The sequence below is a fragment of the Muntiacus reevesi genome, chromosome 18 (genome assembly GCF_963930625.1).
Source record: "Muntiacus reevesi chromosome 18, mMunRee1.1, whole genome shotgun sequence".
Lineage (NCBI taxonomy): Eukaryota > Metazoa > Chordata > Mammalia > Artiodactyla > Cervidae > Muntiacus > Muntiacus reevesi.
The window spans coordinates 25,455,055-25,507,539 of record NC_089266.1 but is presented as its reverse complement, the minus strand read 5'-3'; the positions used below and the strand labels follow the sequence as shown (position 1 = coordinate 25,507,539).

Sequence of the window (52,485 nt, the reverse complement as noted above, 5' to 3'; positions counted from 1 at the left end):
GGGATAGTTATGTCTACTGTATAGGATATAATAACTGTGACTAAGAGTTAAATAATATAATGTGGGCAAATTACTTAGCCTATAGGAAGCTCCCAGTAAGTAGAAGTGGTATTCTTCTATGACTTTTGGCCAGGGCACAAGGCCTGTAGCATCCTGAGTATATTGCTTTCTTCCTTGACCCTTGTTGTTAGTGTCTCCTTAGATGGCACAAGCTTCATGGGCATTCTGAGGAATGCAGACTCACCACTGATTCAGAGATCCCAGGATTTCTAACCTATTTGGGGAAGAAATTAAAATTTGGTATACATAGCCAAAACTGTCAGGGTTGAGATCTAGACCCTGGCTTGACATTCTGGGCAAACACCAGTAGATCAAAGAATTGGATGGAGCTTCTGGGTGGGACTTCCAGGGAAGGTACCAACTTGTGTGATACTATCAGACTGTCATGGAAGAAGCAAAACAAAGCAGAATACACACTACTTTGTAGATTACCAGGCCTTTGCCTAAGTTGAATGGAAGCAGGAGTTACAGAGGCCACTGGTGGAATGTACTGGAACATTCCAGGCCCTTCTGCTACACAACACCACCGCTTGAGCTTACAGCCATCAGGGTCTTCCAGGAAGAATTGGGTACAAGGACCTTCCCCTCCACCATGCACAGCAAGAAATCATCTGCTCTGAAAGAAGCATTATTCTAAGTGCTACCAAGTTACTGAGTGTGGGGAGTGTAAGTACAGCCTTTTGGGACTTTTTCACTAGATAGAGAGACCTGGCTGCTAAGGCCATTTTATTGAGTGAGGAACATCTTGTGGAAAAGATCTGCTGTGTATAGGATACCCACAGGAAAAGCCAGGAACAGGCACCTAATCAATCAGGGCTGAAGAGTTGGATGAGATATAACCTCATTTTTCAGTAAGAAACAGATTTACAATGAAGCTAATGAAACTCAAGAGTCAGAGCCCCTCACTTGCACAGAACCCTTCCAAGTCCTTATCCCTAATTCTATAATTATTTTACTATTTAACTTGCAGAAACCTCAAGTGGTATAAGCCTTAGACATCACAGAACCTGAAGACTTCCCTGCTTTTAGTCTGCAGGACTTTTAGTCTCAACCTTCAGGAGTGATCATAAACAGTTGGAAAAACAAATACTTAAATAATCAACTTTGCCACAACATTGCCAGATGCAGTGGCATGCCCTAGTAACTGACAAGAAATAACAGAGCAAATGTGTTCCTTTGCTTGGAACTGGGGAGAAAGGGGATTTCCTTGGTGGTTCAGTGGATAAGAATCCGCTTGCCAGTGTAAGGGATATGGGTTCGATCCCTGGTCAAGGAAGATTCCACATGCCTCGGGGCAACTAAGCCCATGTGCCACAACTACTGAGCCTGGGCTCTAGGGCCCTCTAGCCACAACTACCAAGCCCACATGTCACTACTACTGAAGCTTGAGAAACCTGTATACAGGTCAAGAAGCAACAGTTAGAACTGGACATGGAACAACAGACTGGTCCCAAATAGGGAAAGGAGTACGTCAAGGCTGTACATTGTCACCCTGCTTATTTAACTTATATGCAGAGTACATCATGAGAAATGCTGGGCTGGAGGAAGCACAAGCTGGAAGCAAGATTGCCGGGAGAAATATCAATAACCTCAGATATGTAGATGATACCACCCTTATGGCAGAAAGTGAAGAAGAACTAAAGAGCCTCTTGATGAAGGTGAAAGAGGAGAGTGAAAAAGTTGGCTTAAAGCTCAACATTCAGAAAACTAAGATCATGGCATTTGGTCCCATCACTTCATGGCAAATAGATGGGGAAACAGTGGAAACAGTGGCTGACTTTATTTTTCTGGGCTCCAAAATCACTGCAGATGGTGATTGTAGCCATGAAATTAAAAGATGCTTACTCCTTGGAAGGAAAGTTATGACCAACCTAGACAGCATATTAAAAAGCAGAGACATTACTTTGCCAACAAAGGTCTGTCTGGTCAAGGCTATGGTTTTTCCAGTAGTCATGTATGGATGTGAGAGTTGGACTATAAAGAAAGCTGAGCACCGAAGAATTGATGCTTTTGAACCGTGGTGTTGGAGAAGACTCTGAGAGTCCCTTGGATGGCAAGGAGATCCAACCAGTCCATCCTGAAGGAGATTAGTCCTGGGTGTTCACCGGAAGGACTGATGCTGAAGCTGAAACTCCAATACTTTGGCCACTTGATGCGGAGAGTTGACTCAATTGGAAAAGACCCTGATGCTGGGAGGGACTGGGGGCAGGAGGAGAAGGGGACGACAGAGGATGAGATGGTTGGATGGCATCACTGACACAATGGACATGGGTTTGGGTGGACTCCGGGAGTTGGTGATGGGACAGGGAGGCCTGGAGTGCTGCGGTTCATGGGGTCGCAGAGTCAGACACGACTGAGCTACTGAACTGAACTAAACTGAACTGAGCTGAAGCCTGCAGGCCTACAGCCTATGCTGCATAATGAAAAGCCACCACAGTGAGATGCATGCTCCACAATGAAAAGGAGCCCCAGCTCGTCGCTACCGAGAGCAACTAAAGCTTGTTCGAAGCAACAAAGATCCAGCACAACCAAAAGTAAATAAGTTAATTAATTTTAAAAAATAATTGGCAAGAAATGACAAACATATAAAATGACAGAAGAGGAATTCTGAAGCCATTCATAAGCTAGTACAAAATAATGGGCCAAACACCTAAGTCCTGGAGGCATCATTACTATCTCACAGGATAAGCTGAGGAATGCTTGCAGGAAGTGAGGTCTGATTGGAAGTTGAAGTTGATGATGAAGATGGTGGACAGGGAAGCTTGGTGTGCCACAGTCCATGAGGTCGCAAAGAGTCGGACACGACTGAGTGACTGAACTGAACTGAGGGGGAATGTCATCTCCAAAGCACAAAAGATAAAACTGTGGACACATCTGTGGTGATATTTTGCAGTTATCTATTACAAAAGCCCTTTAGATAATATTTGTGACTCTGAAAATAATTTCTGAGCCTATGTCCTAGATCTGAAGGAAATCAAACTACAGACCAACTTTCACATCACTTGTCTCTTCTGTTACATTTATAGTATCTTTGAATTGGATTTTATGGTACTTGATTCTTCATTTGGTGTATCGTGTGAGGGTAAGGGAGAGGATTAGATGTGAAATTAGATGAAGAATGTTTAGAGTATTGTAGCTTATTTGCCCAGGGGTCATTGTATTTTTGAGGCTGACCTGGATAAGGTAAATGGGAACAATGGTGGGGAAGAGAGAAGTCTAAAGTGGTGGGAAATGAATAGGCCTTTTGGTTTATACACAGTCTTCTAGGGATATATGCAATCAGCATTTCCTTTCCAGAGACTGATCTCTAAGGGACCTGGGAGAGTCCCAGGTTGGGGATGCAAACTGTTCCCACCAAGGTGCTGCTCTAGAAAGAAGATGGTCCCTCAAGGTACCCATAATCACATGACACTGCAGAACTAAAGTTTATTTTAATTTGCTTTTTGTGAAGCAATATCTGCATGCTGGTCATAGTGCTAGGTGTAGTCATTAGACTGAGGACCAAGACATGCCTGTTCTCCTCAAGAAACTTACATATTTTAGTGAGGAGGACAATTATGAAGAATGCTAACCTGGGTATTTCATAAGTCAAAGAACCAAATCTTTTGTCTCTCACAGTGACCTTTTATGGATATCATAGGGGTAGGTATATCTTTTTCATGAAATGTTCCCTTGAAAGATTAGCAGGGTCTGACACACATCAGAGATCTTTCATCCATAAACATATCTAAATCCTCCTTTAAAAGCAGCTTGATTGAGCTGCATAAATTATATACCATAAAATTCACTTATTATACATGTATAATTCTATGATTTTTTAAAAGTTTATAGAGTTGTGCAACCATCAGCATATTCCAGTTTTAGATCATTTCCATCACCCTAAAAAGTTCCACTGTGCCTGTTTGCAGATAATCCCTGCTTCCACTCTCAGCTGGAGGCAACCTCTGATCTGCTTTCTCTATAAAATTTGCCTTTTCTAGATAGTTCACATAAATGGAATCATATAATATGTGGTCTTTTGTATCTGGCTCCTTTTACTTAGCATATTGTTTTTAAGATCCATTCACATTGTAGCATATATCAGTAGTTTATTCCCTTTTATTGCCAAATAGTATTCTCTGTAAATTCTTTTGGAAGTTATTTATGTTTTGAGGCAACACTGACCAGGATGCAGGAGCCCTGGTCTTCTGTCCTGCCTCTTATTTGCCAACTGACCTCTACCAAGTCCTTCCCTTGTCTTGACACCCACTTCTTCATTTGTAAAATGAAGGAACTAGACTGATCATACACAGTGTCTAATGGCTCTTTGTATTTTTCATGGAGTGCCACTAGGTCCTGTATACCAAAATTTTGATGTCTCTGATCCCACATTTACCCTATACCTATGCGTCAGGAAGATCCCCCGGAGAAGGGAATGGCTACCCAATCCAGTATTCTTTGCCTGGAGAATTCCATGGACAGAGGACCCTGGACTGTCCATGGGGGTCACAAAGAGTTGGACAAGACTGAGCGACTAACACTTTGACTTTTTTTTTTTTAAACATCTAAGAAATCCTTTATTGTTAAGGATGAGGAAACTTCAGTTTTAAAAGGCTGCAGTTTAGCAAGAAAAGTTGATTCCCACTGAGAGGAAAAGAAGAGTTAAGGAGTGAACTTCACCCAGTCTGAGAGATGGAGAATGAACAATTGAGATAACTAAGCAGAAGACAGAAAGTGGTGGGCTGCAGCAAGGGACAAAGTGTGTCAGACAGAGTACCGAAGGTCAAAATCCAGGCCACGGTTATCTTGGGAGTAATAGGGCAGGGATACAGGGAAAGGGAGGCCCCCAGAGTGGGAGAGATGTTGAGGGCTAGCCCCCCTCCCTACTCTGTTCCCATAACCTCATTCATTCCCTCAACACTCCTTCTCAATCCCTCTAAGGCTGCTCTGCTCCTTTAGCTCTGACCCCATTTCCTCAGGATCTCGTTCCCTGAGGAACCAGGCCTGGCATTTCAGACAGAGGCTGAGGGAAGGAGGTAGGTCAGAAAAAGACACTGTGTGTCTGCGTCATTTTATTTTTTGCCTTTATTATTTTGGAACGCAGGGGCCAAAGACGTAAGTACTTAAACATTTACCAGGAAGTTCAGAGATAGTCCCAGGTACCAAGGAATATCAAGATTTCTCTAATCTCTGCTGAAAAATTGCTCCTGAGTATCAGATTCTGGAGAATAAAAATAATGATTGGAATTTCCATTCTTGTTGGTTATTGTGGCATAAATTTAGAGTGAAGGATCAAGGTGCCCCAGAAGTAGGGCCAGACAGCACCTTCAGAACTGGAAAGCTTCCCTTGACCATGACAACCCTAGCCTTCTCTTAATTCAGTAGCCAGTGGAGCCTAGAGATCCTCTGATCTTCTAGAAATCTCCAAAGCCTTTCATCCTTGGTAGCCCTTCAGACAGCTGCAGTTTTTAAGACCCCAGGCCTTATAGGGACTGCTTGGGGAAGGGCTATACCTCTGACCCCACACTTGTAGGAAAAATAATTCAAGTCCTCATTTATTTGTGACAGCTGTGGACATCCCAAGAGCAGGCTAGGATCAAGGGGCTGAGCATTTGCTGTTGGAACCTTCTGAGGCAAATAATTCTCCCATAGATGAAAAACAACTTCTTGATATACTTGGTGTATGTAATTCTCTTTTGATGTTTTTGAGTGCTTGTCTCCAACCACCCTGAAAGCAGCACCCAGAACATGTCTCAATCAGAACAGCCTCTAGACCACTTCTGCTTGCAGGCTTCACGGCCTGCTGGGTTATGAACTCCAGAATAGGAAGTATGTCTCTGAATATTATTGTCATTCCATAGTGCCTAGCTCTGTGTCTGGCACATAGTGGTCATTTCAATAAATTTGTGACAAGCAAATTAATTGGTGACAATCATGTTGATAAAGATGACAGAGGGACAATGACAAAGGTTTTCTTGAAGCTAGAAGATGCTTTTAAGGCAATACATCTCCCCTTAGCAGCATGCAGTCTCCCCAAACCCTGGCTGCTGCTTCTTTTAAAAAACTTTTTTTTTTTTTTAAATTTGGCTATGTCGGGTCTTAGTTGCGGCATGCAGTTTCTTTAGTTGTGGCGTATGGGATTGAGTTCCTTGACTAGGGATTGAACCCAGGCCCGCTGCATTGGGAGCATGGAGTCTTAGCCACTGGACCACCAGGGAAGTTCTAAGCCCTGGCTTCTTTAATTAGAGGAAACAGACAGAAGTTGATCTTCAGATGTGGCCTTTATCCTCCCATCATGCCCATGCCAGGAGAAGCAACCAGTGATAGAGAAGGGAATGAGAGACAGCTGCTTGGGCATGATACCTGGGGTAAGGAGAAGACAGGGATCTCCTCTGCATGCTTGCCTTTGCACTCCTCCAGCTGGGCCATCTTAGTGTCTTTAGCCAGCTTATCAAGAAGGAACATGACTCTCTGGATTCAGAAGATCCAGTCCTTCAGCTGTGCCACCTCCACCAACTCTTCTTCCACTGTCTAGGCCCTCTTCTTTGTACTTTGGTGTAAAAATGAAATTTAAACTCCATATCCTTGAGACTACCCTCTTCTCTCCAAGGGAAGAATGCCACTGCCCAATAATATGCCATTTTCTCTTTAGAACGACTTTATAAGGTTGATAAAGCAGAGTTGATTCTGGCACAGAGAAAGGAAGTCATTTGTCCAAAGTATTTCAAGATTCCTCACTCCGGGCTTTTACCTGTAATACATACCATATGGCCCAACCAGTAAAAATCACACATCATCTTCTAAGACTGCCTGAGAATTTACATGTTGTGTCCTAAAATGGACAAAGTTTTCAGGTAAGAATAGATTTTAAGAGACCAACTGGCCCACACTTTGGGTATCAGGCAAGTCAACTGTCTAGAAGTTGAGTGTGTATTGAGAAAATACTTGAATCTGAAGTCAAAAGACCTAGGACATTCGTCCCGGGTCTGCCATTAACTAAGTGGACAATCTTGGGCAAGTCATCTAAGCCTCTGGGACTTAGCCTTCTGTAAAATAGCAACAATAATATTTTCATTTTCTACCTATTGTATATATAATAGTCTACCTATTACACACTTGTGAAAATTAAATGAGATGGTGCATGTGAAAGCTATGAAGTACGAGACAAGTGTTAATTTTAACATCTCAGCCAAACTGTGTCTTTGGAGACTCTTTATGTAAAATGTAAATAGTAATCCTTCTTTGTTTATAAGAAAGTTTTATAATGACAGAGACTAGGAGTTCATCTCTGGAGGCAGGCTGCCTGCATAACCTTGGGCAGTAAGCAATCTTGCTTCTTTCTGAAGCCTCCATGAAGAGGAGATAATACCCATCTCATAGGTATGCTCATGAGAATTAAATGAGGCAATGTATGCATGGTGCTTAAGATATGCCTGTCATGGAGAAACAAACTCAGTGAATGTTAGCTGCTACTATTACTGATTTTATTAATGAAGTGTGCCACAATGAGGCAGTGTGGTCCATTAAGATCTGATAGAGATCTGAGTCAAGAATCAAAAAGATGCACCTTTTTGGACCTGTTTCTCTACCTGCACCATAATAAAAATCCATGCTTTCCTTTTTCCAGATTTTCATGGGGATTAAAAAAAAATATCAAGACTTTGAACTAACTGGAATGTTATAAATTGTAAGGTTTTTTTTTAAATTGAGTTATTTATTAAGACTAAATTTTTATCAGGTCATCAATTTTTGTTCATTCCTATCTGCCTTTGGTAAAGTTGTCCACTTCATAGAAAAGGAGTACAACATCTCCCTGTCAGTAAAAAAGATTTCAAATATCATCTTAAAGTACATTTTACAAATCTGCAAGAATATACTCTTTGCAAAGAAAAATTTTCTTTAGGGTGTTCCATATCCTCAATTTGTTTTCTGTACATATGCTGATTTTAATATTCATCCAACTCTTGAATTTCCACTTTGGGTATTATCTGCTTTCAATATTTAATCCCCAAAATGACATCTCATTGCCTTGCAGCATGCTTCCAGATTACCTCCTTTTTTCTGATTATTAATAGTTAGTATTGCTTCAGGGAATACTTTCATTTTAACATTAAACTGGGAAAAAACAGAAATAGAAAGATAAATCTGTAGCAAGATCAAAATTAGATATCATGGCTAAATATAAATCTGGAGGGAATTATCTAATTATTTTTAGGATGGTCCCTTATCACAGACAATCTAGGATTGATTGCCTTTCACTTTTTCCACATAAGAGAACAAAATGGTTAATGAATACCAAGAGTAATAATTTTTTCTTTTGAAGAGAATAATTTTAACCAGTAACTTAAATGCTTTTTCCCTCAAACGTCTCATGTATATATTATAGCATGTGATTTTCACAACAGCATGCATTCTCTTTGTGGCCCATTCAGGTTCATTTTGACTTGTAGGTCAGAGAGCATTAAGCTGGGAAGACCAGGATTTGGTTATGGAGTCACTGTGTAGATTTGCTCAACTTTCTCAGTTACTTTGTTCCTTCCACTCTGCTGAACAGACTTGGAATGGACAACTCTGCTCCTTTTCAGTCTCGGTTTAATTTACAAGCTAGCAGCTGCGTTTTTAGGTTGGACCAACACCAAGTAAGGACTTAGATATGTGAAGAAAGACAAATGCGCTGCCACATGAGGCACAATAGCTATTAAGTTCACGGATATAATGCAAATCGCATGCAAATATTATGCAAACTTTTCATTAATTTGTAGAAACTTAACTTTGGAGCTTGTAAGCAACATTGAGATCCTATGAGGATTTAAAACTAATGCTTTTAGGTTAAACCAAAAGTAATGCTTTTTGGAAGTTATTGCTTTCTTCATACTTACCGGGACTCAAAATTGCTGAAAGTTTGACACTCCTCCCAGCTACCCATAATGATTTCACTACTGCTTTATTCCATCTTACACCCGGCCTCGGCCCCCGCCCCGCCCCCACTTTGCCTGACGTCACGTGACATCGTATTTGCATACTACCTGGGACTGGGTGTGACGCTCCCCTTTTCTGCATCTTGTCATTGGCGGTACCGGAGAACCAGCCCCCTTCCGGGCGGGCCAATCAGCGAACTCTCGGACGTGGGGCAGCAGGCGGTGGTGGGATGAAGGTGGGGTCTTGGGGTTGGATCGCTAGGCATATTAACCAATCATCCTCTGGTACGGAAAGATCAAGCCACGGATTGGTTGGGAGGAGGAGTCTGGGGATCCGTAGGCCAATGAGGACTCTGGGCTGAAGGGCCGGTCTCCGCCCCGTAGGGCAGATAAGCAGCTGCAGCGGGGGTTGGGGGGCTGTGTGGGCTCGCTGTGGGTCCGAGGCAGGCAGGCAGTCCGGCGGGCGGGCGATGGCGGGGGCCGCAGCGGGCGGCAGAGGCGGAGGTGCCTGGGGGCCGGGTCGCGGAGGGGCCGGGGGGCTTCGGCGGGGCTGCTCTCCTCCAGTCCCTGCCGGCTCCCCCCGGGCTGGTCTGCAGCCGCTCAGGGCCACCGTCCCCTTCCAGCTGCAGCAGCCGCACCAGCGCCGGGACGGGGGTGGCCGCGCAGGTGAGCCGGGCCTGGAGTGCGTGCCGCTGAAGGAGCCGTTGAGGGGGAGGGCTCGCGTGACGGGGGGAGGGGTAGGGAGAAAAGTGTAAGGGGGAAGTGGAATAGGGGCGAAGGAAGAGAAAAGGGGTCGCGCAGAGTCTGCGAGGACGGAAGGAGCGAGAGCGAGGAGCGGTGAACGCGGAGTGCACCGCCGGGGCATAGTGCAGGGGAGTCAGGCCGAGAGGTGAGGGGAAGGTCCTGGCAGATGGAGGCTGGCTTTGGGGGCGTAACCGAAATGTGGGCAGAGATGTGGTGTGGGGGTGAATGGAAGATGCACGGGTGGCAGCGAGGTGTGAGGCGCGTGATGGGGGCGCCCTATGCAGGGATTGCACTGGAGCGGGGAGCCGGTGGGCGTTGGATGTCTACACGCTGAGGGGGAGGGGCATGGAGGAGAGCCCCGTGGAGCCATGTGTTAGTTCTCCAACTTGAGTTTGGCCCCAGCATCCCGTTCTGCAGCTCTGGAGTTCCTTTTCCCACCACTTCTTGTGCGCTTCGCTTTATGGCACCTCCTGGAGCTAGTTTCTTCTAAGTCGTTGGAATAAGTTTAACGGCTTCTACCACCATACAAACGCTCCGCTCCTACTCCCCACATTCCTGTTGGTATAGCCCAAAAGTTGTATGTTTCCAGATCACAGACCTGCTTAATATGGTTGTCTCATTTCAACCATCGCGCGCGCGCGCGCGCGCGTGTGTGTGTGTAGGTGTAGGATCTGGGTAGTTCGCCCCCTGCCTTTCCGTTCTCCCCCAACCAGTGCTGTTTTGTCCTGAGCTTGTCGGTCAACGTGGCAGTGGGGTGAGGGCTACAGTCAAGTACAGTGTAGCAAATACTCCCACTTTCTCAACAGCACCAAAAAGGTGTCTCAAGAGCAGCTAACGTGGTGGATGTGGTTGGCAAAGAGCAAGCTTAACCTTGCTTTCACACTCAAAGTTGTAATGGATCCCTTGCAAATGCTGGCAGTTAGGAATGGGAGAAGGAACCTACTTTGTATGAGGAGGTTGGCAATAAGTTGAAAGTGAGGCTTACATTTGATTCACAGCAGATGTGAAAAGATCACTGCACACTTCCAAAGCCTCAGGGTCTACCAAATGTACAAGTCATAGTCCCTGCCATCTGATGGTTAATGGCATTCTCTTAACCAGAGTTTCTCAGGCTTTTTGTGATTACTAAGCTTAGTTCCAGCCCTTCCTGAAAGTGTAGTTGCTACGGTGCCTTCCTAGGTAGGAATGGGATTAAGAGGATCTCTGAAGTAGAAAGTCTTCGTCCGTCTGGACTTCATTGTAAATGTTAGCATTGTGTCTTGGAACACAGAAACTTGGTCAAATCTGGTAGCAAGATGGTAACCAACTAGTAAAAGTATGCCTAGAATCTGACGATGTAGAGCAAGGCAATGGCCAGACAAACTCAGGCCTATCGTGAACGGCTCTAAAGCAAACCACAAGAGTACAAACCTGTTGGTTTTGTTTGTGCCTCCTTAGAGTCAGGGAAGTTAGTAGAACAGCAAGCACCAGAACCTAGTCATTTTTAGTGGACATCAGCAGAAAGCCTGCCTGTGTACTAGTTGGAAATCTATTAGCAGTCATATTTTAAGAGCAGTTAAGTTGTATAGAATTAATATTAAAAGGACAAACACAGGTGGATACTGTGGAAAGAAGAGTGTAGCTTTGGATGACAGTTCTTTACGTGGCCAATTCCTTTTTTAGGGCCAGGTACCCTAAGATACTGGTAAAAAACATAGGAGGCTAGAGCTCTGCATGATTTGTTGGATGATTTAAGACAGATTGAGTGATTTCTTGCTTATAGATTGGGCTGAAGGATTGTTTCTTCTCCATCTATTAGTATCCCAGAGGCACTAATAACACACTTACCTGGTCTGTAGTGGGATTATTTGTAGGTTTGCAGTGAAGCAGGAGAGAAGCAAGACAGGAGGAAAGAGCAGCCTGAGCCTGTGGACTTATTTGTGACCAAACATTAAAGGAATGTCCCTGGCCTTTGGTTTGGGAGTGCATCAGGTCTTCTGCATGTTAACTTTTACCTTTATGTGTGTTCAGATTTTTTCCATTCCTCGGCCTTGAGAAGTAGCAGAAGTGGTTTCCTCTGGGCCCGAAGGGTGTATGTGATAAAAGGAAATGCTTTGTGGTCATAAACCCTTAAGAGAATGGCTTTGGGTGCCAGAGTTACCTGGGTATCCAGGTTCTATTTTTTACTAGCTGTGTGGCCTAGAAGAAGTTAAGTAACTTCGGTGCCTTAATCTCCTCATCTGTAGAGTATGAATAATAATATCTACATCATAAGAATCAAATGAGTCAATAGCTGTAAAGTGCTTAGAACAGTGCCTGGCAAGTAGAAGGTACTCTGCAGTGTTTGCTGCTGCTTATATTGTTGTTATTTTCTCCACCCAGCCAAGGTGAGAGCCTGTTGGCCAGCACACATTGCCTTTTCAGGCTTCAAAGAGCAAACTCATATTGGTCTGAAACCAGTACTGCAGCTTTCAGAATTTCAGGGCCTCCCCTTGCATTTTTATTCACTCATCTTTTAAAATGGGGTTTCTAAACAGGGCTCTGAAACCCAACTGTTTAAAAAAAACGTGAGCTGGAACTGAGTCTCAGAAACAATTGTGTCGTCACTGTTTCTGTTTCCCATCTCAAAGTGATGTAGTGCTCAGGGCTGTGCGGTTATCTCTCCACCACACACCCTGTTGTGTTCTTGACAAGATATATTAGATGTTGTTGTTTATTTTATTTATTTATTTTTGGCTGTGCTGGATCTTCAGTCCTGTGTGTGCTTTTCTGTAGTTGCAGCAAATGGCTCTTCTCTAGTTGTAGTATTACTTCTCTTGTTGCAGGAGTATGGGCTCTAGGGTGTGCAGGCTTCAGTGGTCTCGGGTCGTGGCCTCAGAGGTTGCAGCTCCCGGGCTCTAGAGCACAGGCTCAGTAGTTGCAATGCACCGGTTTAGTTGCTCCGATGGCATATGGGATCTTCCCAGATCAGGGATCCAACCCTGATAGGAGGATCTCCTGATAAGAGGATTCTTTACCACTGAGCCACTGGGGCAGTCCTAGATGTTATTTTTTAAAAAGGAGGGGTTAAAGATTTACCTTCTGTGGCCATTCTTCCTTAAGGGATAGATCTTCATAAAGTGAGGAAGCCTGGGCTTTTATGAGCCTGGGCGAGGGGTGTGGAAGGCAGAAGAGTGGAGAGAAAAATGAAGATCAACTCTTAAGAAGCTAAGAGTTCCTAGTAGGTAACAGAAACCCAGGAGAAATTTCTTACTGCAGTTTCTTCTTTGTAGGTAACAGGAACCCAGGAGAAATTTCTTACTGCAGTTTCTCCTTTAATTAAATTCTTGTTTGTGTCTTATGTCAGTTGGAGTCTGCTGACTTTTAAGTTCTTCTTGGACAGACTGATGTTGAACAAAATAGGGCTAGGAGGTGAACTGTTCTGGGCTCCAGTCTTACCTATTCTGTTTAGTGTCTCTGTCTCCATGTCCTGAAAATGAAACTAATATTCAATCGAGGTTTGCAAATTCTTCCCTAGATGACCAGCCCCACTGGCCAGCTGGGTGCTGGGGAAGCCAAATGCTGCCTCTGAATCTCCTCTGCCCACTAGATTCTTCTTAAACCAAGGCTTGGCATTATGGCCTGCAGACCAAATCCAGGCTTCTGCCTGTTTTTGTAGATAAAGGTTTATTGGAATATGGCCATGCTCCTTCATTTATGTGTTGTCTGTGGCTGTTTTTGCACATTGGCAAAGTTTGAGAAGTTTTGCACAGTGATAGAGTTGAGTAGTTTTGATAGAGACCAAATAGCCACAAAACCTGAAGTATTTACTATGTGAACTTTTCAGGAAACAAACAAAAAAATGGCCTACCCGTTGTCTTCCACAATGTTCCTGACCAATATTCCTGTATAAAGACAAGTTTCAAATGTATGTAGTATATACCTCTGCAGAAAATCCTAAGGGAGCAAAGAAAACTCAAGCCTGTATCCCCACTCATATTTTAAGGAAAAAGAAAGAGACATCATCAACTTCTAGTCAGTTCTCAATCTTTACAGAAGATCAGCACATGTAAACCCAGGCTACTCACCCCCACCCTTGTCAGGTGACGTGTTTAGTAGATATAAACTAGTTTGGATTTACATAAAAGCTTAACTGTTAGGCAAATTTGCATCTCTTCCCTTCTTACCCTCCTTCCAAAGCTAACAACCCATAGTTGCAGTGAACACATTTCAGAATCAGATGGAAATTACTTTCGGCTTATCTCCTGTTTTGGATTCTTCTCCTTACCTTTCATTTTTCTGAACAGATCATTGAGAGGTGGCACAGTCATGGTTGCCCTCAAATACTGACTTCCCCACAGGGACATTGAAGCAAGTGTCCACGATCAGGTTTTCCAGGGTGGCTGTCTCAGTGAATGTAAAGCGGCATTGTTATTAGCAGTGCTATTGGTAATTATTAAACTCTCTCCCTGCCATGCTTTTGTAAACTTCGTCCTTAGGGATGGGTGTTTGGAGACGTATGGAACAATAAAAGAGGTTGCTTATTAGCGACCCTCATCAGACCATGGTCCTTCTGGACCTTGGTGTTAGAAACAGCCTGGAGATTAGAATAGAGTGTAACTTTTCTATGCCACAGAGCCATCTGCCTGTAAAGAAGCTTGGGGCTGCAGTTAAAATCCTTTAAGAGCTACAATTGTCCTTTAAAAACCTGTGATTGAAGCAGCTTCTGTTTGGGAGGCATTAAACATGAAGCACTTCCCAGCCTGACACTGCTAGCTTGCTTTTGACAGCTTTGCTAGCACCAGGCACATGGTCAGCAAAATGCACTGTTGAAGTATCTGACTCTTAAATGTTAACACCAATGATGGCATCCTTGAAATTGGGGGCCACAATTCCTAACTACTTATCCTTTTGGTACCCAGAGAAGCATGGGTCCATGTGTTATTCAGTATTTTGTACAGCAAAGGATTATCCATATGGGAAGCTCTCCACTTAGGTAACATAGAGTGAGGATTTTTCAAACTATTTGAGGTCAGTGGAGAAAGGCTGAGAACAATGGTGGGGTGTGGTGGTAAGAGGACATTGTTCTCTCTGGTTCCAGATATAGACTATCCTCTAGAAAATTTGAGGCAGGATTGGAAATTTTTCATAGTTGTGTTGGCAATATGAGTGTTGCCAAAGTGGTTGGTAGGCTTTAGTAGTCCGAGAACACTTCACCTGCATTTTCTGCCAGTTTATAATGAATGATGTGATAGGCACCAAGGCCACACTATCCCTTGGATCTTAATGGAGCATCCTACTCCAGATTCTTGTAATTCTCGTGTAGAGCCTTGATGCCAAAGGATTCAGATTTTATTTTAGGGTGTGACATATTCTGGGGCAGGTCTGGTTTTGAGTTCTTTTTGACACCATCATATATATCAAATGCTATATGACACTAGCACAAATGCTTTACTAGACTTAACCTGGGCTTACTTTTATTCCACAGGCAGCTTGGAGCCCTTTGAAAGGGCTGGAAGGGAAAACCTTGTGTTTCTTCCCATTTCAGAGTGAAGGTGGGTCGCTACCAGCAAGTTAGTTTGGTGAGATGGGGCTGTCTCATCTTTTCTCACCCTCTGAGATGGGTAGAAGAGGGATCAGGGAAGAGTGAAAACAGAGAAAAGATGAGTGAGAAATCTGGTGATTTGAGTCTTCACAGAGGGCTCCGTTATTTGGTTTGTCACTTTATGAATTAACCAAACATCAGCCAAACTAGTCACATTGTTGGGTCCAAAACAAATCCTGATCTCAGAGAGAAAAAAGTTTGGGATTATATTTGAAGTTATAAATGATCTATGCTCCAGTTCCTCTCTGGTCGTGTGGAACTGAAGGGGCTCTTGTTCTTGGGAACAGCTGTCTGGAGGGAGGCTCTCCACAGCTGGCTGCTCTCTGCCAGGCCTCCAGCGCATGGTCCCTACTGAACTTCCTGGGTTTGAAAACTCTTCCTGGCACTTTGTTTTCTCCTCCACACTTTTCCTCAGAGTTGCTACAAAACTGAATGCCCAGGTTGGAGTTATTTAAGTGTTTGTCCTCAGGCCCCGAATATACTTCAGTTGACTTTTACTTTGTGGGAGCACCACAGCCAATCAAGGGTGGCTTTAATGAACTTAGAAGAATGCTTTCAAAGTACTTCATAATAGGAAAACTTTTAACTCCAGCGCCTGGGGAACCTAGAACTAAAGTCCGGGCTGTGTGCAGACACTTAACCCAGACAGCTGACACCAGGGGTGGTGAACGCCCTGGGGTCAGCTCTGCTACACATTCTGGAAGGGTGGAGGTTGGCGGGGGATGCTGGGGAGACACCTCCAAGGGCTTTGGATGATCTGAAGTGGCAGGCTTTAGGGATGGGGGAGCTTTCTCTCAGACGCTGCCCGACTGTGACTTCTTAGAGTTGGCAGGATTTCGCAGGCAGAGTGGTAGTTTGGGGTGCCACTTCTCTGACCATGTGTGCCCCATCCTGCAAATGGCGGATGGCTTTCCCAAGAGAAACTTTGTTAACAAGTGTAGGTCTCCTTTACCACCTGCTCTGCTGCTTGCCTCTCTCATCATCTGATCCTAAATAAAAACATGCAGGAGAGCATGGAGGTCTAACCTCCTTTAGAGGCAAAGGTAGGATTAAACATACAGCTCTGAAAGCAAATTACTAACACATGCGCTGGTGAATAAAATGTAAATTCAAGCTAGAGGAGGTACAAAATGAAGGAATATTTAGAGTTAGGTAGGATTAATTAGAGAATTACTGAGATGTCTCTAGTAGGCTTTTTTTTTTTTTTTAAGTTGGCCAGTGTATTATTCTCCCTACGGTTAAATTAAATTTTTACTCTCTCCCTTCCCCTTTGAAAGTGGCATTAGTGTGTCCTTGTTTGGTCAGCTGTGCTCTTTAACTTTCTCAAATCTCTTCAGGCCCTTCTGCCCCATGTTGGAAATTGTGTGCCTGCCTTTTTAAAAGATAGGCACCTCATGTTTCAAGTTCAAGTGCAGTGGAACTCACCCTGCAGCTTGAACAGATTTGAGTGTTTTTGCAGAGGGAGGGCCAGGGCAGATGGGGAGTGTCATGCTCAATAAATACTTGTTGGATGGAGTTGCTGGAAAGGCAGCAGCGGAGGGGGGAGTGAGCCACACTTCCCCAGGCTCATTTGAAATGGTTTTTCCCACTTCTGGTCCCCACACTCTCTCTTTAGCTACTTACAAGGCACCCCCTCCCCTCCTGAAGTGTTAGTGTTCTCTCTCTTCCAATCACTGGTCTCCCATTCATCCTGGTTATTGGGCTCAAAGCCCAGCTGGTGGCAGAGACGTGGCATTTCCATGGATGTCTTTGCTAGGCCTGTAGATTCTCTTCCCCCACACACTTAAAGCCAGAGGGTCAGCTTGGGTGGTTAGTTACCAGGTTGATCCATGGAAACAGCCAATGTTTAGGATTTTGTTGTGATTTTGTAATAGAGCCAGATGACCTGGCTTTAGGCTTAGACGTGTATATGGGTGAGAAGCCAAGGATGAAGGCTGGATGTCCTTTCATTCCAGGTGGATTTACACCAAATTCCTAGGAGTGCTATAATGTATAAGGAAAGCAGAATCTGAATTAGCAGCTTTCCTGGGCTAGAGAACTGAATTGTCTAGCTTGTTGGCTAGACAAAATTGTTGGCTTTAGGGTGACCAGAGGTGTGATCAGGCTAGAAGCTCCCATCCCAACCCAGGCACCATCCTTTATATTAATACAAAGCACTGCTGTTTCTTCTTCTCTTTTCCCCACCAAATGGGGGAATACTGGAAAGAGATGCTCACTGTCATTCTCCAAGCCCTGATACCTACACTGTCATGTGTAGAGCCTGTGTTCTTCTGCCAAACTGCAGGCCTGGTGGCTTACTCAGAATGGTTTCATAAACCTGCCCAGCTGGGGGTAACTTTGAACAGAGTAAAAATGTGATTGTAAGGGAAAAAAAGCAACTTCTCCCCTCCTCCCCTCTTCTCCACCCCCCAACCCTACTGCCACATACTGCTTCCCTTTAAGGGTTTTTTGTGCTCTGCGTGTGTTTGATCGCCCACACAGCTTTGAGAGAACCGCAGCTGATAACACGTGCGCCTCCTGCCCCACACCTGCAAGCTGGCTGAGAACCTGATGCCTGGCCCCTATTTGGCGATTGTCTTGTAACTCATGCCCATCAGATATGACACACAAATTGGAGTTGAGGGTGGAGTGGATAGCATTTGGCATGACAGAGGATGCAACCAGAGAGCTTTCACAATATTGTGTCGTCTGGATTTCGAGGTTGGGGAGGGGAGGCCCATGCAAGGCCATCCGTGTGGTGTGTGCACATTTTAATGCCGGAGGCAGCACCTGGACTCTTTCTCATTGGAACCTCTTTCCTGGGGAGTTCTCTTTTCATGGAAGGCTAAAGCAGCTGCTTCTGTGGAAAGAAAGTTTGGATCCCAACCCCAGAAAGCCCCAAAATCCATGTGCATTTTTCAGGGAAGCTGAGAATGTGGGTAGCATTAGTTGTGACAGTGCTTTCTGCATATTTAGCTCTTTGTTGCTTGTGGTCGGTACCCTTGAACGTTTTTTCCTTCATTCTCATCAAAGACCTGCAGGTGCAGGTGGCATTTGCTTGTTTTTGCAGATAGGAAAACTGAGGCCCCTAGAGGAAGTGACTTGCCCAAGACTGTGTGACTAGTAAAGCTCTTTTGCTCCTGATCCAGGGCTCTTCACTTACGTGTGGAGAGTCTGTGAGGAATTTCCCTCCAGGCTGGCATCCTGTGCTGCCTGCCTGCACACATCCAGCCTATTTCCCTTCTGCTCACATACCTGTATACCAGGAGCAAAAGTTCATATGTTCAACTGACCAGAAGAGAATTCGAAAAATGGGCTGCAGAGAAGTCTGTTTGTTCCTTTAGCACTCCATAAGTAACTGTCCACTTGATGTGGCTGACTGGAAGTTGATGGTAACAACATTATATGTGTGATATAGTGGCAGCTTTTGAGTGTTCCCAACTGGTTTGAAATATGCAATTTCTATGCGGAATGAGAAGCTAACCAAGAGGCAGGGTTTTCCTACCTCTGTGGAGTCATGGTTATGGTTACTGAGCTTTGACCCATGTCAGGGAGATATTCTTAAGGTGGAGCTTATGGGAAAGGGTGTCTTTCTTATGTGTAAGTGTGGAATCCCCCAGAAGCACCCATAAATGTGGGTGGTGCATTCCTATGGTGGGGAGGTATGTACAGATGGAATTGTGGCTTAGATGACAATTTAGTCCTCCATATAGGGGATCACTGGTGCAGACCTCCACCACCCTAACCATGTCCTGCCTGAATGTGCCTCTATTCTAGCTTTAGATTAATTGGGAGTGGAGTCATTGTGATACCTAGAGCCTATATGAGACAAGTGTGTATCCAATAAGGGGACCAGCAGGGACTTGAACTCAGGAGAAAGCTCCATCTGGGGATGTGATATCATGGAGAACTGCCTGGGCTGCTTCCTAGGGAGGGTTATGGGCAGCTCTGACTTCCTTATTTCTCTTACAAAACCTTTCTTTCCCAGTTATTTCCCAACTGCATAGGTAAAGCCCCTTTATAACAAATATAAATATAGTTCTATATAATAAAGTTGTTTCCATGCTTCGTATAAATGCTTTTGTTGTTGTTTTGTGTTTTTTTTTTCTTGTTTAAAGAAAAAGAAAAGAGTAACCAACTATCTTATGTAAAAAGTACTTTTTCTGGTCCCTGTCCATGTAATAGTTCATCTCTAAGCCAGAATACTCGAGTGCTTACTTTTGCTTTGGAGGTGGGGGGTGTGGAGTGGGGAGTGGGGCTGTGGACCCATCACCAAATAGCATGCCCCACTTGGCTTTTTCTTTATCACAAAACTCCCCCACTCCTAGTTGTTTAGACAGACTACCACACAAAACCCAACAAAGGACAGTATGTGTTGTGTAGCTGGATGTGAGTGTGTGTGCGTGCACATGCGCACGTTTGTTTTAAGTGAGAATATGTGGGTGCTGGATGTGACTGTAGGGGAGCATGTATATGAGTGTGTGTGTAAGGAAAAGTGCATGTGAAAGAAAGCAAATGATAAGCAGGACAGATGTTTAACAACAGGCGAATCTGGGGAGAGGGTGTATGAGTAGTCTATGTACTATTCTTGTTCTCACATCTATATGTTTGAAATGCTTTCCAAATAAAAAGTTTTGAAAAATGAATATATGCTAGGCGAATTTGACTATATCGAGTTCTTTAGAATGGAAGTTTTCTTCTGTCATCCTTGTAACATTTCTTATTCTTCCCATTTAACAGAAAGAACAACCGAAGCCCAAAGTTAAGTGACTCGTCTTGAGTTCATGTAGCACATTGAGGCAGGATTTGGGCCCAAGTGTTGACCATTATGGTAGGAGACTGCAGCTTGTCCCTGCTGCTCGAGCTGGACAAGGTTGGCATCTGATTCTGAGAGCCACCGGGTGCCTGCCGCCACGTGTCTGAGCCCCGTCCGTGCCCCACATTGACCCGGCAGAGGGGTCAGCAGTGTGGCAGCAGGCTGCTAATCTGCACTGAGCATGTTCAGGATGTCCAGGTATCTTCTAGGGAAAACTGCTTCCTCATTCTGAGAAACGTTCTCACTCTGTTCTTCATTCCGCTCTCTTCATTTCTTAAAATACATGAAATCAGAGGGCTTTCTTGTGTGCCAGAGCTGCAGAGTAATACCACTCTTCATTTTTATTGTAGAAATCTGAGGGGAAAATAGGTTGAGTTTTGTTTATTAATAGAAAGTGATGCCGGCTTATAGGCTGGGCCAGGCAGCTTTCTTGGCTGTGTACCAGTCTGCCTGTCGCGCCCACCACCTTGCGAGTGTACAGGAGCCTACGCTTTAGTGTGGCTCATCTCGCCAAGTAGACAGGAGTTACAGCTTCATACATAAAGGAAAGGCTGCAGTCTTTGTCAGTAAAAATCTTCCACTGACCACAGGGCCCCAAGAGGAGTGGCTCTGGTCATCGCTGCTAAGCAGTGTTAAGGGTCCAGATGTTACAGTTTGTTCCCAGCCCTTGTTTCTCTCACTCCACACTGCGTACTCTGCATCTCTCTCTGCTCCTCCAAGGCACTTGAATTATTCCTGACATTTTTGTTGACGGACATTTCCTGCCAGCTTTCAGAATTGGGGTAAGTGAATGAGTCCAACTCTACTTCTTAACGTAGACAAAATAGTTTTTGGAAAATCTTTAGTTTTAGTATGTGTCCTTTACCTGAATTTCCACACTGCGACCACCCTAAAATGTGAGACTATGATTAAGTTGGCCTCAAAGGACTTTTTTCAGGTACTCCAGCCAGTTATGTGAAATGGACCCATGGGCATTTTACTGTATTGTGCCGTGCTGTGCTTAGCCGCTCAGTCACGTCCGACTCTTTGGGACCCCATGGGCTGTAGCCCACCAGACTCCTCTGTCGATAGGGATTCTCCAGGCAAGAATACTGGAATGGGTTGCCATGCCCTCCTCCAGGGGATCTTCCCAACCCAGGGATTGAACCCAGGTCTCCCACATTGCAGGCAGATTCTTTATAGTCTAAGCCACCAGGGAAGCGTAAGAATACTGGAGTGGGTAGCCTATCCCTTCTCCATGGGAACTTCCTCATGCAGGAATCAAACTGGGGTCTCCTGCATTGCAGGCGGATTCTTTACCAGCTGAGCTATCTGGGAAGCCCCTTTAGTATATTACTATGCCAGTTTTTATGCTTCCATTGTTTGTTCTTAAGCAGTTATCAAGCTATACAGGCTATCTGCAGTGTTCTGTTGGCTCTGTCTCACCCCAAAATCAGCGCCCGATGGATAGCCTCCAGAATCCAGATAAGATGCAAGAGGATGAGAAAAGGCTGTCCCCAAAGTCCTGCTGTGTGCTGTGCAGTGTAGAGGCTTGTATTAGAGCTGCTGTACAGATCGCCAGAGCTGTCTACTTGGGGGACACCGTGACCACTGAGTCGTTTTCTTCCAGCTCTTAGAGGCATGGAGGGGACATCTTGGTAATTAACACCCCAGTCTGTTCCCATGGATCATATTCTCCCTTTGCTTCAGGAGGATAAGCTTGTTTTTTTACCTGACTCATAAAAGGTATCGTTACTCTCAAGCAGCTTTTGGTTTACGGGCAGATACAAAACCCATCATGAATGGGGAAAATGGTATAACCCACCTTCTATGTCCTCCTCAGCCCCTGAAAGCACATGTGGCGAGGTCACTCGACAAGCATCCTTCTGCTGTGAAGTCATCAGTGGTCTCAGGTGTACAGTGAGGGTAGGAAAAGTCTTCCCAAGGTCATACCTTTCCAGGCTCTTTCTAGAGGAGCCATCTAATCTTGTGTTTCAGACCGGGTTTACCCTGGAGGGACTATATGACCTTTGAGCCTCCCTTAGGAGATCTAAGCAACCAGCATGACCAGGGCTTTAGAGCAGGGGCTGCCCTGGAATGTTGCCTAGCACACTTTGGGGTTTTTCCACCAGGCACAGCCTGGGAATTTGCCTGGGATTTGAGGTCAGGCTGGATCAGTTCCAGAATGTCAGAGGCCAGGTAGGGAATCACTCGGTGGGATAGAGTGGTCTCTTGGGTATTTCCGTTTTGAAGCTGGGAACAGAGTAGAACTTGAGTAAAGAGATGGACATAACCAGAGAAGACTTTGCAAGTGGGACAAACTGATCCCTGGAGGTTTTCAAGGCTTTGAGGGTTGACCAGAGTCAACCCTGATAGAATTTTAGACCCTGAAGGCAAAGCATGGCCCTGAGAAACAGAATTGATTAATTGCTCTTTAAACCCTCCTCACCAACCCCCAGCCCAAAGCAAAATGAGCCAGAGAAGAGGTCCTGTCAGACCTACTGAGGTGTAGCAAGTGAGCAGACCTGCCCCCTGAGCTCTGATGACTACTCAGCAGTTACCACGTGACAGCCCTTCTGCCTGTGGCAAGCCACAGGTAAATTGAGTGCTATTTATACTCTCCTGCTTGGGGGAGGAGGTGGGAGAGATGGTCTGGGAGCCCACAATACAACTGTCTGATCAGCCCAGGTAAGACATACCTCACTTTGACTTTCCGCCTGTTTTCTTTGCCCCAGATGACAGCATGGGCTTTGGGGCTTTCAGTTTAGCTGACTCTGTCAGTAGCCATCTCTTATTATTCACTCTTTAACAGTTGGGGAATTCTAGAACTAGCTGGGACTCAAACTCTCCAGGTATAATCTCCTGCCTTCTGGGAGGTGAATATTGAGACCTCTGGGGCCATGTGATGATCTTTCCCTGGAGCTCTTCAAGAGCAGGCACTACCATTTTCCTCATCCATCCCTCCTGTCCTGATGAGCAGGAAGTTCTTCCTTTTATCTGTTGGAATCCCTGCTAATTGAAGTCTTTTTCTGTCCTTTGTTTTTACACTCACACAGTTCACCTTCCTCCTGGGATCTAGCTACCTTCTCTTTAGCTACGTTTACTCATTTTCCTGGATCTCACTGGTTCCTACATTCCTGGTGGAGAGCAGTAATGGCGTATGGATGCCCAGGGCTAACGTGGTGGGGCTTAACTGAGGTGACATCCGATTCCAACTGTGTTCCTGGACCTGTGGGAACCCCTTAAGTCTGCCCAGTCTAGATCTTGCTCCTGGGATGACATGCCACTTCTTAATTTAGTTTTTTGTTTGTTTTAAAATTTTTGGTCATGCTGGGTAGCATGCAGAATCTTAGTTTCCCAGCCAGGGATTGAAACTGCCTTCATCCCCTGTATTTCCTGCAGGTGGGAAGTTAGGTCTGGGGCCTGATTTGATTCAAGTAAAACATTTTGGGCACGAACGTTTCACGGGTGAAGTTGTGTGCCCATAATGTATCACTTCAGAAGGCACACGGTGTCAGGTCTTCCATTACTAGTAATGCTGAGTTTCTCCAATGTAGTTTTGCATTACTAGTAAAACTGAGGTGGTGACCACCAGTTTTCCCGTTGCAGAAGTACATTATTCTCTTATAAGTGGTTTATGGGGAGATACTTCAGGGTTAAATATTCTGTTCCCCACAATGTTTTTCCCAGTAGTTTTGGCATCCACTGATGACTCTTCCTGACTTTGGGAGTTGCATAAAGCCGGTTCTAAACCAACACAGAAGGGCATGAGTATTAATGGGAGCTGTTCTAAAGAGGAATGAGAAATTTTGGAGTTTTGGAATCCACTGGGGGAGAAGGCAACAAATTGAGGCCATCAAATTTGGTCAAAGTCTAGGTTATTTTGTGTGACTTGGACTGATAGTAAATTGAGTATCAGCTGCTCACACATATGTTGCTGTCTGGCAGTTCATGAGGTTAGGGAGAAGGCAGGCTAGATGAAGCTAAAAATAAGTCATGATTTGTTTACAAAGCAGAAATTATTTTGACTATTTGAACATTATCTGTAATGTTTTTCCTTTTCTTTCTTTCACTCACTTTCTACTGTCCTCACTAGAAAAGGGATCCCTCCTTTTTATTTATTTATTTATTTTTGGGATCCCTCCTTTTTAAATTGTCTTCTTTGTCGTTTTGTCTCACATGCCCAGTGAGTAGAACTCTCCCCTAGACGCAGGTTTGATTGTGCTGGTTCCTAATAGGGGAAAGGAATAGAACCCTTCCAGACTGAACCAAGGCATCCAGCCAGTCATGACAATTGAGTCTGACAATGAAACACAAGAGGGGAAATGAACTTTGAAAAGTCTTCTGTGGGGAAAAAAGACCTGTGTCTCAAGTTGCTCTGTGGCATTGGAGAAATGTGTGCATGAGGGTGTTCCCAGGCCCTCACCTGGAGAATTCCTGACAGTATGTGGGGCATACACATTCAGAACAGAAAGCAGGGTAGGGTTCCCATCACGGTCGTCCTCTCACAGGATTTACCGTAGATGAACCTCCCCAACGTCTGGTTCTTCCTTCGCCTCTTTCATCTTTAAAGAACTGACTAGACATCATGATTTCTTCTCTGCTTGATAGGAATCAGATTGTCATCTGGAGTGAAGATACTGAAGGTTTATGCATGTGCTCTTGAGTTTCTAGCACTCCAGAAATTCATCATTCCCAAATAAGCAAGGTGTGAGAATTGTTTTTAGGGGGAGAAGGCTAGGCCATGGCTATTTATGCTCTTCTTACAAAGGCCAACTAAATCCCAAAAGAAAGCATGCTCCAATCAGTAACTGCTAGTATTTTGTCCTGTTTTAAGAATGTTGAAAATCCTACAGAACTCCTTTTCAGAGACTTCAGATAAAAGGTGAAAAGTCCACACCACTTCCTTTTCTTCTAACTACAGCCTCTTGAGAATTGAATAAATATCTAAGTAACTGCTGTCTTCCTTTTGTGAGCGCACACACACACATACACACATACCCTATGGACTCACCCTTTCCCTCCTTGCTAAGAAGAGTCTGGGACTTCCTTATTTTTTCCCCACAGTGACACCTCCAAAGAGTTTCTCCTGATCCTTCTCTCCAGCCACCTGTAGGTGTGGTCTGCATCCTGGGGAGTCAGACACAGCAAGAAATGCTTTCACCTGAGCTACACACTTAGATATGGAGAGAGTATTAAGTACAGAGTCAGTATTGAGGTCTTGGCTAAAGTTTTTCATTTTTTTTCTCTTTGGTTAAGCCTTCTTGGTAAGGGAAATGTGCTGTTACTCTTTTTTTTCTTCTTTCTATTTAATCTCGTTTCTTTAGTTTCTTCTCCCTGTTATGGTTGAAATGAGCTATTACTTGGTGTTGAAAGAAGTGTTTAAAGCTCCGGGTTTAATTTTCCCAGCTGGGGTGGATGGGGTCTCCTTGGGCTTTCCAAGGAGGGCCTCTAACTCCTGTACAGTCATATTGGGGATTTCGGTTTGACCACAACTTCCCTCCAAAACCCACATGTCCCTGAGTTAAGCAGTTAAGCGGCGCGGGACCACAAGCAGCTCAGAAGACTGCCTGCACTGCTTAATCCCAACACACATACTAAAATGGAAAAGTAATCCCTATGAAGCTGCGAGAAGGAACTTCCCCTAATTACTGCAAATCTGGTATTGGGGAAATGTTTAGAAACTCTGAATCTCTGTTTTACTTTGCTCCCCTCCAGATTAGCATTCCTCCTTCCCCCCACCCCCAACAAAAGTGCTGCATCACAGCTAGGAGACAGGACAGGGCCTGCTCCCCCAGTGTGCAACCGGCTGCCTGCCTCAGCCTCCTGCGCGGCCCTGCCTCTGCCTGCTCCCAAAGTGAAGAGCAGTGACTGAAAAAAGCATATTATTAGAAAAACATGTGTAATAGGATCTCATTTAAAATATATATATATATGTATATGTGTATATATATATATATATATATACATATATATATATATATATGCCTACGTATGTGCCCCGAGACCAGGAAGGATTGCTCAGTAGTGATTTCTGAGTGGTGGATTTTCAGTTTTGCTAATCTGCATTTTAAAGATTTCCTTTAATATATTTACAGCTTCTATTATAATGAGAGTTTTTTCTCTTAAAGAGGGGAGGCGAGAAGACTAGTGCTAATGGTTCAAACTTCAGCATCATGAGAAAGCGACTAATAACTTGTTCGTTGAACCTGCCAGTTGCTGAGTTTTGCCACATGTGAAATCTCATTGGCTGTCTCTCTTGGAGAGACAGGCTGTAGTCCTTCTTGGATATTTTGGGGTTACTCAGACTCACGGAGTGAGTCTGGAGGATGGATGGAGAGTAGCCTCATCTTACTTGCCAGGCTTCTCTCTCCTGCGTTGCCCAAAAGGTAGTAAAATAAGAGAAGTAGCCCCATAGCTGCTCAGCCAGGACCCTTTGGTCAGGGGCTGTCCTCTCCTCGTAAGCTGCTAAGCCTCCACCCTGCAGTCTAGCTCGGGCCAAGTTGAGAAGGGCAGCCACAGATGCCTCACTTCCTGTGTCATCTGCTGCCTTCCTCCTGCCCTGACCCCTCCTCCTAAGAGCTGTTGCCCTTCTCCTTTGGGTTCTTGGGGTGGGGGTTTGCTGGTGTGGTCAGGCCTGAGCTGATTTCCAGCCAGGGGTATGAGGTCCTTCTGGAGAGTCAGTGGCTGGAGGAACCCCAGAGGCTGAGCTGGCAGCCTGGCCCTTAGGGATTATACTGGCTGCCCCCACTTCAGCCTGGTCAGAAGCTTCTTGTCCTGCTCCTCCTGTGTCACCATTGCTGGCTCATGATGGGCACTTAGAATTTGCTACTGAAGGAATCGATCTGTCTGCTGTGGTGTGCCTGGCCCCTCGTCAGCTGTTCACGTGTTTCCGTCCTATTCACTGTTCCCCAAAGCACAGACGCTGGACCGCTGGTCCTCTCCACTCAGAGGCCCCCTCCCCAAAGCTATACACAGGCAGCAGTTGGGAGACAGGGCCCAGTGGCTCCGGAAGATAGCACCTAAGGCTTCTTATCTCCGGTGTGTGCTGTTTTGTTTTCCCCATTTGCTGTTGCCCAAGAACCAAAGCATCCGCCACTGCTCAGCTGCATGGTGAAACAGCCTGGCCCTGTGCCAGGGAGCTTCGCCAGGTGGTTGGGCTGTGGAGGCTGCTGCATGCGATGGGCCGATAATACCCACAGCGCTGTAAACAGGACACCCCACCCTCCTGCAGCCACCCAGCTAGTGCCCCGGCAGCCTGTTGCTTTGTCTTGGCCTGTCGTGATAGGGGCGGCTCTTCTCAGACAGGGCAGCCAATTGTCCTGTTTCTCTCCCCCTGTTTCCCAAATCTGAGAGGGTACTTTCCAGAAATGAAACCAGTCCATTTTCCGACCACAAGCAACCGTTCTTGGTGACTTCTCAACGCTTCTCCTTTAACCATAATCACACGATTGCGGGCACAGCCCCATCCCCAGGTCTTTCCAGTGTACCCACGAGGGAGGGAGAGCCCAGGAGCTCCATTTGCAGTCACTCGGGACATGCCAGTCTGACCAAGCTGCTGACGCCTACGCCTCCCAGTGGCTGTTTCCCCTGTGCTCTTCTGTCTGGATGCTGTCCGGCCTGGGTTAGGCCAACAGTAGGGAAGGAAAAGGCTCCGACTCTAAGCTGCCCCCTTCATTCCCAGGGGACGTTGGTGGCTGGAACTCACCCTTCGAATCTCCTCTCCCATACTCCCCACTCCCACCTTCAGTCCTAAAAGATCACAGCATGGGGAAGGGTTAACTGACAGCAACTGGTTTGATGTAACCTATCTAACAAAGACTTTAAAGTCTTTTGCCTCTCATCTTCTGTTCTTTGCAGCAGGGGTCAGACCGGTACCTCCTCTCAGATCAGCGGCAGCATTCGATTAGAAACAAAGTACAAAAAACAAAGAAACAATAAATGTAATGTGCTTGAAATATCCTGAAACCATCCCCTCTACTCCAGGTCGGTGGAGAAATGGTCTTCCATGAAATCAGTCCCTGGTGCCAAAAAAGTTGGGGAGCGCTGCTTCCCTAAGAGATAACAAGCCGAGACTGTGCTCCTGTCGACAATGGAAGAGCAGGTCTGGTGAGGGATGAAGGGTGAATGGTGCGGGCTGCAGTCACATCACAGTGAGGGCCGAGCTGAGATCAGAACCAGATCGCTTGCACCCAAGTCCCTTCCAGATATGTCGGGGCCATGCTCCACCAGCCTGTGGCCCCTTTGAGGATAGCACAGAACATGCCAGTGTCTGACTTTGGCTTTGGTTTGTGTTGCATTTGGAGGGGAATGTGACACCTTGGCTTTGCCCTTAATCATTTTTGGTGATTTTCCTTTCTTTTTGTTTTTGTGTGTGTATGTATGGAGGAGCAAGTCAGAACCACCAAAACCCTGAGAGTCTTTGTGAATAACTTTGGTCAGAAATGACTGGAGGGCATGTAGAATTGACCAAAATGGGTGGTTGGTGTCTTACACCAAATTCCAGGATCTTGGGCCCTCCCCATCCCTGGGGGTGCTGGGGAGTAATGTAGCCTCTGGTTACTGCCCTTGAGAGTGGACCCCTGTAGTTCAGCAATGGGGTAGGCTGTGAAGGGTATCCATGGGCACAGTGTAAGACAGGCGTGGTTTCAGACATCCCTGGGGGTACTAGACTTTTCCCCAGGTTTCAGAACCTTCTCCAGAAAACCAACCAACCATCTGCCTCCCCCCACCCCCACAAGAAAAAACAAACCAGACATCCTGATCAGGCCCACAGTCTCCTTCCTCACTCCCCTCCCTGAAGGAGCTGCCAGGCACTCCTTCCTTCAGGTGTGTAGGCAGGTGTCCCACACCCTCGTGGGCATTACTGATTCGTGAAGGCCGAGAGCCCCGTAAGCTGATGTAGGAAGAAGGAGGGTTGGGTTTGAATGTATGACTGCTCCTCACTCACTGGGCGACCAAGTGCAATGTGAGACTGGACTTCTCTGTGCCTTGTTTTCCTTATCAATCTTTCTGGAATCCCTTTTAGGAAAACAAAAGACTGTACCCACACAAGTACTTTGGGGTAAAACTTAAAAGTATTATGTAAATGGGGGTATACTTAAAGCCTCAGAATGGAAAAATTCTAAAGGAGGTTTTTGCAACAAATTCTGCTGAGGGGCTGGGAGAGGTGTCTCCAAGAAATCTTTCTCCCCAGAGCTTTTTCTCACCCCTGGAGCCACAGCCCCCTTCCTTCCAACAGCAGTGAAGCGGCTGTTAGGATCATGGTGTTCTGGCCTCTATGCCAGTCTCTGGCTCATCTGCTTCCCACCTGCTCTTTGCTTCTCTGTCATGTAATCTTGTAAACTTGCCCTCCAGAACCCCTACCTCATCCACGGACTCTTAGAGACAGTTTGGGAGAACCACAGAATAGCATTTTGGTGTCTGGCCAGGCTGTCAGCATGGGTCACAAGCTCCCAGAAATATCTGGATTGCCATCTTCTGATCTTAAACCAAGGATAGAAAAACAAGTGGTTGAAATGCCAGTGTAGGAGATGCAGCTGGGGCTTGAACCTAGCATGCCTGTCACTAACTTACTGAGCAACAGGTGCCGGGAAGAGGGGAAAGACATTGGGCCTCCCTGAGCCTCAGAGGAAAGGGGCAAGCGACTCTGGGGGATTTACTCACAGGGAGCAGGGTGAGCATGGATATGCAAGGTGGACACTCTTGGAATCCAGGTGTAATTAGAGCAGGCTCACCCTTATAGTAACAGGTTTTTGATTTTGTGCAAATACTTAATGTATCTGCCAGTGTTCAGCCCTATGCTCTAGATGCTGTGTGGGGTTCAAAGATAAATTAGGCATAGCCCTTGGCCACTGGTTATTTATTATCTGGGAGTTACAAATACTTGTCATCCGAGAGAGGCTGTGAAGTACTAGAAGAGGACACAGCAAGGGCTTCCCTGGGGGTCCAGCAGTTAAGATTCTGTGCTTCCACTGCAGAGGGCACAAGTTGGATCTGGTCAGGGAATTAAGATTCTGCCTGCTGCACAGAGCAGCCTAGACAGAAAAGAAAGAAGAGTACAGAGTACTGAGAAAAATCAGAAAATCCTGAGACATTCCTTCCAGGGGACCCAGGAGGCTCTGTCAAGGTGGAAATGGTTAGGCTGGCCCAGATGGATGGGTCAGATTTTAACCCTGAGCACATGGGCAAAACCTCAGAAAACTTGGGTAGGCCCAAGCCACAGGTGGGAAACGGTATACAGTGTAGTTTGTCTGGGACATAAGATACCTTGAAGAGTAGTGATGCGTAAAGAAAAGGTAAGTGGGACCAGAACACCTTTGAGTACCATCTTTGAAAAAAAGCCTTGAAGAGTTTTAAGAGTGTTAAGGTCAAAAAAAAAAAAAAGTGTTAAGGTCATTTAAAATGATGTGTTGAGGTCACTATATATTGATTTGGAAAGGTGTTTATAAGGTGAAAACACTGCAAAATAATATGTACAGTGTGATCCCATTTTTTATTTTGAAATATATGTACACACACACCGCACAGAAGGCAAGGCCCCCAAGGATGTATATTTCATAGTATTATCAATGAAGCTGAGCACTGAAGAATTGATGCTTTTGAACTGTGGTGTTGGAGAAGATTCTTGAGAGTCTCTTGGACTGCAAGGAGATCCAACCAGTCCATCCTAAAGGAGATCAGACCTGGTGTTCATTGGAAAGACTGATGTTGAAGCTGAAACTCCAATCCTTGGGCCACCTGATGCAAAGAACTGACTCATTTGAAAAGACCCTGATGCTGGGAAAGATTGAGGGCAGGAGGAGAAGGGGACAACAGAGGATGAGATGGTTGGATGGCATCATCACTGACTCGATGGACATGGGTTTGGGTGGACTCCGGGAGTTGGTGATGGACAGGGAGGCCTGGCGTGCTGCAGACCATGGGGTTGCAAAGAGTCGGACACGACTGAACTGAACTGAACTGTTCTCTGGGTGTTGAGATTTGAAGTTTTTTTCTTGTTTGTTTACATATTTCTTTGCACTACTTTTTTTTTTTTTTTTTTTAATTTATCTTTTGACTGTGCCATGTGACTTCTATAATCTTAGTTCCCTGAGAACCTGGGCTCACAGCAGTGAAAGCATGGAATCTGCTGGACCACCAGGGAAGTTCCCACGTTTTTATGTCATTTTTAATTTGTTTTAAATGAGCACATATATGATAGCTGAGGGAAATGATCTAGAACTAAAGGAGTTAGACAAAACCTGAGACTAAAAGTTATCCATGCAATAATATTTATGATATTCAAATTGAGGGGAACCTCTCAAACATCTAATAATATGGGAGTGGCTAAGCAAACTACTGTATATCAGCTTGGTAAAATGTTGTTCAGTTGCTAAATTGTGTCCAACTCTTTGCGACCCCATGGATTGCAGCACACCAGGCTTCCTGTCCTTCACTGTCTCCTGGAGTTTGCTCAGATTCATGTCCATTGAGTCGGTGATGATATCTAACCATCTCATCATCTACTGCCCCCTTCTGCCCTCAGTCTTTCCCAGATTGAGGGAAAGATCATCAAGGTCTTTTCCAGTGAGTCAGCTCTTCCCATTAGGTTGCCAAAATATTGGAGCTTCAGCTTCAGCATCAGTCCTTCCAATGAATATTCAGGGTTGATTTCCTGGTTTGATCTCCTTGCAGTCCATGGGACTATCAAGTCTTCTCTAGGACCACAGTTTGAAGGCATCAGTTCTTTGATGCTCAGCCTTCTTTATGGTTCAACTCTCACATCCATACATGACTACTAGAAATACATGACTACTAGAAAAACTGTAGCTTTGACTATACAGACCTTTGTTGGCAAAGTGGTGTCTTTGCTTTTTTAATACACTGTATTAAAAATGACAGATATGTGGATTGTTCATACTTGGAAGTGAATATGTGAAATGGGTAGAACAAAGAATATCATTAATACATTTCATATTGATTACTGTGTCATGTAATACATTCCACACAGTAAAATGTGTGTAAATATTTAAATGGATATGGAGAAGGTAGATAGTATTACTAGTGTTTCTCTTTTTTTCTATTGTGATAAAACAGACATAGGGGCTTCCCATGTGGTTCAGTGGTAAAGAATCCACCTGCCAATGCAGAAGACTCAGGACACGCAGGTTCAATCCTGGATCGGGAAGATCCCCTGGAGGAGGAAATTGCAACACACTCCAGTACTCTTGCCTGGAAAAATCCCATGGACAGAGGAGCCTGGTGTCACAGAGTTGCACACACATGACACACATAACATAAAATTTACCACTTAACCATTTTAAGTTTATGATTCAGTGGCATTAAGTACACTCACAATGTTGTGTGATGATCACTGCTGTCCATTTCCAGAACATTTTCATCTCCCCAAGCAGAAACTGGTGCATGCCTGCTTAGTTGCTTCAAGCATGTCCAACTCTTTGTAACCCTGTGGACTATAGCCGCCAGGCTTCTCTGTCTCTGGGATTCTCCAGGCAAGAATACTGGAGTGGGTTGCCATGCCTTCTTCCAGGGGATCTTCCCAGTCTAGGATTTGAACCAGTGTCTCTTATGTCCCTTTTATTGGCAAGCAGGTTCTTTACCACTAGCTCCACCTGGGAGCAGAAACTCTGTGCCCATTAAATAATACTACTCCATTCCCTTCTCCTGCTAAGCCCCTGGTAATCTGTTCTCTTTTCTGTCCCTATGAATTTGCCTATCCTAGGTACCTCATTTAAATGGAATCATGTAATATTTGTTCTTTTGTGTTGGTTTTTTTTTTCACATAGCATAATGTTTTGAAGTTTCATTCATGGTATAGCAGGTATCAGAGCCTCATTCCTTTCTGAGACTCTTGTATATGTAGAACACATTGTGTTTATCCATTCATCTGCCAGTGGACACTTGGTTATTTCTACCTCTTGGCTGTTGTGAACAGTGCTGCTATGAACGTGGGTGTACGAATATCTCTTTGAGATCCCCCTTTCAATTCTTTTGTATATATACTACAAGTGGAATTGCTGGATTGTATGGTAATTCTTTATTTAACTTTTTGAGGAACTGCCAACCTGTTAGTGTCTTCTTAATATAAAGCTCTTCAAGTTTATTTATATCTACAGTACCCAGTTCCTTTTGCTGTGATTAATGCACACATGAATTATCAAGAGATTAGTACAGATATGAAGGCATTTTGCTTTGTTTAAAGGGAAGAATTTTACAGAGCTTAAGGCCGTAGTGTGTTTTGAATATGGTTGTGGGAGACATAGTCAACTCAGATAACTGAAAGTTACAGATGATTCTACAACTCTTAGATTTTATCAACAGTTTCAACTTTTACCTTCTCCCAGAAATATTTAATCAAGGTAAAAATAAAATGAGTGGGCTTATAATTGTTTTTTTGTTCTATAATTTATTTTTGTTCTATTTAGCCAGGGGTCAGAGACAGAGGAGAGAACCAAAAGACTGGGATATTCTCCTGGATCCTGGATAATGAAAGTAGTTACATCATTCTGTTTGTCTCAGTCACCTAGGTTCCCCAGAGCTAATGGTCTTGAAGGAAGTAGGAAGTGTCCTTCAGTTAATCGGGTTGATTTTGTGCATAGGAGCCCTGCAATCAGAAATGCAAGGGAGAAGAAAGCAGAAAGCAAAAGATGAAGGAAAACTTGGTTTTTGTCCACTTCCAGCAATCCAGTTCTTTTTTTATTGATGGGAAACAGACCTCTCTCAGGAAACTCAATGTGGAGACCTGGAGTTCACAGTTCTTAGTCCATTAGGAACAGGAGAAAGAGGACGTGTATAAAGTAATCCCTCATTGAGAGGGACATGGTGTAAATTGTTTCCAGTGACAAAGACCAGCTGGTTAAGTCAGGAGAGCTTTGGTCAAGCTGTATGTGCTTTTAAGGGCTGCTTCGGATTCCTGTAGGAGGGAAGTGAGTGAAGATGCAGCAGTTCAGCCAGGCTTCCTAAAAGAGAGATGGTCGATTACCACGTCTGCTTCTTCCATGCTGACCTCTAGGTGTTCGGGCTGTGCTCTCTTCCAGCCAGCGTCCCATGTTCTGTGGCCCCAGAAAAACCAGTTTGTAGGCCTCAGCCACCCCAGGTCCGACGTACATTCTCCTTGGACACCATCCTCAGCTCCTACCTTCTGGGCCAGTGGCCACGAGATACTGATGGGGCCTTCACCTGCTGTACCAACGACAAGGCCACCCAGGTAACGAAGCTCTCTCTAATGGGGTGAGGGGTAAGGATGGGGTGGTGGGGTGACTGAGAAGGTCTTGGGTCTACTTATCAACCCTCAATCATTGACATGACTTGTCCTCGGTTTCAGCTATACATATTCACTATACATGAAAAGCTATATACATATAATTTTTCATCATCTCATGTTTACCAGCTTGGTTCTCTTTGTAAATTTACCTGAAAATGAGTTTGCATTCCACCTGTTGGGAGAAAGAAGGCAATTTGGCAAACCATTTGTCTTTGAGTATTCATGTGTAGATATACAAGAGTTGATTTTGGAATTTATTCTAGATTTTAATAAATGAGATTTACCTTGCTAAAACAAGCCAACATTCAGCTGAGTATGCATTCCCCAGACAACTGGAAGAGGTGGCCACAATGTGTGTTGAGCCAGGATATATCCTACTGGAGCAACAGGAGTGGAAAGTTCTCAGATAATGGAGAGTTGATCCTCAGTCAGCAGCCCTATCTGGGATTTTAGGGGACCCATTTGAGTCCTTTGGAGCCCAGGTCCTCTCTTCAGGGTGTTTTTCTTTTCAATAAGAATCCTAAACTTAGAAGGAATCTCCACAATCATCTGGTTCATTGGTCAGTTTTTGAATAAAGTAGTATTAGCCTGAGCAAGAAGTTGTCTCATGTGTGAAATTATACAAAGATATTTCTTCGTTTGACTGAGGACTTTGACATTCTCAGCAGTTAAGTTTTTAAGAATCAAATCTTCTCCCTTTGATGCAGTTTAAGCCCATTCCTGTTCAACTTCAGGACAAATGAGTTGTTCTCAGGAAAGAGGAAACAGGGTGGGGAGAACACAGGCTCAGAGGCGAGGCAGCCCGCGTCCTGGGGGATGCTGGGCCGGTTGCTCTTCCTTTGCAGTCGCTGGAGTGTGCCCATCCCGCCTGATCGGAGGTGGGGTGCTGGCCAAGTGGGAAAGGCTTTTGTGTGCTCACTTCCCCTGCCTCCTCTGTTGAGCACATCTCATCAGTCCCTTTTATTTATTTTTTAAATGAGATCCATTTTCAAATGTTATTAGTGAATGTTTGAATGCCCAGTGCTGTTCTTGGCATGTCAGAGTGAAGAACAAGGAAATGAGAACAAGGTTTGGCCTTGGTGAGTCTGGATGCCAGTTCCATGAAGGCCAGTAAGCCGGGAGCCAAGGGATGAGATGGGGCCAAGTGTCTGGCACAGTTTACAGGAGGGACATTCTCACAGGAATACGCCACCTTGGAGCAGCAAAAGTTTGCAGTTAAAATCGATGGCCCTTTTTAGATCTAGGAACAGACTGTAAAGCATGCTCAAATAGGCCTACTTCCCGGGAGCCCTGGACGCTGTTGTTCCCTGTGTCCCCTGAAAAGGGCAAGTAGTTTAGGTTATGCTTCCCCATCATAGGCCTGGAGCACACATCCCTTTCTCTTTTGAGAGAATGGTTAGTCCAAGTAACGTGTCTAGTCTTGGAGGGCTTCCTGGAGGAGCAGGACTTGAGGTTGCTTCAGATGTGCTCATGAGTACACCCGCTTCATCAGACAGCAGGCTTCCATGCACCCCATCTATCCCTGAATCCCCATCTCTGTCATTTCCTGCTCTCCGCCTTCTAGGAAGCCTCCATCCCACTCCTCAGATGGCGTTCTCTTTGTCAACTCAGAGCAGGGTTGGCCTCAGATGTTCCCTGGCCGGATTTAGAGGCATGGGCTCTAGGCTGTGTGTTTTTGCTCAGGCTCCAGCTGCAGGCCAGATCTTTTATATAACAAGTCTGGGCTTCTTGCCACAGCGAGACAGAGGTCAGCGATGCGCCTCCATGGGTCTGGCAAGGCTGAGCTTTGCAGCTTTCCTCTTTCCCTGGGATCGGCTCCAGCCCTCGAGGAACTCTTAGCAACCTGTCAATATTGTGGCTGCAGTGAGGAGGTGGGAGAATTCTGATCAACATAGGCATCCAAACCCAAGTATGTGCTCGGCCCTTCTTTCATTCCTGGCCTTCTGGGAGTTTTCTGCTTCTAGGTTTTGGGCTCCATTCAAATTCCTGCTTAAGCACCCTGGCCTGGCACAAGCTACCTTCTTCAACACTGGGGTTACACCAGGAACCCAAGCCTCTCCTGACATCTCCCAAAGTAACTGGTACTCCTTCCCTACAGAGCACAGCTACATCACCTAGAAAGGACTGGAGATGGGGGGAGATACAAGGGGTGTAGTGAAGAGTGGAGGGAAGGTAACGAGGCCAGACCTACCAAAATTCTTGAAAGCTTTCAGTTCAGTTTAGTCCGACTTCTTGTGACCCCATGGACTGCAGCAGTTGCTAAAAATAGATGATGCCAGCGCCTTTTCCTAATTCCTTTGAGCTTGAGGGGGGACAGCCCACCCTACCCCACCTCCTGTGCTGTCTTCTAGCCACACCAGGGTAGTACTTCCACCACATCTGGAAGGCCCTCTCTTCTGCTCTATTAGTTGTGCTGCCGACCCCTGCCTCCACCCCTCCTCATGCATCCCTCCAGCCAGCCACCAGAGTGTGTGTTTGAAGACCTCATCACCCTGGCACTCCTGGGGCAGGACTCGCAACGAGGACAGCAGCCACAGTCATGGGGTAGGCCGAGCAGCTCAGCTCCCCTCTCCAAACCCCTGGAGCGGGCAAGAGCTCTGCAAGTTTCACATGAGAACACACTGTCCTCAAGGCTTCTCCCAAGGCAGAAGATGGAGTTAAAGTTCACAGTTCTTGAAGGTAGCAGGTTGCAAGCAGTCCCAGTATTCTCTCCTTGGGCTTAGCTATGTTTTAAGCCCTTAGGAAAGCACAAAGGAAGCATGGGTGGTTCCCAGGCAACTTGTCTGATGTAGAGAGCTAGCTTACCCAGATATCTGGGGCACGTGAGGAAGAGAGGTGGGTGGACCTTATTTGGTTCTTCTAAGGGGGTGTGAATGTGGTCATCTGGGAAGGAGGGCTTTGGAGCTGCTCATGTTCTGAGCCAGGGTGCGCATCAGGAGCAAGAGGACCAGACCTCCCAGAGGTCAGCATGGTGGGTGTAAGGAAGAACTTGGGTGCAATGGGTGCTGGACACAGAAGGCAAAGTCAGTGAGGACTAGGAAGCTTCCTCTGTGGCATCACCATCATCTGGAGGTGTCTTTCTGTCTTGGAAAACTGTGCCAGGATTGTCCAGGTCAGTCTGCCCTCCCACAGGTCAGCTGGTCACTCAGAGCTGGCCACCAAGTGCTGTGGCCAGTCCCTCCTAGCGCTGGGCCTGGGCGGGTGGTGGCAACACATTCTGGTGGTGGCAATCGCCCCCTCCCTTCTTTCTGGGAGTCTTCTGAAGGGAGGAAGTGGTCTTACCACAGTGGGATGACTGTTGGAGCCACTGGTGCTCTCATCCTGCAGACAGATGCAACCCTGGGTGCCTGTTCGACTGGCCCCATCCTGCTCATCCCTAGCCCCGTTTCCTCTTCAGGCTCCAGGTGAGGTGGGGAAATGCCCTGATGATAGACCTTTTTTCTCCCTTTAGGTCTGAGTTACCTTTGGGGGAAAAATTAGATTAAGTCCTTGACTAGCAGGGCAGAGGTGGCAGGCTTTGTTTAGAAAGCCTGTTTTTTCCCTTTGTTTTCCCTTTCTATGACTTTCCTGACCTCTGTGCTATCCTTCTCTTTTCCCCAACACAGTGCCTCAGCATTTGGTGATGACACACAACTCAGTCTGCTCATCACGGGCCTTTTTTTGTGGTTGTGAGGGTCTGGCACAATGCCTGTTTCCCAAACTGGTGAGCAGAACCAGTTGTTCAGTATATGGTTTGATGGCAGCTCAGAATATTTGAAAATGGATCCATGATGGAAAATTTGAGGGTTGCAGACACTGTGAGACCAGACAGAACTCTAACTCTGCAACTAGAGTTCTTGGTGCTGGCTGGCCAACCATCCTCAGAGCCCTCCCTGCCTCTTTTTCTGGCCAGAGTCCCAAATGGTTGATTCCCTGCTGAATTTCAGCTCGACATGTAGTTACTGAGCATCTATACTAGGTCAGGCACCATGCTGCTCTGCACATCCACACAGTAGGTACACACTGGGTTATGTCCTCAGAGCCCAGCCGAGGTCCCTGGAGAAAGCGAGGACCAGGACTCTTCCTGCCTCAGAATCTGGACAGAAGTTTAGTTGGCTGTGGGGCAGAGAAAGAGGTTCCAGTTTGGGGGGTTTTGGCTCCATCTCACCCCTGCCCTCTTGTTAGATCCGACTGCTGTTTGGAAAGCTGTCTTCACCCTAACCCAGTTTTCCCACACGTTGCTCCGAGACTTCAGAGTCCCAGGCAACGCTTCCTTGGTCTAACCCACATCAGTTTTGCATAATCCGAGCATCATCTGCATAGTTGGCTGATGCCACTCATGACCAGTAAGTAGCCCTGCTTCTCTCTCAGCTGCTCCCCAAGGCCAGGGTGTTAAAATAAATCTGTTCCAGTGTGTGAGTCCCTTTGACAAACACGACTGGCCTGCTGAGCTCAAGCTTTATCCTGCTTCCAGAAGACCATCTGGAACAACTACTTATGGTGCTGTCACACAGCCTGGTTTGACCCCTGTTGTGCCATAAAGGGTTGCTCTTTGAAGAGTAGCCTTCCTTGGCCTTGACTTTTCTGTGCTCCAAGGAGACCTTGGACCAGATGTCTGGGGTGAGACTCAAGAGGAGGAGCCTGCCTACCCAGGAGCACTGGAAATAAGGCACAGGCATGGTCCCTCTCTTGATGCTCCCAGTTCAGTTGGAGTGGCCAAAGCCCACACCTGTGCACATGCCTGCCTGAAGAATACTCAAGGTCAGTGTGTAAGCGGCTTCAAACACAGGGTAACCTACTGTATTAGGTTCCTGAGGCTAATGTAAAAATTACCTCAAACTTAGTGGCTTAAAATGATGGCAGTTTATTGTCGTAGTTCTGAAAGTCAAAAGTCTGAATTTCATTCCACTGGGCCAAGATCAAGGTGTTGGCTGGGCTATACTCTTCTTTGGAGGCTCTCTGGGAGACCCATTCCTTGCATCTTCCAGCTTCTGGTGGCTGCCGGCATTCTTTGGCTTGTGGCCACATCACTCCACTGTCTGCCTCCATGGTCACATCTTCTTCTGTGAGTCACAGGGTCACATCTTCTGTAAGTGTCTCTGCTTCCCTCTTACAAGGACACTTTTAATGGCATTAGGGCCCACTAGGGTAAACTTCCCATCTCAAGAGCCTTAACTTAATTGCATCTGCAAACACTTTCCCATATAAGGTAATAGTAACAGGTCCCAGGGATTAGGACCTGATTTCTTTGGGGGGCCATTTTCAATCTATCACACCTACTGATGTCGCCTACTACTTTGCCCCTTGCTCACTCTATCCCAGCCACACCGATCTCCTTATCGTTCACAAACCTGCCAGACTGGCTCCTGCTTCAGGACCTTTGCACTTGCTGTTCCCTCCTTGTGGGTCACTATCACCTGTGATATCTCCGTGGCTCACTCCTCATCGCCTTCATGTTTTCATCAGATTCTCCCTTTTCACTGAGGACTTCCCTGACATTTAAAGTCATGTTCCCCAATCCAACATTCCTATCGTCTTTCTTTTTTAAAAAAAATTTATTTACTTTTGGCTACACTGGGTCTTTGTTGCCGCTCACGGGCTTTCTCTAATTGTGGCGAGCGGGGACGACTCTCTAGTTGTGATGTTGCCAGGGCTTCTCACTGCAGTGGCTTTGACTTCCCTTGTTGTGGAGCACCGGGGCTCTAGGCAACAGGCTCAGCAGTTGTGGTGCACAGGTTTAGTTGCTCTGAGGCATGTGGCATCTTCCCACACCAGGGAATTGAACCCATGTTCCCTGCTTTGGCAGGTGGATTTTTAACCACGAGAGCCCCAGGGCAGTCCCTCCTATCTCCTGTCTTTGCTGTATTTTTCTCTTTTACCTATCACTGTTTAAACTGTGCCTCCACCTAGAATGTACACTCAAAGGGGATGAGAATTTTATCCTTTTGTGTGTTGTTATATTCCCTAGCACCTGGAATAGTACCTGATACACACTTTGCGTTCAGTTACTCTTTGTTGAATGCACATGTGATGTGTGCTCTGAACCCACGTGATCAGAGAAGATGCAGAGGGCGGCAGCAAGCCACATGAGGTGGAAAGTTAAGAAGGGCTCCCTGATGACAAGGCTGGGAAGAGCTGGTAGAGCACACTGCCTTAGTTGGGGACGCCAGACTTAGAGGGTCAAGGGATAAGGAAAGACAGAGGAGATGGAGCCACATTTGTCTGTATGACAGAGAGCCCAGGGTGGAGGGTAAGATGGTGATGTCTGTGGCGAGGGGTGGGTGTTGAGGCAAAGAGATGGGCGATGGCCTTTAGTAGCGCAGTTTACAGAGTAGGCAGTAGTTGCCAGGAGTTGCTGCTGAGCAGACTGAGGTGCGGTGGACTGAGGACTGAGAGAGGAGAGGATCCCAGCTGCCGTGAGTTTTCACATCCATTCTAGCCTCTAGCGCTGGCCTACACTTCTCCTTCCACCCCCTCACATACCTCAGAAGAAAGAGGCAGTTGAAAAGTTTTCAAGAGATGTCAGTAGACCCGGGGGCAAGCCTGAAGGTGGCTGATTTACCGCCTTCTCACCACTCACCTGTGGGTGCAGTATCCTCCTAGAGGAGGCGAAACGGGCAACGCCTTAGCCCTTGTCACCCCTCCTCTGCAGCCTCTGCCATCTTTCCAGGGACAACAAACTTGAGTGGAGCTCAGCTCTAGTGAGCAGAGCTAGTTATATATTGGTTTGGCTTGGAACTCTGGTAGAGAGGAACGTGTGTGCATCTGCCCAGCTCAGGGGCTATGGGAGAGAGGGCTTCTCCTCTCTTTTCAGTATATGCAGTGGTGTGTCCTCCAATGCTCTGATGGGCATTTGGAAGCAGACCAGCTGCTTGGTTTCCCCTGTCAGAGCCAGCTCCACCTCCAGGCGTTGGGGTACAGCCTGAGTTCACCCTTCTGTGGAAGAAGGGACAGTGGGGCTGCATCTCTGGAGGGTCCCCCTTGTGGTGCTGGCCTCAGAGAAAGGAGTCGAGGCAGTCATCTCACCCTGGCTGTCTCGCATGGCCCGGCAGAGGTCCTGATGGGTGGGCAGCTGGGAGAAGGAAGAGGCAGAAGGAAGAAGAAGAGAAGGGAGGCTCGGCCCCCTGCGGCCCCTCTACTGCAGCTGTCGCGCAGGGCAGCCTGCTCCCACAGCCCGGCTCAGACTGCCCCCACTGAGCTGTTCTTAGCAGCTGTTGGATGGTGAGTTGTTGGGCTTTTTCCCTCTTATCCTCCCCCTTTTCTGTTTGCAACAACCTCTCGGGGGAGGTCAGCGGATCTGTTGGAGGAGACAGTTCCCAGGCCCTCATGGTTTTGGCAGCTTGTGCAGAGAAGTTAGAGAGGAACTGGTTCCACTGGAGCCTCCCCCTTGGGCCCCTCCCTTGGAATGGAAGTAGGGATGCTGGCGGGGGAGATGGACCATGTCCTCCTCTGCCTCATGCTTCCAGTCAACAGCTTCCCCCCTCCAGCGGGGCTCAGGAAGTGGGTCTACAGCTGCCCCTGCCTCCATCCTGGGTCCTCTGTCTTCTGCTCAGTGGGAGGAGGAATGGCGGGCTGTGGGCCTGGTTCTTACAGTGGCAGAGCAGGGCCTAGGAGAAGGAGCTGTGATAGAGTCAAGAGAGATCAAGCATCTGGGTTGAGTTCAGAATTCTGGCTCCCCCTCTTTGTGAAAATCCCTCCTGCCATGTATTCAGGGGGACGCTGGGGCCCCCAACACTCTATGGACAGGGAAACATCCCAGAACAAGCTTGAGGCACTATGCTGCAAGAAGTCTCCTGCTTCAGTCCAAGATGGAGAGCAGGGCATCTCTGTTGAGCTTTTCCCTCTCTTATCAATTAGTGACTCCTTAATGGGGTCTCGTCTGGTAACTTGTTTTCATTAGACTCACAGGAACCTGGGCCCGTACTGGGCTCTTAGATGGCAGGGAATCAGGGATGCCAGCAGTTCCCTGAACTCAAGCTTGTTTAGACCTGGTTAGGATAGAGAGGGACAAAACTGGTCCTCACTGCTGGGGAGAAGCCCCTGGAATTTCTGGGGCTATAATCCATGTGCAAACGTCTTAAGAGAGTAAAGAGCAGGTTGTCCTCATTGGCTTATCAGGGACAGTTTGCTGGAGGACGTGGGAAGAGGCAGTGCAGGTGGAGAAGCCTGAAAGAGTAAGAGGGGCTGGTGGCATCCTGGGAGTTGAGATGAGAGAAGGTGAGAGAAGACCACCCAGAGCCACCACCTCTGTCCTGAAAATGATGTGTTGCTTCCCCAGGGCTCATTTGAGGAGCTGAGCTGTCTCACTGGGTTTCTCTCCCTGCAGACCCCCCTATCCTGGCAAGAGCTTGAAGGCGAGCGGGCCATCTCCTGCACACACAAGCGCTCAGCATCCTGGGGCAGCACAGACCACCGGAAAGAGGTAACCGCCCTCTTTGATGCCCCGGCCAGGGAAGCTGCCTCTTGTCTCCTCCTAGCACCATCTGCTCCAAAGTGAACCCACATTTTGAGTCTCACCTGCCTTGATCTAGCCTCTTCCTGATGAGATGACGTCTTCGTAGCTGCCTCCCAGCCTCCTAGTGGCCTGGATTTATGAGCCCAGGCCCTCCTGTAGGCAGGGGCTTGGCCCGAACCTACTGCTGCCCTCCAACAGCCAAGCTCAGAGTGGGGGTGGCCATTGTTCCCACTTCACTTTGAGGTTGCATCCAGATAAGCAGTTCAGAGACCAGAGAGAGACAGAGAACAAGTTTTCTGGGAACTGGAAGCCTCCAACCTCACTACTTAGCGACTCATCCAGCCTTATTTTTAAAAGCAGAGAAAAAATAAATAAAAGCAGAGAAAACTAGTGAAAATAGTGATAGGTTCCCAAACACTCCTTCCTGGCCCTCCCTCCCTCTCATGAAGGCCCTTGGGCTTTGAGGGTGAGGAGAGAAAAAGCCATAGACTGGATTCCAAGGCTCCCACCCCAGGAGGACCAGCTTGCCAGAGGTCACCGTTTACAGGGCAGTAGCTTCTCCCCTCTTGGCTGCAAGAACAGAAGGAGAATTGTTGGTGTTGTTGAGTCGCTCAGTCACATCTGACTCTCTGCCACCCCACGGACTGCAGCACGCCAGGTTTCCCTGTCCTGCATATTCTCCCAGTAGGAGAATATGAAATATTTAAGGCTAGTGGGAAATGCAAAGTATTTGCAATTTGTAATTATCAGAATATTTACATTAAGGATCAGTAGGTCCAGAATTACAAAGTCACTGGGATAACTTTCGAAATTGTTGATGAAGCTCCATAATTGTTACCGGATGTGAAGTTGGGACAAAAGCTGATATTTCTTCTGGAGAGGCTGCTCCTTGATCAGCACAGTCTACTTTAAAATGGGGGCAGGGGGAGCTCCCCTGGTGGTCCAGTGGTTAAGAATCCTCCTTGCAATGCAAGGGACACTGGTTCCATCCCTGATCCAGGAAGATCCCACATGCCCACAGAGCAGCTTGGCCTGTGTGCCATACTGAGCCAGCCCTCTAGAGCCTGAGAGCTGCAGCTCCTGAAGCCCATGTGTCTAGAGCCCATCTCCACAGCAAGAGGAACCACTGCAATGAGAAACTCACGTGCTGCAACAAAGAGTAGCCCCAGCTCAGGGGCCACAACAAGAGAAAGCCCTCGAGCAGCAAGGAAGACCCACCACAGCCCCTGCCCCCCAAATAATAATCATAATAAAATAGGGGGAATTCCTTTTGTCCTTCCTGGTCCCAGGGCCTCTGAGATAGCTGTGAATATACTTTGAGGAGTGGATGTAAAAGCATCATTTCCCATTTTTATTAATAGAGTAGTTTTCCATGCCTTTGGAATCTGTGAAAGACAAAAATGGTTTCAGTGTTGTGTATTTTTTATTTTTTCAAACCTGAGCCACCTGTGGAAAAACATGGTAATTCAAAACATCCAAAAAAAAAAAAAATCCAATAATCTGGTCAATATGGTGTCTAGCTTGCCTGGTGAGCATAGCATCACAGATTTGAACACCACTGAAGTATTTTGAGATGGAAGATTAACTTCCGTCTTCTTTTTATGTATTTTATGTATCCTGAGCTTTTGGCAGGAGCCACGCCTGAGAGAGAGGCTTCCCAGGTGTCGCTAGTGGTAAAGCACCTGCCTGCCAGTGCAGGAAATGTAAGAGATGTGGGGTTTGATCCCTGGGTTGGGAAGATCCCCTGGAGGAGGGCATGGCAACCCACTCCAGTATTCTTGCCTGGAGAATGCCATGGACAGAGGAGCCTGGCAGGCCACAGTGCATGGGCTCGCACACAGTCAGACACTCCTGAAGCGACTTTGCACGCAAACCTGGGAGGGGGGACCCAGTGCACCTTTGCTTTGCTTCACTTGCCTGTCCTCTCCCCTCTGCTGGCCGCCAGATTACCAAGTTGAAGCAGCAGCTGCAGAGGACAAAGCTGAGCCGCAGTGGGAAAGAGAAGGAGCGGGGCTCCCCACTCCAAGGGGACCATGCTGTGCGGGGAGCACTGAGGGTACGTCTGTCCCCCAGCCCTCTCCCCGCCCATCCTCCGTGGTGGGCCCCCTGGCGCGGGCAGGTCCTCCGAGCCCTTCCTCGCTGCAGGGCCTGTGGCCGCGTGAGTGCCGGGGGAAGTTCTGATGCAACATTGGAAGGGGCGCATGCTGCATGTCTCTGTCCTCCATCCCCACCCCCTGAACACTTGAGGCTGCAGTGCAGACTCTAAAAGCACACTCCGGACCTCTGCCTTATAGAGTAAGCCTCACTGAATTGGTAACTGTCCCCAGACTCTCCTTTACCCACTTGGTTCTGCTATGTGGACAAGACTGTTAACCGCTGGTCAGAACTGATACCTGGATGGGGTCTGGTGGGGTTCACTGATGGCCTCATCTGCCTCCTCCTCAGGCGTCCCCTCCCAGCTTCCCCGCAGGGTCCCCTGTCCTGAGACTCAGCCCCTGCCTGCACCGGAGCCTGGAAGGGCTCAACCAAGAGCTGGAGGAGGTGTTTGTGAAGGACCAGGGTGAAGAGGAGCTGCTGCGGGTGAGTGGGGGCCACACCCTGGGTGCACAGACAGTCGCTTCTTGCTGAGTCTGGACACGGGGAGGTGGGGCTCAAGCTGTCTGGGGGTGCACAGGCCATGCACCTGTCAACAGAGCAGTGTGCCAACACCACCCCATGGGAGGAACACAAATTGGGTTTATTAGACTCAAATGGACTTGACCACAAGAACAGCAGAGCTGGGTGGGTGAAGCTGGGAAGGCTTTGGGGCAGTGAGTAGAAAGAGGAGTAGGGGTTGACAGAGAAGAGGGCCCCTGGCTGGGAGGAGCGGAATAGGCGTCACTCTTCAACCAAAGCACCACCTCAGTGCTCCTGGCACCCTCATCACTGTCACCATCACCACCACCCAGCTGTGCCCGAGTTACCGCTTCCCTTTCCTCCATTGCTACCTGGTCACACGGGTTCATCCTTCATGCCCAGCTGCCTTTTGCAGCCTTATCCCCCCTCCACTCCCAGCCGGATTATTTGCTCCCTTTTCTGCAATCTCAGGCACATTTTTATACTGACACAGGACAATTGGGGAATGCCAGTTGGGCAGTATTAATATAATTCCAATGGGCACACTCCTCAGTTTATGATTTACTTGCTGGTTGATTTTTAATGTGCATATATGTAGGATTTTACACATGCATACAGATTGGTGAGCTGTTGATACAAGTACGATTGAATGTTAAAAAAGAGAGTGTGTATTTAATACATGACACGAACCTGCACATTTTTACTGCAGTGGCCTTACGGTGTCCTGCTGGCTTGCCCCTTTTCGTGCCCCCATGTGTTGTTCACCTTTGTGTTCCCAGAGCCTACACAGGAGGCTCCTGCCCTCGTGAGGCATACAGCCTAGTGGGAGCCACACATGGATGACACCATAAAATGTGTGGTTATAACGTGCTGGCCATGAGGGAAAAGAACAAAGCGCCCTGATTGAGGTGGTTGGGAAAGTCAGGGAAGTGAAGAAATGGTGTCACCATGTTGTGAATAGAGGACCAGGACAATGGCGAGGGGAGGATCCTAAGGGTCCCTGCAGCCCTGATGGCCTGACGGGACAGGCCTGAGAGTCCCCATCCCCACTCTTCCTCGGCAGATCCTTGAAATCCCTGACGGGCACCGCGCCCCAGCTCCCCCCCAGAGCGGCAGCTGTGATCACCCCCTCCTCCTCCTGGAGCCTGGAAACCTTGCCAGCTCTCCCTCCATGCCCCTGGCATCCCCCCAGCCTTCTGGCCAGACCAGCCGTGAGGAACACCGGGGTGCAGCTGAGGAGCTGGCATCCATCCCCAACGACAAAGGTAAGCTGGGGAGGCCAAGGCCGCATGGCCCATGCTGAGTATGGGGTCACCTCTGCACCCTTTCCCAACTCGTCAGCTTCTGGCCGGGCACTTTTACTTACTAACCAGCTAGAATATCTTCATTCTGTATGTTATACTGATCCTTGATATAGATTCTGATTTATAACTTATACGAAGCTTCTGCACTTACAGTTTTATTTAATTCTCACTTGTAATCCAGAGAAGCAGTCCCTCCCACCTCCGTTTTTTGGCTGAGGTCCGGCCGTAGTGGAGAACCCATGAGCCCATCCAGTGTTGACTGCACCCATAACCAGGCACACCTCTCAGGGCAGGTGTGAGCACTACAGATAAAAGAATGACTTTTGCCCCTGGTCACACAGTCTGACCCAGATCAACACCCAAGCTTTCTCACTCCAGATCTCCACTTTGTGCTTCCTCCGTGATTGCGTCACTGAGAGGATAAGACACGAGTCCTCTTTCTTGTATGAATGATCCTAACATGCAGGCGCTGTTGCCTGCATCACCTGACTTGATCCTCATAGCAGCCCCATCAGGTAGGCTGGTCAAAGGCATGATCTGACAATACAGAGGTGAACAGAGCATAGAATAATAATAAATGTGAGATAAACACAGATAAAGTCAATATCTGAAACCTCGGCAAAGTACATTTGCTGTGTGGAAAATGAGAGGAATCTTATCCCACAAGTGGGGTGAGTAAAGATTGCTTGTCTGAGTCAGTAGAAGAGCTCTTCCTGGAAGAAGGGATAGATTTTCAAGACCGTGGAAAGGAAGAAGCTGTGGTATGTTGGCAGGCAGGGTGGTGCAGTCTTGGAAGAAGGCAGAGACACAGACGTTAGGATTCTTTTCAATCTGAGACTTGGAGTTCCAATCGCAGTCTACCTCCGGGGCATATGGAATTGGTATTAGACCAGACTTTTCCCTCAATTCAACTGTATTTTTTTACCCTGTATAACAGAAGCTATAATTCTGTAAGCTGCCTCAAGGATGTTTTAAGGTAGAGCGTAGACAATCAATCTGGATGAACAGAACCACGGCTCCTCACAGTGCCATGTCTCCCAGCGCCGCCCGTTTGCAGCCAGGCCTGAGCCTGGGGAAGCTGAGACTTCCTTTGGGGCCACTCGACTCAGCCTTATCTGTGTGCAGCTTCCTCTCCAGGCCACCCCACCTTCCTTGAGGAGGGCAGCCCATCTCCAGTCCTTGCTTTTGCCGCCTCCCCTCGGCCCAATCACAGCTATGTCTTCAAACGGGAGCCCCCAGAAGGCTGTGAGAGAGTACGGGTGTTTGAAGAGGCCACGTGAGTACCTCAGCCGGCTGGTGGGGGTCTGGGCGTGCGAGGGAGGGGGCCGGAGTGTTGGCTGAGCCCTATGGTGTCCCACCAGATAGGCCCCTCTTCAGGCTCGGACTCCCTCTTGTCAGGAGACACTGTCAGCCATAGACAATCAGTACTGCAGTTTTTCCATGATCAAACTTGTTGACATTACCTCCTCTGAGCACCTAAATCTTTGCTTATCATGATCTCCATAGAAACCTGCTCTCTGCCCACATGCCAGCCACAAGCGCAGCAGGAGCTGGAAAGGAAAGAGATCTGAAACTTAAACCCTTGGTTTCTTCTATTTTTTTTCCATCCCCACGGAAGGTGTGAGAATTTGTTAGACTATAATGAGAGAGAGAGAGAGCATATTAGTAATTCTCTTCAGGCAGAATTTAGAAGTGCCTCATGCCCACTGGTACAGCCACAGGAGCCTAAAGAGCTTTCATACTGCTTCTGAGTCAAATCTTCACCCTGCAGCTGCAGTGGTTCAAGTGTCATGAACTTCCCGACAGAAATTTCCAGTCCTAGCAAGTAAGGACTATGGAATATTCCCAAACCAGCCTGGACAATTCAGAAGTCATTTTTAAATTGATTTCTTTACTACTGTTCCCTCCCATTAGCAGAGAGAATCCAGAGTCAAAGCTTTCCAAATGCTCATGGCCCCGCTTAGCAGGAGCTGGGAAGAGAGCTCATCACATTCCCGCTACCACTGTAATGTTCCTTGGGGCCATTTCACAGTGGAAGCTATGGTTTCGACAGCAGTCAGGAAGTTCAGTTATGGTCTGTGAGTGGAGATTTAGCCAGGACAGGGCTTGGGGGCTTGATGGCTCTATCTGTATCCCAGATAAGGGACAGGATGACCCTTGGTAGTAGCAGGAGGTACGTACATAACCCAGAGGGAGTTACGGGGAAAATCATGGGCACTGGGGGTTTGTTCACATCATCACTGTTGCCATTTCTCCTAGAATCCTCGGTCCTCTGGGGTGGGTAAGAGGGAAAAGGCCAGATCTTATAGCTGAAGTAGACTCTGGACCCTGTCTCCTTCCCCAATGCACGGTATAGTTGAATGATTACAGACTGAAATTGCTCGTGACAATTAGGCTGCTGCTTAACTTTATTCTTTTATAGGCTCTTAAGGCCAGAAGAGGGTTAAAGCCATCTTATCCAGCTTCTTGCCCCTGTCTTAACTCTTTTAAGCGAGGTGGTGAGCCGTCAGTTACTTTCTAAGTTATCCTGCAACAGAAATTCTCAACTCATTGGCGTCTCTTCATTGTATGAACTTTCCTACTGGGAAGTTCTTCTATTTAGTCGTTCTTCTTTCATGTTTTCCTCTTCCTGGCTGCCTAGCCAGTAAGAGAGCCTGGATTTCCTAGGGAGGGAATCAAGCTGTTCAGGGTCATGCTGATTGTCATGTCCTTCGAGTGTTACTGGGTCTTCCCTCGGTCACTCTCCTCCTGTGTGCCTGCTTACGTTGAGGGCATGCCCTCTTCTGCCCATCCCTTGCCTCTTCCTAAAGTGGGATTCTTGTAAGTCCATCTCAGTCAGGGGACACCTTGCCACTGCAGAGTTCTCTGGGACCGCAGGCTTCCAAACACACCCCACACATGGGCCCTCCCTTCCTTCCACCTTTCCTCCCACCTCCCACACTGGGCCAACATCTGCCCTCCTCCACATGCCTTGCTCTTCTTCCTGGGTTTGGGGTGATTAGAATTAAAATTAAATGGTACTACAATTAAAATGGTGATCAGTTTATCAAGCTGCGCACTGAGTGCATTTTTCTTTGTGTATATGTTACACTTCAAGAAAAAGTTAGGCAATGGGAAGCCCTGGCACAGAGCTCGACTGTCTTCTCACATGTTTGTGTTCTTGCCTGGAATCCTCACAACCGGCAGCTTCTTGGGGCTCTTCACCCTTGAAGCATGGCCTGACATTATTTCGGGGGAAAGAACCTTTTCTTTTATCATAAGGATTCCTTACTCTAGAACTCTCTGACCTGACCTGTTTTAATCCTTCCATTTCCCCTACGTGATCGACAGAGTAGGGATTCTTCCCATGTTAGGTGAGGCAGGTTAGGCCAAGAGCACGTGGTAAGTTAGACCCTAGATCTGCTGATAAGGTCTAACTGCTGTCCTTTGCTTTCAGCAAGGGTTTTTGAAAATCATACCTTTTAAATCCTTTCAATCTGCTCAAGAATTAGATTCTTGAGGCCCGGAGATTTCAATGAGGGGTAGTTTTCCTCTGAGGGGACATCTGGCAACGCCAAGAGGCATTTTTGGTTGTCACAGCATGGGGTAGTAGTGCTGCCGGCATACAGTGGGTAGAGGCCAGGGATGCTGTCAGACATCCTAGGATGCACAGGATAGTCCCCACAGGCAAGTTATCCAGCTCCAAACGCCAATAATGGGGAGGCTGTGAATCTCAGCTTCAGGCTATAAAAAGTCTAACAAAGTCACTTTGCTAGGATCTCTGTTTTCAGGCAAGAGGTCTGCCCCCAAAACACTGTTAACTGATAAAAATCTCTCAAATTAAAAGGTCTCTCAGTCTCTTCTTCTAGAATCACAGTCAGGAAGTTCTCCTTCCTGTCTAGCTTTAATCCCTTCTGTTTTTAGCTAAAGTAGATTTCCGGTTGTTTAGCCCTGTTTCTAAAACATGGAGAGCTGAGGGGCCTAAACACTGGTTGTTGCTCAGTAGCCTGTCGTTTTTTTGGTCAAGCTACCAACCTGCTGGAACAGAGACCCAGCTCCCCTGACGCTGCGACGCCTCTCATCCCTTCTCACTGGCTGTTTGTGTTTCTGTCTCCATCCTCCAGGTCCCCAGGTCCTGACCTGGCCTTCCTGACTTCCTGTCCTGACAAGAACAAAGTCCATTTCAACCCAACCGGCTCGGCCTTCTGCCCCGTCAGCTTGATGAAGCCCCTCTTCCCCGGCATGGGCTTCATCTTCCGTAACTGCCCCTCAAGCCCGGGCTCCCCGCTTCCCCCTGCCAGCTCCAGGCCACCGCCTCGGAAGGATCCAGAGGCCCCCAAGGCCTCCTCACTGCCCTTTGAGCCGTGGCAGCGCCCCCCACCATCAGAAGAGCCTGTGCTGTTCCAGAGCTCCCTGGTGGTCTGAGGGAGCTCGACCTCCACGTTACCATGGAGACCAGTGCCTTGGTGGCAGGACCCTCCCTCGCTCCCCTGAGGTGGGGGATGAAGGAGCCCTTCCCTCTCGGCCTTTGAGCACTTTCATTTATTGTGTCAAAGCCCTGGGTCCTCTTTCTGATGAACACTGGCCCCTTCAAATGTGAGGGGACCTGCTTTGTCCACTAATAGCTGGGCAGCTCACAAGTCACACCTGTGTTCTTGCCGCCTCTCTCACTTGGTGGAAAACTCACCCAGAAGGTCTTGGGTCCCCCATTCCTGGGTATGAGTCCAAAGGGCTGCGTACGGGACCCTTGTCTTTATCATGGAGTGAGCTGGCCATGGTTGAAGGAGAGGGGACACCACAGATTTCCTTCCCTCTCCTTCAGACATAGACAAGGAGACCCAAACAGATACCCCCATCCTCTCAGTCCCATCCGCATGCCACCCTCTCACTGGAGGAGCTGACCAAAGCAGCCTGAAAGGGCCATGACACTTGACCAGTCCAGCTGCTGGCAGAGGGGGAACCAGGCGTTTTCCCAAGTGGCATTTTCATCTCGCTTTCACCCTAAGATTGTCTTAAGTAGCAGCCCAGCCTGCCCAACCCCAGGTGGGTCGTGGGGGAGAGGGAGAGCTGGCATTCCTCTGGGTGGCAAGTGGCGACTCTCCACCCTCCACCTGCCCCAGGACTGGGTTCGATTAGGAAAATGCCTATTTTTCTCGTATCGATGTAGAAACTCTATTTTCTCCCAAAGACACTATTTTTGCAGCTGTTTGAAGTTTGTATATTTTCTGTACTGCAGAGCTTACACAAAATTGAAGAATGTTAATGTTCAAGTTTTATTATCCTGTGTTTAGAAGGTTTGTGTTTTTTTTTTTTTTTTGCAGATCTTGGTGTTAATAGACCAAATAAATAAGTATTCCCAGCAGCTAGAGTTTCTGTTAAATATTTTGGGGGTGAGGGAGCAGGATGGAGATTGAGGGTGTCATTAATCACTTCATCCATGTCTTCAAGAGGCGCCTTTACTTAACACATAATGTTGGGTGGATGGGTCCAAAATCTATGTCCTCAGGACAGGAAGGCTTGCCTTCTCTACATGGACACATAAACAGTGTAGCCAGGGAAGGGATATCCTGAATGAAGAGTGCGGTGGATGGGGGGTGAAGGAGTTAGTGGGGGAAGTCATCCTTTCTTGGGTGACTCTGGAAAAACACCCTAACGGAGAGTAGATTTTACCTGGGGAAAGAAGGTGACCAAGGGGAAACAGTTTGGCAATTTACAAGACAAGGGAATGACATTCAGACTGAATCTCTGGGCACAGTTTTAGGGAAGCTTTAGCTCCTTCTGAGTGTTCTTTTCACATGAGTGAGCACCTACAACACAGATGGTAGAAGAAACTGTTCTGGTCCTTTTG

The 52,485-nt window shown here is 47.0% G+C and overlaps 1 protein-coding gene across 1 annotated transcript; it reads left to right on the top strand.

Moving 5' to 3' along the window:
- Nucleotides 1–9,389: 9,389 nt before the first annotated feature.
- Nucleotides 9,390–52,017, top strand: FAM117A (family with sequence similarity 117 member A). The gene is made up of 8 exons (XM_065910119.1): nucleotides 9,390–9,623; nucleotides 34,078–34,247; nucleotides 42,610–42,705; nucleotides 44,684–44,794; nucleotides 45,184–45,318; nucleotides 46,418–46,619; nucleotides 47,784–47,934; nucleotides 50,762–52,017. The coding sequence occupies exons 1-8, from the start codon at nucleotides 9,428–9,430 to the stop codon at nucleotides 51,060–51,062; spliced, it is 1,362 nt and encodes a 453-aa protein (XP_065766191.1). The 5' UTR covers nucleotides 9,390–9,427; the 3' UTR covers nucleotides 51,063–52,017.
- The last annotated feature ends 468 nt before the right edge of the window (nucleotides 52,018–52,485 follow it).

Bases quoted from the DNA above. Each gene is read 5' to 3' on its own strand.
- FAM117A (XM_065910119.1), top strand. From the start codon at position 9,428: ATGGCGGGGGCCGCAGCGGGCGGCAGAGGCGGAGGTGCCTGGGGGCCG. The intron at 9,624-34,077 runs GTGAGCCGGGCC...GCTCTCTTCCAG, and splicing joins GGACGGGGGTGGCCGCGCAG to CCAGCGTCCCATGTTCTGTG. The intron at 42,706-44,683 runs GTAACCGCCCTC...GCTGGCCGCCAG, and splicing joins GCACAGACCACCGGAAAGAG to ATTACCAAGTTGAAGCAGCA.